The sequence below is a fragment of the Salvia miltiorrhiza genome, chromosome 8, assembly GCF_028751815.1.
Source record: "Salvia miltiorrhiza cultivar Shanhuang (shh) chromosome 8, IMPLAD_Smil_shh, whole genome shotgun sequence".
In the NCBI taxonomy this organism is placed as follows: Eukaryota; Viridiplantae; Streptophyta; class Magnoliopsida; order Lamiales; family Lamiaceae; genus Salvia; species Salvia miltiorrhiza.
The window spans coordinates 11,282,342-11,332,849 of record NC_080394.1 but is presented as its reverse complement, the minus strand read 5'-3'; the positions used below and the strand labels follow the sequence as shown (position 1 = coordinate 11,332,849).

General features: G+C 36.7%; 4 protein-coding genes, 2 long non-coding RNA genes and 2 other non-coding genes across 9 annotated transcripts in view; 5 read left to right on the top strand and 3 right to left on the bottom strand.

The window, feature by feature from the left end:
- Nucleotides 1–1,487, top strand: part of LOC131000961 (chromatin remodeling protein SHL-like) — a 3,445-nt gene extending 1,958 nt beyond the window's left edge. The window contains exons 4-5 of one of the 2 annotated variants that reach the window (XM_057927113.1): nucleotides 784–919; nucleotides 1,119–1,487. In XM_057927113.1, coding sequence (XP_057783096.1) covers nucleotides 784–919; nucleotides 1,119–1,145 — 163 coding nt within the window. In that variant the 3' untranslated portion in view covers nucleotides 1,146–1,487. Of the gene's footprint in view, nucleotides 1–783; nucleotides 922–1,118 lie in introns of those variants that run through there. The other variant, XM_057927114.1, reaches the window with a different exon arrangement.
- Nucleotides 1,488–2,041: 554 nt separating this feature from the next.
- Nucleotides 2,042–2,114, bottom strand: TRNAE-CUC (transfer RNA glutamic acid (anticodon CUC)). Its single transcript has one exon. It is a non-coding gene; the product is annotated as a tRNA-Glu (tRNA).
- An 11,753-nt stretch (nucleotides 2,115–13,867) lies between these two features.
- On the top strand, nucleotides 13,868–15,202 carry LOC131000960 (E3 ubiquitin-protein ligase RSL1-like). The gene is made up of 2 exons (XM_057927112.1): nucleotides 13,868–14,631; nucleotides 14,882–15,202. Exons 1-2 carry the CDS (start codon nucleotides 13,988–13,990, stop codon nucleotides 15,060–15,062), a joined length of 825 nt encoding a protein of 274 aa, XP_057783095.1. The 5' UTR covers nucleotides 13,868–13,987; the 3' UTR covers nucleotides 15,063–15,202.
- Nucleotides 15,203–21,276: 6,074 nt separating this feature from the next.
- Nucleotides 21,277–23,761, top strand: LOC131000959 (E3 ubiquitin-protein ligase RSL1-like). Its single transcript, XM_057927111.1, has 2 exons — nucleotides 21,277–22,379; nucleotides 23,396–23,761. Exons 1-2 carry the CDS (start codon nucleotides 21,757–21,759, stop codon nucleotides 23,580–23,582), a joined length of 810 nt encoding a protein of 269 aa, XP_057783094.1. The 5' UTR covers nucleotides 21,277–21,756; the 3' UTR covers nucleotides 23,583–23,761.
- Nucleotides 23,762–23,963: 202 nt separating this feature from the next.
- On the bottom strand, nucleotides 23,964–29,420 carry LOC131000958 (DNA replication licensing factor MCM4). Its single transcript, XM_057927110.1, has 18 exons — nucleotides 29,262–29,420; nucleotides 28,389–29,039; nucleotides 28,163–28,291; nucleotides 28,004–28,085; nucleotides 27,699–27,831; nucleotides 27,537–27,608; nucleotides 27,313–27,438; nucleotides 27,115–27,228; nucleotides 26,816–27,028; nucleotides 26,635–26,733; nucleotides 26,158–26,318; nucleotides 25,757–25,853; nucleotides 25,512–25,673; nucleotides 24,913–24,993; nucleotides 24,752–24,830; nucleotides 24,407–24,543; nucleotides 24,281–24,337; nucleotides 23,964–24,208 (listed from the first exon to the last, which is right to left on the bottom strand). Exons 1-18 carry the CDS (start codon nucleotides 29,296–29,298, stop codon nucleotides 24,134–24,136), a joined length of 2,505 nt encoding a protein of 834 aa, XP_057783093.1. The 5' UTR covers nucleotides 29,299–29,420; the 3' UTR covers nucleotides 23,964–24,133.
- Nucleotides 29,421–32,924: 3,504 nt separating this feature from the next.
- Nucleotides 32,925–33,537, bottom strand: LOC131000957 (uncharacterized). Its single transcript, XR_009093826.1, has 2 exons — nucleotides 33,298–33,537; nucleotides 32,925–33,143 (listed from the first exon to the last, which is right to left on the bottom strand). It is a non-coding gene; the product is annotated as an uncharacterized LOC131000957 (long non-coding RNA).
- A 2,840-nt stretch (nucleotides 33,538–36,377) lies between these two features.
- Nucleotides 36,378–38,014, top strand: LOC131000956 (uncharacterized). Its single transcript, XR_009093825.1, has 3 exons — nucleotides 36,378–36,453; nucleotides 37,375–37,438; nucleotides 37,799–38,014. It is a non-coding gene; the product is annotated as an uncharacterized LOC131000956 (long non-coding RNA).
- A 10,007-nt stretch (nucleotides 38,015–48,021) lies between these two features.
- On the top strand, nucleotides 48,022–48,128 carry LOC131002125 (small nucleolar RNA R71). The gene has a single exon (XR_009094200.1). It is a non-coding gene; the product is annotated as a small nucleolar RNA R71 (small nucleolar RNA).
- The last annotated feature ends 2,380 nt before the right edge of the window (nucleotides 48,129–50,508 follow it).

Genomic DNA, 50,508 nt, shown 5'->3' with positions numbered 1-50,508 from the left:
TAATGCCCCTTTGGAGCTGATTCAAACACGTTGAAGATTGAGAGTTATGGGAATAGACTGTAAGGTGTAAGGTTATTTCTCCTAGGAAATGATCCTAAGGCTTTGCTGCTTGTCCTTAATGTTGTGCATCAATCTAAGCAATGAGCATATTAAGCCTCAGTTCACTAAGGTATTAGATAGCAACACCAAAGTGATCAACTTTACAAATATGACGGTATAAATGTAGATCAAGCAAGGCCATGGGACTTGTAAACCCAATCATAGCAGGCTTTCAGTATATGGTTAGTTATGAAAATGTGTCAACAACTCATTTCTTTTTGGAACATGGACAAAAATGGGTGTGCTTTGTCACAAGGATGTCACTGACTAGAAACTCTAAATATTTTCAAATTTCTCACAAGCTACATATCCAATCCACTATATAGTTACTTTTTAAGTTAACCGTATGAAATTCTGATGTAATGTCGACAAATGCATTTGCAAAAGAAATCAGCCTGAGCTTTGGGTGTTCAAATGCATATGATGCTTCAGAATGATATACTGCATTGCAGCGAGCATGGCATTGCCTTTGATTTCTCTAGAGTTGAGATGACATGGATATGTAAGCAAAATATTGAAAAACAGATATGTCCATCATTATATCCTTGAAGATGTCGTGTATCTTGCACAGTGTAGAAAACTCATGGATATTTCCTGACCTATGCTGAGCTTGTAGTTGGTAGAGTTTTTGCAACAATACTTCAGGTGTTTAATTGAAGCACATGCTTTTGACTTTTCACTCAGGTTTCATCCAACTTGTATAGATATGACCGTGGAAGAAGCCAAAAGAATTGATCACTTCTACTGCCATAACTGTTCCTCAGAAGATCAGAAGAAATTACAAGAATCTCACGTTTCCACCAGAAGTGCTGACGTGAAGGTAATTAATGACTGCTGATTACTTTCTATCTCAGGTCTCCTCTTAAATGTTTTCCAGATTTTTTATTTTTTTTAAAATCAGCACCTGACACTTTCACTGACGTTAATGAAATTTGTTTTTGGTTTCAATGGTTCCAAGATAGATCACGGATTTTATTCCATGCAACCCATTTTCTGATATCTCTTATGCTGGCTTTCAGGTGGATACAAAACGCCGTCGGAGGTGATACATCTAGTACAGTGGAAGGTTTCTGATGCCATATCGAAGCAAGCACACTGTAGTGAGGTAGAAGTTGAAAATTGTAATCTGATGCAAGAAGGGAGTTATGTGGGAAACCTGTCGTGTCTATATTTAGTTCAAAAGACAGTTAACCTCGTTTCCTCCAGAGGTTGAGGATCTGTTTGGTTGTCTGTAATTTATATGATGTAGATTCTTGTTGCTCTCTCCCGGGGCTCCTGTTGCACAATCTCACTGATTCTCAACTTAGATAAAAATGTCACACGTGAAGAGCCCTGGGATGTATATGCTTGGCGGTTTGTTTCTGTTTATGGAATTAGTTATCGATCCATGAATAGGCGTATCTCGATAGTTCTCTGTCTTTCTTCTCTCTTCAAGTTTCAGGATACGGCGAGGCTGTTTCAGTTGGAGTAACACTGGACAGTGCAGGCCGTTTGGTTGTCGTCTATGGTGTCGAAAGAAAAAGCTTTTCCGCTGGCACAATTTCTCATATTTGGTTGCAGAAGATACCGACCTAGTTGGTTTCCCATCTAATCTTTGATGGAATAAAGTGGATTTAAATTGAATCTAGACAGGGTTTTATGCATTACTTTGTCGTTATTCTGTGTGTGCCGTGCAACATTGTTCAAGTATTTACTATGTACCCAAACCACTGCAAACATCTTAATTACCTTTGTCAATGTCATCTATCTTCTTTATCTATTAATCTTACTAATTTGAAATATAATAGTAATGTCATTCATGTGTTGCTTTACAACATTAGATACTGTGCTTCACGTTGGATATAAAAAAGATTACAATGAATAAACCTAACGTTTACCCTATAACGTATCATTAAATAAAAGAATTGAGTTGTGGAGACTGGAGAAGAGGAAGCCAAAAAAATTCCGTTGCCGGGACTTGAACCCGGGTCTCTCGGGTGAGAGCCGAGTATCCTAACCAACTAGACTACAACGGATTTTTGATATGGCTGCTTATTATTTTAGCTACCTATTTTTGTTCATTCAATTCCAAACTACTCCCCGAATTACACATACCAAATAAGTAAGGAAACTAACATTTTTAACCTTGTTAATTATCATGATAAATGCATATATACAACTATTATTCTGAAAAATTATTAAATGATAATGAAATGGGAAGAATGTCATAATTATACTCTCAAATTTTGAAATAGGACACTTGTTAGAGAACAAGAAAAATATCAAAGTTGGCACGAGGGTAAGGAGAGATTTTTTTATCATTAATTAATTGTTTTTTGTTTTTAGATTTGTTAATTAAAGCCTTTCTATTATGCAATCAAGTGAAATCAGTTTAGCTTCTTGTATTAATATACATACATGAAGAAAAAAGGTGGCATTTAATTACAAGCGACACTTGTAAATAGAAAATTAGTTGGCACGTCAAATTCAATAATAAAGCACCCATCCCTACAGATGAACTCTTTTATATACTACATTCCAACTTTGTACAAGTTCTTATAATGTAATTAGTGCTATTTATGTGGAGTTCTGATGCGAAGATGAGTTGTGTTGAAACTCCGTAAAAATGGCAGCTCATTGCATTACAAATATGTATTTTCTACTTTACGTCACAAAAAGTGTTTACAAGCACACATATTCTTGTTTGCATCAAAACCTCATAGAAATTGCACGCTAATTGCATGAATATGGAGTTGGGAAATTTTCATTTCAACTTTGCATTCTTTCTTTACCACATTTTCTCACCTAACTTCATCAATTATGTGTACCATTTCATACGTGTCCACTCTGTTCACCTACAATTATTTTTTTAACTCGATATTTAAAGTGAAGGTGTTAAGAAAAAGAAATCCAGATATTGGTTCTATTGGAGTTTGCAGCAATTGCATCGCTACTTTAATTTGAAAGCTGTCTTCAAAATTTCTAGACTAGTAAGTAGCAACATCTAAATTTGTAAACTATATTCTTGAGGTACAACTTCAGTAGAGTTTGATTTATATTTTTCTTTAGAATACGTGTTTGATATAAGAAAATGAATATTATTCTACTTAGAATAAAGAAATTAACAATTACGTCGTGAGTCTCACTGTAGTGATGATATATAATTACTATGATAGTCAGGGGCGGATCCAGGATTTGAGGTTAGGGGGGGCTGAATTTATTGATCTACGACGTATGTAGACATTTACACGGGGGTTCGGGGGCGGGAGCCCCCGGAGCAAATTTTTTTGAACATTCCGTACACTTTATTTTCATGCATTTTTTTAACAATCACTTAATATAATAGATATATGTTTGCAATTCAATTAATTCAACATCAAGTAGATTGAAAGTATACAAAACAATACTTTTATGCATTCTTTTAAAAAAATATATTTCATTTTCTAAACAAATAAACTAACTTTCATTGTTAATAATTAGTTATTTTACTTTTAACTTTAGAATGGACTCAAATTCAACATTAAAAATTAATTAAGAAAAAAAATAGGATAAAAATAACATAAATGTAACAAATCAATGTACAATTTCAAAGAATTAATATGGATAGTTGGATATACTAGAAATAATGTATTATATTTTTTCTTCTATTTCTTATTTATATACACATATACATATATATTGATATATTAAGTTAAATAAATTTCTATATTAAAAAAAAAAAAAAAAAAAAAAAAAAAAAAAAAAACTCAAAAATTGGGAGGGGGCTTCAGCCCCCCCCCCCAGCCCCCCCCTGAATCCGCCACTGATGATAGTATAGGAGTATAAATGAGTATTATCATTGTTTTTTAAGGTAGAAAATTTAAAAAAGAGAAATGGATAAGAAAATAAGAGTAAGAAGAAGACACGGCACAGGATTGTTCTGTTCCCACGAGAAGTCATTAATAATGCAGAGTGAAAATAGCTTAAAATTGCCTAAAAGGCTAAAAGCGTAGTGATTCAATAGTCAATATCAACGCGGATCTGACCGCCCACGTCATTTTCCAATAATACCCCTACAGTTTAGAGCTCCATTTTTCTCATATGCCTCAAATTTCCTTTTTCTCATCTTCACATTGCACCGAATAACAAATTAATTTTATAGAACCTCATCCATATAAGTATTAGTATATAAATAGTTATTTTTAAATAAAATAACAAAAATATTCCTTTGATAGGGACATAAAGTAATACTCTATCCATCTCATTATACATGTCCCATTATTTTTGGGCATTTAGATTAAAGAATGCATAATTAATAGATAAAATGAGTTAGTGAAGAGAAAAAAAATACATTGGAATTTGTAAAAGTTGGTATAGAGAGAGTAGGTGGTTGGCCCATTAGTTAATTCATCTCTTAATTACTCACCCCATCCCACCGAACTTGAGTCGTATTTCTTTTCGGGTTGTCCCAACGAGATTGAGTCGTTTCCTTTTTTAGAAAAGCTTAGGTAATTTAAAACACTAATTAACAAAACTAATTGCACCCCTTATTTTTCTTTAATCATCCCAAATAACCCTCATTTCTCAAAAAATCAAAACATTTTTATAGCCATACTTAAATAATTTAAATTTTATATTTAAAATAATTTAATTAATTTAAATTTTATATTTAAAATAATTAATTATATAAATAATTAGATAACCAAAAATTTACAAACATACTTAAATAATTAAACAACAACTCTTTAATTTTCGTGCCCAAAAGAAACACCTCGAGCTCCGCGGAACGAAGGGAGTATTTGCTAAAAAATGAATGAGACAATTGTAAATTGTAATAGAACATCTCATTATGTAAATTAGGATATTTGTAACAAGTTCGAGGGAGTATCAAATTAAAAGAAAAAGAAAAAAAAAATGGAGAGGAGAGAGAGAGAGAGTTTTGGATGGAGAAGAGAGACAACCTTTATATATATATATATAGGGTTAGGTTCAATGAAAAAGGCCTAAATGTAAGAAAGAAGAGAGAAGTAATCTCATCCGTTGATCTTATCTAATCTAACGGACATGATTTATTCACGCCATGTTCAATGGATTTTTTCGTTGAACATTCGTGAATATATACAATATTTTTGGGGGTTCTGGGTTTCGACCCCCCATATGTTCAACGAAAAAATCCGTTGAACATGGCGTGAATAAATCATGTCCGTTAGATTAGATAAGATCAACGGATTAGATTACTTCTCTCTTCTTTCTTACATTTAGGCCTTCTTCATTGAACTTTAGCCTATATATATATATATATAGGAAGAGGTTCTAATAAAAACCTCTTTTAACATGAGAACTAGGAACCACATCTTAGCCTTTAAAATTGAAGATCTAGTGGTTAGGATTGATTGTTTTTAAATAGCCGCCTTTTTTGATTTGGTTAGTTCCCTTTTACCGTTTTTTTATTTTTGTTTACTAGAAGGATATTTTAGTCCTTATATATTATTCTTATTTAATTAAATACTCTTAAATATTGGATTAAATTGTTAGTGCCATTTTTTTTTCTTCTTGTTTTTTAATTATACTCAATAATAGATACTAAGACTTAGTGAATATTATTTTATAATTATAGAGAGCCTTATTTTATTTGTATTGCACGTTAAGACTTAATGAATATTATTTTAAAATTTATTTGCATAATATCTATGAGTTGCATAAGTAAATTATATAATTGCATAATATATTAATTATTGTGTTGCATAATTATATGTCTACTGTTGCACGTTTAATTTTTGAGTTGCATTCCCTTTTACTTTTTTGCACAATTAATTATGCAGTTCATTCTATTTATATGTAGATTTTAGTTGCATTGTAACTAAGAACCAATAACAATCATTTATTTAAGTAAAATAGAGGACTGAGATTAAAGTACAGATGCACATTTTAATTTATAATTTAAATGTAATTGAAATTACTAAAATGGTAGAAATGTAATACAGAAATTAAATACTTTTTATGTTCTTCACTTCACTTTGTACAATTAACTATGCAATTATAATTTCATCTATGCAATTTGAAACTCTAATGTGCTATTTAATATTTGAAAACCAACTGTCAAATTTCATATATGCATTTTCAATAATCAACTATGCAATTTAATCTATGAATTGCGAATCAATAAATGACCTATGCACTCCATCTATGAACAATGCAATTACAATTTCATCTTCTGCAACACAACCCGAATAATCATCTATGCACTTCAACTTCCAACTATACAACTCAAACTACGCATCCAAAATTATAATATATGCAATACAAGCCAAAAAATGATCTATGTACTTCATCAACTAACTATGCAATTAGGATATCTTCAAGTATGATACTAAAACTTATACACCTACACAACATCGAAACCTACTACTCAATTTCAATCCCTACTATGCATCTGAATCAATCAGTTGTGCATTCAAGAAATTACTGTTCAATAATTTCGAAACAAACGACAGCTTCATCAAATTCCCAAACCTATTCAATTACACGTTTTAATCATGAAAATTAGAAAAACCAGTTATACTAAACAAATTCCATCAAGTTCTTGAGCAAATTTCAGATCGATCACATGAAGCAAAAAACTAACTTAATTGTGCAAGAAGATATATTAACTATGCATTATAATCTATGCATCTAGAATTTCAAACTATGCAACAAAATAAGAAACTAAGCAATAAGACATGAAACTGTGCAACTCAATCAAGGAACTATGCAAACTAAATTTCAAAGTGCAGATGAATGTCAAAAACTTAAAAAACCCGGATTCGGTTGCCGCCGGTACTAAATCAATCAACGGAAAGCTAAATCGCCGCGGTCAGATGTGTTAAACACCTCCGTCGCCGTCGCGACCTTAGACCAAAGATGCATAGAAATGTGTGCCTTTCTCCGCCTGCTATAGAATCGCCTTCGTCTTGCACAATTCCGAGACAATCGCCTCCACCGTCTCCTTGCACTGATCGGCGCCGGAAACCGCCTTCGACTTGCACAAATCGACGCCGGAAACAACCTTCGAATTGCACAGATCAGCGTCGGAAACCACCTTCTACTTGCACAGTACAACGCCGGAAACCACCTTCGACTTGCACCGTTTCGATCGTCGTCCACAGTTTTGATCGGTGGGTTGGAGGTGCATAGGCGGCTCCACTCACCTTGAAACCCTAGATAAAAGTCAACAATTCAAAATGAATTAGGAATAAGAAATCGTGTGACTAATTTAGAATTCCAGTATTACATTTTTACCCTTAGAATTTTAATTACATTTAAATTACTAATTAAATTGTGCATTTGTATTATTAATCTCAGCCATCTATTTTTTCTAAATCAATGGTTTAGATTAGGTTCCTAGTTCTCATCTTAAGGGGGGTTTCTACATTAACCTCACCCTATATATATATATATATATATATATATATATATATATATATATATATATATATATATATATAAATTTGATTATCAATAAAAAGGAAAAAATTTATTTAATTTTATTTTTTTAATTTTTCCATCAAATTCATTTTTTCATTTATTCTTCTAAAGTTTGGTTGGTAAATATTAATTAAAATCTGGTATATAACTCCAATTAAAATATGTACATATTTATTCATAATTTGAAAGTTTAAAATTCATATTTGAAATGACAAATTTCAAAAAAAATATATATATGGAGTGCTAGAGTTTCAGAATATTTGGAAGATCCAGTTTATTTTGATAAATGTACATAAATTAAATTAATAAACACATATTCTTGAGTATTCGAATGTAGCTCGAATCTAACTTTTTGATTGATTTGTTGCTATTAGAATATGTAAATTAATATTTGGGGCGTAATAATATTTTATGTGGACCATACATTTATATTTGTTACAGTAAGACATGAAATTCTTAGATCGAATATTCATGAATACACGGCATTGTACACAGATGATACATGACCGTTGCATTTTCATGGCACAAACATAATTTTTTGATTGTTTTGTTGTTACTAAAATGCATAATTTGATATTTTTGGTCCAAAATTATATGAAAATTCATTTATTTTTAGCTACAATAAGACACGAAATTCATAGATCGCATGTTCTTGAGTACATGACACTACACAGGAAATTATACACAATTGTTTACTCTAAGAACATCCACAATAGTAAAGCTCCTTTACAGGAGCCTTCACTCCCCACAATAAGGGGCTCTAGAATGGACTCTAATTATTTCATTTTCATTTCATTCAAATTATCTTCGATTTTTAAATCTAGCATTTCATTAATTAAAATAAAATATAATAATTTAAAAAAAAATGATTTTCGGTTGAAGAGTCATTGGTTTCAATTTTTTTCCTTTTTTAATAATGGTGCGTGCATAGCAAGCATCTAATACAATTGTCTTTAAGCCCAACGTGAAGCTTGGCGCCCAGTACGTACAAGCCTGGGGTGCGGCAACGGGAGGGCGGCTCTAGCGGGCTCGATACTACCGTTAGAGCCTCGATACGATGATCTAATTTCATGCATTGTAGAGAAAAACCATTTTTTGATCGATTGTTCATTGTTTAAATTTTGAAGTGTGTAATCATAGTAAATTATAGTCATGAAATGGAGCGGGCAGCAGGCAGGGGTCGTTGGCGCGCTATGGATATTCTTAGATAATTGTTTTTCTTTTCTTTTTTTAATTTTATTATCTTAGATAATTGTTAAACAAGTAAAAAGACAGCGACGCTGGTCTGTGGAATACGCCACTCCAGTGAGGGGTAAAACTGAAGTAGTCATCACTTACTGGCCACGTCACCGCTGCTACCAAGATTTTTTGAAAAAGACATCAAACAATATATATATGCTGCTTCTACTTTTCCAACAAGTTGTGCATCGCTTTATTAAAAGTTGGAAACCGAATGATTTATCCAAATATATATACGTGTGCTTTGGGGAATTCTATTTTCTTATATAAAATTGAAAGAATCACTACATATATATTCTTTAATCTTATCTTTTACTATCTTTGTCCCGCGAAATATGAGTAGTTGTTTTTGAACAAAATTTTTATCATATAAGAAAACGTTGCAAATTTCATTAAATGGTCTAAAAAGAAATACAACTCATGTTTTATGGAACAAAAAAGTAGTAAAAGATTTGTGTTGTTACCAAAGAATATTTATTGTCTTATTAATAACATTCAAATGATGAAATTTTATTTTCTCCATCCCGTAAAACTATCACTTTTTTAGTACGAATTTTAAGAAATTAGTATTTAGTGTATTAATTGTAGTAGGTGAAAAAATAAATAAATAAAATTATATAAAAAATGATCAAATTAAATAAAACAATACATAAAGAAATATTAATCAAGTTTCGCGGGACGAAGGGAGCATGATCTAATCCCATCTCTATTTCCCTTGCTAAAAAAACATTTGTTGCACTACAAGCAATCTAGCTACAATAAAATGCGTACAAATCAAAGTTCATAAAAAAAAAACATGGTTTCTTGTAACCTAATGTCAAAACTGTCCAATTATCATCCAACATATAATTTGGGTAAAGCACAAACGTTACTAATAAATTCAATATTTCGGCTTCCATATACTCCAACACTCATATATTAAAGCACATATCATGATTTACATTTTCTACGAAACTCAAGAAGTAAGATGTACAGCCCTCTGTATTTTAAAAAGTGTCTCGACCCAAAATTACACAACACAAAATTACACTTACCAAGAAACAATATAATTTTACATATATATCTTTAATTATATTTTTAATTTTAAGATGAAGGAGAAGAAATGAAGATAATATATTTAATTCTAAAATTAAAGACATAAGTACAATTGAAAGTTTATCTTAATTTTATTCTAAATTTTCACAATAACACTTAAATAAAAATAATAATTTTTTTTACAATATGATACTTATTTTAAGATGGAGGGAGTATATTTGGACTATACTTAGTTTTGAGAAATTTTAATCCATGGCAAGAAAAAAATTTGCAAGTTAATTTTGTAACTTTTTTTTTTTTAATTTTTTAGATTTTCTTTTTCCTTTACAAAGTAAGATTCTTTTGTAGACATACAAATATTTGACATGATATTCTTATAATAAATCACTAATTTGTAACTCATCAAATTTTGACGAGAAAACATTTACGTTGTTATTTAATTATAATTAAAAAAAAAGTTTTGGCGAAGCAAGAAAGAACACCTTCAATAAAATGATAGAAGACACAAAGATTTACGTGGTTTGATCATGAATGTGTACATCCATGGGTGGGGTTTTCAAGGTTTTTCACTATACTTTGAGAGTTTACATTTTACATTGATAAATGAATAATTAAGAGTACCCTAAGCTAATAATCAAACTCCTATTTATAAGCACCGACATAAACCTAAGGCTTTTGGGCCCATTAATTCAAATAGTTGGGCCTAAGCTTCTATTACATTAATCTTTGTCCTTAAGCTGAATTGTCAGCGCTAGAAATTAAGGCTGGATTATCCAAGTCGAAGTAGAGTCGAATTGTCGAGGTTGGGTTGCCAAGGTGAAAACATGGTTAAGCCGCTAAGACAATTCTCGATTAATAAAGTCTGCCCTGTCAAGTCAACGTTGCATCAAATATTCAAGATAACAGTAACAATAACATATAATTAAGAGAGATATTCCATCACTATGCTTATATTTTAGTCCTCATCAAGTTCGTACTTGAATAAAGTTCAGCCATACCCTAATCTAATAATCAAACTCCTATTTATAAGCACCGACATAAACCTAAGGCTTTTGGGCCCATTAATTCAAATAGTTGGGCCTAAGCTCCTATTACATTAATCTTTGTCCTTAAGCTGAATTGTCAGTGCTAGAAATTAAGGCTGGACTATCCAAGTCGAAGTAGAGTCGAATTGTCGAGGTTGGGTTGCCAAGGTGCAAACATGGTTAAGCCGCTAAGACAATTCTCGATTAATAAAGTCTGCCCTGTCAAGTCAACGTTGCATCAAATATTCAAGATAACAGTATCAATAACATATAATTAAGAGAGATATTCCATCACTATGCTTATATTTTAGTCCTCATCAAGTTCGTACTTGAATAAAGTTCAGCCATTTGAAATTATTAGTCGTGATGGATGATGACGATGAACCAAAAAGATGAGGCTCGTACAGTTTATTTTATTACTTTTTTTGGTCACAAACACTCGTATCAATAATAGTTAATTATTCGAACTTATTTAAATTTATAAATATACTCTTATCACTACAATAACAACATGAATACTAATAAGTAAATATTAATAATAATTAATACTCCCTCTATCTCCCAAATATCTTCCTAAAGAAAGATGACACGGATTTTAATAAAACTTAGTTGTGTATTTGATAAATGAAGAATAGGTCCCAAAAAAATGAAATTATAAAAGTAATAGTTAGTGAAAGTGGAGAATGAGTCCCACAAAAAGTGAAATTGAAAGAGTAATAATTAATGAAATTGTTTCCAAAAATAGGTTAAGAAGATGTTTTGGGAACGGACCAAAATAGAAAGTGAGAAAGATGTTTGAGGGACGGAGGAAGTAGAATAAATAACAAAAGATTAACAGTCAAAGAAAGGTATGTGTAGCATATCGATTAATGTTTGAACACGTTTTAAAAAATAATTTTAGTACTCATTCTCATCCCAAACTCCTATAGTAATATCCGCTAATACTCAAATTATTTAAATTATAATAACTAATTGATTAAATATAAATTGTTACAATAATTGATTATCTATCTCACTAATACTCGAACAATACAAAGTAAGCATTAATAACTAATTACTCTTTCTCATCTCAAATCCACAAAGTAATACCCGACGACTCCTCGAACTCATTTGAATTTATAAAAATAATTTTGACTATTTATCCAATAAAATCCAAACATTACAAAGTAAATATTAGGGGTTTTTGCAAATAAAATCACGAACAATTTCGAATTTGCAATTTTAACGTGACTTTTGAAGTGTGGTGAATTAAATCATAACCTTTTCAATTTTTGCAATTTTGTCCCCCCAATTTTTTCCGGCCGCCGGAGTGATGAGTTGGAACTTATGTGGATTATTTTGCCACGTAATTAATTGCTGACTAAAATTAAAACAAAATCAAAATCTAATTCTTTTATTTTACTTCTTTCCCGTCAAACTCATTTCAGTATCCACCATTTTCCTTAAATTGCCGTCAAAAACCACACACATAAACCAACATGAAATTAAATAAACCAAACACTCCATCCATTTGAGCTCTCATTTTTCCGTCAAAAACCAAACACCCCATCCAAAAACTATTTTATCATTAATATCATCTACTAATAATACCTCCACTATTTGCATAACATCATGATTGGCAGCTAAATCTTCCAAACCCAAACCCAAACCCACCACCACCTGATACATATCTAGTTTCATTTCACATAAAAACAAATAAAGAAGGTAGGTGGTAAAGGAAATTCTTAGATATAATCTTTACCTTAACTGGGTTTAGGTCCATGAATTCAAAATCATAACTCAGAAGTACGAAAAATGGAGACACAGGATTTTAAAGAGAAATTGTCATGCTAGATGCAACAGTTGTCTTTTGAATAGAGAACAGAGAACAAGTAATGTAGATGAGATGGGGTTTTCCCTTTTATTTCACCTGATTTCTTTATGTTGTTGTTAGTCAAATCTCTCTCAAGTCTTTATGGGAATTACCGAAAATCTCAGTATTAGTTCTCCTAAGGAGTAGGCCAAAGGAAGCTTAAACTCAAATACCAATAAAGGTTCATATCATACCAGAGCATGTTTGACTCGTTATTGGGATAATGAGAGATATTTGACGACAAAATAGGAGCTCAAATGGGGTGTTTGGTTTTTTTTAATTCCATGTAGGTTTATGGGTGTTTGGCTTTTGACGGCAATTTAGGGAAAATGGGAGATACTGAAATGGGTTTGACGGGAAAGAAGTAAAATAAAAGAATTAGATTTTAATTTTGTTTTAATCTTAGTCAGAAATTAATTACGTGGCAAAATAATCCACATAAGCTCCAACTCATTATTCCGGCGGCCGAAAAAAGTTAGGGGGACAAAATTGCAAAAATTGAAAAGGTTATGATTTAATTCGCCACACTTCAAAAGTCACGTTAAAATTGCAAATTTGAAATTGTTCGTGATTTTATTTGCAAAAATCCCTAAATATTAATATTAAATACTCCCTAATTAATAATATTACTATATATTCAAAAGTGTCCACTAAAAATTCAATGTGAGATTTAAATATATATATATATAGATAGATATATATATGAATTAAAAATATACAAAATGATTTTTTTAATAAATAAATATGAATAAAGCATATAAGAGATGCCACATAAGGCATCGAATTAAAAAATAGCTCGAATCATCAATATATAGTATTATATATATGATAGATGTTCAGACCCATTTAAATTTATATACTTTAAATCCTCTCAAATCCAATTAGAAAATGACTTAATTATTTGTTCGTGTCTCAAAATATACAGTTATACATGTAATTATATGCTCCATTTAGATTTTTAATTATAAATTATTACAACCATTGATTGTTTGTTTCAATAAAAATTTAAAATATAACAAAAAGAATTAATAATATAAAGAACAAAAAAATCATAGAAACATACTGATCACTATTCAGATAATTTAATACTAATATGTATACTCATTAATTTAAGTAATAATAATTTTACTACTAATTCTCGTGTAGTAAAAAAAATTCTGGAAGAATACCCAAGACGTGTTATCACCGTTGGGCTAAAATACAAAATAAAAAATTTATTGAAAGGAAAAGAAAAGGCTATAACAGCAGAGAAAGTGTGGAAACCCCAAAAGGAGCAGAGAAGAATTCATCTCATACATGGCTCCCTAAAACAACAATGGGAAACACTCTGCAAAAGCTCCCCCAATTTTCACAACACCGAGAATTACAACTCCGAGGTCAAACTAATCATCAACAATCGTCGGAGTTTGAAGACGACGGCAATCGAGAATTCACCTGCGAAATCTGCATCGAGCCGGCCTCCAAGAGGTTCAGGAACGCCGGCAGATGCTCCCACCCTTTCTGCACCGACTGCGTGGTCAAGTACATCCGCGCTAAGCTCGACGACGGCGCCGGGGACATCATGTGCCCGGGGTTGGGGTGCGGGCACTCGCTGGACCCGACGGCGTGCACGGAGGTGGTGGGGACGGACCTGTTCGTGCGGTGGTGTGACGCGCTGTGCGAGGCGGCGATTCTCGGGGCGGAGAGGTGCTACTGCCCCTACAGGAACTGCAACGTGCTGATCGTCAACGAGTGCGGCGGAATTGTGCGGAAATCCAAGTGCCCTAGCTGTAAGAGACCCTTGTGCTTCCAGTGTAAAAGGGTTTGGCACGCGGGGTTTGGGTGCGACGAGAGCGGGGAGGCCAGGGATCGCAATGACGTCGCATTTGGGAGGCTGGCCGAGCAGAACAAGTGGAAGAGGTGCCCTCGCTGTAGGCATTTTGTCGAACTGCTTGAAGGCTGCCGGATCGTCAAATGCAGGTTCTCTCCTTGTCTCCTTGTTTTCCAATTTTGGGGGGAATATCAAAATTAGGTTTGTTGTTTTTGTTTGATCACATCGATATTTGTGGGTAATTAAGTGCTGATACTGTTTTTAATATTTGATTGCATTTGCATTAGAGTGATTGTGATTGTGATTGAGAAGCAGCCAAAAGTTGAATCGAATTTGAATACTAAGATGTAGTGATGAGATTAATGAGGAAGAATGAGTTTTGGTATGGTTGTGGTGCAGATGTGGGATTAGTTTCTGCTACAAGTGTGGAAAGCAGGTTGAGCAGCACTGGTGTCGTTGTGACCGAACCTCTCTCTGTTGCGAATGGTGCTTCAGAGTTTCCATACTTGTTATCTTCCTCACCTTCGCCTTCTTTTTCTTTACTTGGGGCCAAAGCCTTAGGAATAATACTCCTACATAATCTTTTTCTTCAATCATGTAAATCTTCACTCAATTAACGAGGGCTAGCTTCGTCATTTAAATAGTTTCATCTACCACTTTCCATATATTCTTTGGATCTCTTTCCCATATTATGATATCGATCACCATATAATTGCAGTAGATATTGTTGACTAGTAAAAAGATATTGTTGACTACTAATCCTGTTCTATCAAGTTTCCAAACTTCCCTTCTGTATTTTGAGAGATCCAAACTTCCCTTCTAAATTAATGTCACTAATCTATGGAGTTTATATTAAAGAATTTGATTGCAAAAAAAATATTTAACGTGATCGATTATTTCCAAAAAAAAAGTAAAAAACAAAAAAAAGGTGAGCATGGGAATTGAGTAAACATGATAATTGAATGCGAAATGTTAACAAACGAGCTCCTCTATCCCATAATTCAAATGTGTCTCACTGCTTACCGCTCTTAGTTTGTTATAATTTTAATTGTTTTTTTTTTTAATTTTAATTTATATACTTTAATATGATACAAAGATTTTTTTTTTGAAGGAATGAAAAGATAATTAACAACGGATCCTTGTTAGTTATCTTTTTATTATATTAAATCATAATATCTTTTTAGAGTTTATAATTATTTTTTTATATTTATTTGAATTAATAATGGATTGTCTGGGTTTATTAATCAAAGTTAGGATATATAATCTTTTAAAATTTTAATTTTTAGTGACAAATATTAATTAGAATTCATAATATAATACTCCCTCCGTCCACGATAAGTGTGATTTTTTTGTCATTTTCGTCCGTCCACATTAAATGTTGTTTTTCCATTTTAGGATACATACATTTATACTTTTACCCATATTTACAAAAAGTCCATCTCACATATCATTTACTAATTAACTAACAATTCAACTTTGGTGAGATCATTTTTCTACTTTATACACATCTCTCACTATTTTTTTTAAACTCGTGCCCTCCCATTCACACCACACTTATCGTGGACGGATGAAGTAATATTTATTATTTTTATAAAAGAAATTAGTTATAGAATAAAAAAATTAAGACTGGTACACGATGAGACACACTAAATTGTGGACAGAGGATCTCTACCGAGATTTTAAGTTGATCGACTTTATAAAAAAAAATTATTTTAGACATCAAATTATTTTTGCGTTATCAATTATATTCTGAATTACTAAAATTATTTTTTTAAAACCTTGATCTATAAATTATGTGTTAATTGTATCATTCGTCCATTTTTTTGGTTCCAAAAATTTTATGTGGCTCATTGGATGTCACGATGTATTTAAATTTTTTTTAATCTATATTATATAAAGTGATGCCATTATATGCCTTATAAATTAAAAAATTTAAGAGTGAAAAAAATAGATGAAGAATACAACTAATATAAATTGATAGTTCAAGATTTAAAAAGTTATTTTCGATAATTTATGATATAACTAATAGTGTGAAAATACTTTGAAATTTAAAGTGATATTTATTTAAAAAAAGGAAAGAAAAGAAGTCACCACACTTTTTTGTTGAGTAAAATTACACGCTTTAATTTGTTTCGTGTCATCTTTGGTTGTACACCAATTGTCAATATCCTATTACTTGATATATGTGTACGTGTTGGATCATGTAAATCACACCTCTTATAAGTGTTATAATGTATATAGTGTTAATGGGTAAAAATGTCTTATATCTTATGTTGAATATGAAAAATGCCCTGCTTTATAAACTTAAGTATTTTATGCTCAAATTATGTGAAGTACCTATTTTACCTTTTGATGTTGATGGATTATTTGATTTTTTGTGAAAGTCTTACACATTTAACCGATTTGATAGCTATCAATCATAAAACTCAGCGATTTGACAGCTATCAGTCAATAGTACATATGATCCAGCCACCCACCGATCATATGTAGTCTTAACTGATAGTTGTCAAATCGTTGACTTTTATAACTGATAGCTTTCAAATCGATCAAATGTGTAAGACTTTTACAATAAACCGAACAAATCCATCAAATCAAATGGTATTAAAAAAATATGGCATAGAATGCTTATGTTTATAAAAGAGAGCATTTTTCACATAACTTAAGGAATAGAACATTTTAAATTTTCACTCGTGTATATATGTGGCACACTAAGAACGTGACATGTGGCAGAGACTTTTCAAGGCAAAATATACGCATGGGTAAAATAAGAATTATATATATATATATATATATATATTCGCACAACCACTGCCATAATTATGCATATAATTAAACACAAATTAATATATACATATATGCATAGCGTCACATATAAATATGCATAGTACTATGCGACCCGTCATAAGCATATATGTGTTTACATATATGCATAGTGTTATGCATATTTGTGTGTGACGTTATGCACATATGAATTTTGTGGTCAATTATATGCATAATTATGGCGGCGGTCGTGCGAAAAAATAAATATTCGATATATTTTTTTTTAATTTCTAAAAAAATTTATTCATATTTAATCATTGCGTGTATTTTACCTTGCAAAACCTCTGTCACGTGTTGTGTGCTTAGTGCGCTACGTAAACAAAATTTGTGGTTTAGATTTGGACCTATATACTATGTGAGGAGTGAAATATATATATATATATATATATATATATATATATATATATATATATATATATATATATATGGGAAGGCTAAAATAAGAACACTTCTTAAAATATAAATTAGGAACCATTTTCAGCCCTTAGATCATCAAGATCTACGGTTGATTCATCATCTTGTTGGATAAATTCATGGTCCTGAGTTCGAATCCCAAAGGTAGCAAAAAATTATTTTTCGCAATTCATACCTTTATACAGTTTATTCATGCGTGTTATACATAAAATTCATGCATTTTTGTTGGTTCGTAATTCTTAAAATAAGGGTGGTTTATTGAATAACCGCTCCATATATATATATATATATATATATATATATATATATATATATATATATATATATATATATATATATATATGCTGCTGAAATAGAAATTTTATTGAAAAAGAAAAGATCAAAACCCTTGAAAGCACAAACGCAGACTAAGGGCCGAGCCTCCAAAAAGAGAGCTCAAACGAAAGAAAACGACAAAGCAACGAAAAAACCAAAACAACACTAAGAGAAGAACTGATCGTCCTCGTAGAACGAGTCGTCGTCATCCAGCATATCTCCCCATCTCTTAGAAACTACAGCTGACATAGCTCGAGCTGCGTCTGAAGAAGAAGAACGAACCACAAGCGCTCCTCCAGACTGAGCATTTGGCACTTTATTCAAGAACTCCACTGGCAATGGAGTGTCAAGAACGGCGCCCTTATTCCTGAGCCGATTTTTGATACTGTCAATCGGATTCAGCGGATCTTGCGTACGCTCCATACCCTTTTTAGGTCGACCCGGTCGACGCTTAGGGTTGTCAACGAGCATTTGCATCCCCTGACTGACCTGCTCCTCTAATTTGCTAATACGACTAGCCAACTCCTCCTGAATAGAATGTGTAGGCTCAATGACCGACCGAGATGCAGAAACATCTACCATGTCCATGGATGGAACGACGGCCGACTGTATACCCTCAGACCCGGCCGTGTCCTCCCTCTGTGGTCGCTTTGCCGAGCTTGCGGCCTCGCGATCGTCAACAATGATCTCCTCATCCACGGATCTGTCAGAATCCTCCAAAACCACCGTGTCCTCCTTGCATGCTGGAGCGACAGCTTCCAAGGGCCGATTCTGAACCGATTTCCTTAAGGACTCCATATTGTCTTCATTCTCTAACTCCATACCCTCCAGCACCTCAAACCGATTTCTGTTTTCCACAGAATTCTTCCCAACAGTAACGTCACGTCTGGGTGAAGACTCCTCCTGATTATCCAGCTTAGCAGCACAAGGTGCCGCGTGCTGTCTAGAACGGCTCCTAATTTTCTTCCAGTGTCGAGGTCTATTGTTATGCTTCCTGCCCCGCAAACTATTATCCTGTACTTTCGGTTTAGTCGGAGAGGCAGGCTCAATGCCCGATTTCCTGCAGTCATCAGTGGCATGGCCAATCGCAGAACAAAGACTACAGAAGTATGGCAAATTCTCATATCCAAACTCAATTTCATAAATATCATCATCACATTTCACATCAATAAACTCAGGAATTTCCAGGGCCACATTCATCTCAACTAACACCCTAGCAAAATAACCAACTGAAGCCCGAGCAGACATGCCATCAACGAGAATAGGAGTGCCAACATGCCTAGCTATACCAGAGAGAACTTCAGGATGCCAAAACTCATGCGGGAGATTAAAGATACGGACCCAAACCTGAGCAGTAGAAGAAACAATCTTGTTCGGATTGAAGTTGGGAGTCCATGCCTGAAGAAAAAGGATCCCCACACGAAGACGCCAAGCGGATTTTGCAAAAGCCACAGCATAATCCTCGGGAGACGAGAACTTCAAAGTGAAATATCCCTTGCCAAGAGGGATAACCTGCCATGGAGACGATGTTTTCCAGAGGATAGAGAGCTCAGCAAAAAGATCAGCCGCAAATCTCGGCGTATCGCCTTTGCGAAGGAAAACCCTCCCATGAATAGCATGTTGAAAGGATTTGATTTGCCGTTGACGGAAAGCCGAGGAAATAGAAAGGCACGGCCTGTCGTCGATCATTGCAGGTTTCAGCACCGCAAAATTATGAGCCGGGACGTCTGCGGGACGTCCCGAAAATTGCCTAAGAGACTCGGCAAAAGACTTCACGGGAGGAGTACCGGACGGAACATCTCCACCCCGGCTTAACTCCAAGAGCAAACGTTGCTGCTCCGGCTGTCCCGATCGAATAACACCGGACTGCGCCGGCTGCTCCGGCTGAACAACGTCACTGCAGGAAGAGGGTTGATCCCGCAAAAAAGAGGTAATGACGGAATCCGCGAACGGCAACAGAGAACTGTTCGCTGATGAAGGAAGTATCTCCCTGCTGCTGTCAAACCGCTGGTCTGCACCAAAAATAGCCCGCGACTCCACAGCCGTTGTCGAGGCACTTGCAGCGACAGACACAGAAAGAGGATGGAGCACCGAAACCCTAGTCCCGGCCGAGGGCGCAGAAACCCTAGTTGCCGCCATGATATCGGATTCTGGAACCTCCGGGAACAGGGAGCAATCCCGGGACAAGATGGAGCCAAAAGGCAACGCACCGCCGGAAGAAGGATCCGCAGAAGACGGAAGCGGCGGCGGCTAGATGGAAACCCTAGGTAGAACTTTTACGTTGGTGTGTAAAGGTGGAAAGTCGGAGGATGTGAAGGTCATCATAACGCCGGCCGGAGAAGACCAGCCGGCCGGCCAAAAAAGCCCGCGGAAGAGCCGCCTAGGCGGCGGCCGAGAGACTTCCTCGTCTGAATTCCTTATGAACCTACGTATCAAGGATAAGAGCCACTAATAAAATAAGAACGGAGAACCATTTTAAGCCATTCGATCATCAAGATCTACGGTGGATGCATCATTTTGGTGGATGGATGTAGATGCTGGGTTCGAATCCTGAAGGGAGCAAAAAATTATTTTTTTCGGATGCATTAAATTTAATAACGGATGCATTAATTTGTATAGCAGATGCAGTAATTTTATTGGTTCTTATGTTCTCACGATAATTGTGGTTCTCACTATAACCGCACCATATATATATATATATATTTGCTCCCTAACTCGGGTAAAAAAATTCTCCTCGAAGTAAATATCAACCAATGATACATTAAATCAACGCCTATAAATTAATCTAATATTTCATCATATATGAAGGATCTCATTGGAATGCTCCCATATATGTGTGTGTGTGTGTGTGTGTATTGCATTTGCTGTAAAAATTAAGTAATACATTCATTGCTAAATTTACTGTAATCGAAAAAAATATGTAATCACTTCAAGATTCAAATCTGAATTTTACATTCATCCATCAAGAATTCAAGATGATGTATCCACAGTAGATTTTAATGATGAAAGGATTGAAAATGATTTTCTACTCTTATTTTATTTATTGATATAAAAAAATGATTCAAATAAAAATCACTAAATAAAATAAGAATAGACAACCAGTAAGAATACAATGAGCCGCCCTAAAAAAAAGAAAAAAGAATACAATTGGCCATGATCATATTCCCGGCTATACTTATAATTTTGAGTAGGTAATGTTTTATTTTAATCGTTTAACACCCAGCGCTTGGTTATGTTACTATCATATAATCGGATGCTTGCTCATATCTAACTAACAAAAGCATAAAATGAAAAGTTAAAGAACGGAATTGAAAAGGAGAAAACCACAAGTTAGCACAGTAGCAGGAAGACACGCTTAATCAGAAGAGGAAAGATATTTTTTTTGAATGAAATTCGTAACCACTATTTTCAATATATATGTAATTGAATGTCTCTTTGATAAAGTTGAATTAAAGTTAGCGCAATTATAATTTCACATAATATGTTATCCTGGCTTCAGATGTTGGCACGTACGAGATGTGTGGATCAACTTTGAAAAGTTCCATATGTTGAAGTAAAAGAAAAAAAAAACAGTAGTAACTAAATGGAGTCGTAGTTTAGAGTTTGAGTGATTCTTGGCCTAATTTGTTGAATCTTCATCACCTCACTCACTCAACTCGACTCACCACATTTATGTATTTGTACAAACTTTGATCACCAAGTTGTGGAGATTCAGTTCAACAAAAATGGGAAACGCTCTGCCCAAATCCCCCCAAATCGCACTACCCCATCACCATCATCAACAAGAAGAAGAATCCGAGCGCGAATTCACCTGCGAAATCTGCGTGGAGCCGGCGCCGACTTCGGAGAGGAAGTTCCGGAACGGCGACAAGTGCTGCCACCCGTTCTGCACCGAGTGCGTGGCGAAGTACATCCGCGTGGAGGTGGAGGACAACAACGCCGCCCGCATCAAGTGCCCCGCCGTGGGCTGCCGCCACGCGCTCGACCCGCTCGACTGCGCGGCGCTGGTGGGCCCGGCTCTGTTCGTGCGGTGGTGCGACGTGCTCTGCGAGTCGGCGATCGTGGGGATGGAGAGGTGCTACTGCCCTAATCTGAGCTGCAACGTGCTCATCGTGAACGAGTGCGGCGGAGTCGCCAGGAAATCCAAGTGCCCCAACTGTAAGGACCTCTTCTGCTTCGACTGCAAGAGGGTTTGGCACGCCGGCTTCCCCTGCGAAGAGAGCGGGGCCCCCAGGGATGCCAACGACGTCGCTTTTGGGATGCTGGTCGAGCACAACAGGTGGAGGAGATGCCCGCGCTGCAGGCATTTCGTCGACCTCATCGAGGGCTGCCCCATTGTTAGATGCAGGTTATCTTACTCTCCCTCGCCTCTATTTCAATTCCTTCCAGTAATGGGCTTCAATAAATTGGTTTTCTGATCTCACTCATATATGTGTATTTGTTTGATCACATTGGATGAGGGAATTTGATTCTTGCTCTAATTTTTTTGCTTCAGTCATGTTGGATGTTGGTGTAATAAGGTTCGAAAATTATTCGAGTAATTTGATTCAACTATAAGTGCTATAAGTAATATGATCCAAGTAAAGTTGGTAATGTCATATACTAAACTATATTCAAGTATCTGATCTAAGTTCTACTTATTTAAGAAAAATATTAGTATGTTCTTAGTGAAGATTGTGTTTTAGTGGAATGTACAACTTTATCTTGAATAATGAATTTCATGCAAAAGAAAAAAATCATGAAATTGCAAATAAGAATGCCTAAAATTGATCAAAACTTCTTTCTCATCTATGTTTTCTAATCCATGCTTGATAAAAATCAATTTTCATACTTCTCTGTTGTCTCATGTACACAGTACACTTCTAATGTTGGTTGTATTTATCTGTTTGGTTATTTTTGTCATTATGTGTTGGCTTATATGATAATCACTTTGCCATCAAGAAGCTTGTATTGTTTGTATGGTAATTAAAAACAGATAGATAGCCTACAAAAATATTGGAATATAAATTCATGTTTATGCACTTTTAGTTAAGCCTCTACTCATTTGGTACTTGTTTTAATCCATAAAAGAGGAAATGATGTATTGTACTTAATATATTGTCTCAGCCTCTAGGAAGTAGATAACCATGTGAAGACATGCATATTATGTCGAGTTGATGCTTCTTTCGACTTTTCTCTCTTTTTCTTGATATTGCTCAACTGTTGAGTGCCAATATAGGCTTCTCTTGCTGGAGTCGAAATTGAAGAGAGTCTAAAAAGACTTGAGATGAGATATTAAATGATAAACTGCAGTGAATATTGAAAGTCTCTATCTGTCCCTGCAATAAGATGAGAGTTTGAATGTTGATTATATTTTGATTACAGATGTGGGAGCAGTTTCTGCTACCGTTGTGAAGTACTGGTTGATCGGCCGTGGTGCCGTTGCATGACTAGTTCTCTACGTCAGTGCCGTGTTTGGTGCTACAGAATTTGTTTACTTATCATCTTCCTCAATCTTGCACTTTTTTTCTTGGTGTGGGGAATCAAGAAACACAAACGAATGAAGAAATAGACTTGACTTACACTTGGAAATATAGAGATGGAACATGAGACTTCTCTTTTATGTTATCTTGTCCTACTCCATCCAACATCTCATGGGAATGTTGAAATATAGCTGAATATTTACATGCTAAGTAACTTTCAACAATTTGTGTTTAATGATTCGATATTATTGTATCATTTTGGAGGTCAGTTTCCGACTTCCTTTGCGAGCTTAAGTGATTAGAGGTGCTGATGTTCTATTCAACTCTTAAGAAGAGCTCTTAAGGCGTGAATTGAACAAGAGACACGAAAAGATCCATCATTTGAGTGTCTATTAATCAGTTATTTTCCAATATGGTCTTTAATAAACTCGTCAAACATGTAAAGCAAATAAAAATAAGAAACATCATAATTTCGAAGACATTTTTTAATTTAATTGTTTAAAGACTCATATTAATAAAATAACGCTTGCTTCCAATCTACCCACTAAGAATGCGCAGAAAAGTAGAATCCAGTACATGGCAGCTCCTAATACAAATAATTACAATGAATGAATGAGGGCAGTGAAGAGCGAACAACTTTCTAAATTCTCTTAACAGAGTCACCGTGAACAACGAGGAAGCCTTCAGCTGAAAGAGTCGCCATAGCAGTTCGAAGCTGCCACACAACTTTCACATCAGCCATTAATGAATATAGAGAGATGAGATGAGACGAGGGAAAGAGACTCACATCACTAAGGTGCACCTCAGCACCACCGGGATTCTGCTTCTTCAACTCTTCAAGTAACTGCACATTGCCAATCTGCCAAATCAGCCCAACTCATCTAATCTAACTTAACTCTGAAATTTCACATACCTCCATCAAGCGAGCTGACGACCCTCCTATTGTCAACTTGTCCATAATGAGGCTGCGCGTGGCCGACACCAGATTCTCCCGCCTCATTCTTTCACTTGCGGATACCCCCGTCGTGATCAGGTCCATATCAATGGTTCCTGTTCAAATATATAGCTAATGCCTCAATTCTAGCGAACCAACCGAGATGAGCATGCCAACTACTTTTAATGAATCTTATTTAACACCCAACTACAGTGGTCTTAATTTCTTCAAATTAAGATAAGTTGGCCTTTGATAGAATAATCTCATGTGATGGGGAAGAGGGAAAACAAAATGAAGAATCAGATTTTGGAATACAAGTATTACCCGTCGAATGGTCTGTTGCAGACTGTTGCATTGCCACCTCGAGAAGCCTAAAAGCCTCGATTACATCCGACTTCTCAACCTGCAAGTTCAAGTGCATAATCTTGGTAATTCATTAAGCACTTGAAGTTCGAATCAGGATTACTAAAGACAGCTTGACCAACCAATTCTGAGAAACGAATCCGTGCCAAAGCCTCACTGAGGCGTATCAAACTTTCAATTTGCCTTGGGGTCGCAGTTATGACCTGCATTCATAAATTTGAAAACATTAAAACATGACTCAGAAATCATAATATTGAGCAACTAAGGTAAAAGAAACCAGACTATAATGAAACATGAAAAGTCATTCTTGGTTCTTTTATTGCCATTTTCATAATTGTCACCATCCTTGCCGCATAATTAGTATCTATAAAAATGTTAAGATTATACAGAACTTCTGATGAGTAACAACTTGTACTAACTAATTAGCTAAAATTGATAAGAGTATAAACTGGGCAACATTTAATATGGAAAGAAAGAAAGTTATATTCTAATAAAGTATGGACTGCAACTTAGTTAGAGATAACACAAGATGCTACTATCAGAGAACCATGATTGCCAAGTTTTAGAAAAACCAGTCCCCTCTTTCAATATAAAACTTCTCTAGGCCAAGAACTTGAATCCTTGAGCCCTGAACTAGATTCTCACTACCCCCTAACATCAGGAAACAAACTAAATATCCAAATTAGCTAGAGATGTTAAAAAAGTTAATGCAGTACATGACCTTCTTGCTGCTTCCTGGGAAATTTCCTCTTTTCCTCATCTCCACATACCCCCTTGTCAACTCCTCTGCAGCTTCATCTGATAATTGTGGGTGTATATGTTTTCGTGCGTAGTTCACATAAGCAGTCAAAGTTGGCAGGTCAATGACATCATGATGGGAGCTCTATGAATGAAAAGCAAAACTAGGACGAATAAATACGAGTCTCCAAAGAATATTCAGAAAAACAAAGAGAAAAAGGTTCAAACATTAGGATTTTCGAAGTGTAATGCCACAATGTGCTTTGCCAAGCGCCTATCTGTCTGCTCATCAGCCTTGTCAAGAATCAAATAGATCAGATCAAACCTGGAAAATAAATCCAAATCAGAGGTAGATAGTTTTATATCAATATTAAGTTATTAACTTAATTCTATGGATAAAACACTAATGAAATAGTTATAAACACAATAAGATCCTTCCACATATCCCCATATATCCCATGATTCTGAAAATGAAAGCAACGACTATAAAGAGAGGAGATTATCTTGTCTTGTATAAATGAGTCATAAACAATCAGTTGCGCAACTGAAATAGTTAACATTTGTTTCCAGGACATCATAAATAATAACCTTGAAATACTAGCTGTGGGTAACATGTATGAAGTCCTTACCTGGACAATAAAGTAGGAGGAAGGTGGATATTATCAATCACTGACAAGCGAGGGTTATAGCGTGAACCAATTGGGTTGGCACAAGCGAGCACTGAAGTTCTTGCATTTAGGGAAGCAATTATTCCTGCCTTCGCAATTGATACAGTTTGCTGCTCCATCACCTGATGAGAATAGCTTTAGTGAGTTCACAAATCCCCCTCCTACCCTACCTCAAGTAAAATTCATCTACACCTAATATACTTCACCCCCTTCTCTTAATTATATCAGTAGTTGAGGAAAGTGAACTAATTGATTTTGGTAAGAATATTAGGAGGTAAGGTCATGCAATTTATTTTGATTACATTGGAAACAGCAGTAACATGGTACGAGACTACCCAGGTGGAAACCAGATTTTTGGTCCATATTAGACTATTATTGGTGTGGAATATAACATTTTAAGAATCAACACAATAAAAAAAAAATGTACTTGATTCACACCTCATGCAACATGCTTCTTGCATTGTCAGACATTTTGTCGAATTCATCAATACAACAGATGCCTCTGTCACTCAAAACCAAGGCTCCACTCTCCAGGACCTACAAAATCATTTTTCGGGTGAAGCTCAATTCTCTAGAGTTAATGAATATTGTTGGATAATAGTTCTTGAAATTTACTCACTGTTTCACCAGTCTCAGGATCCTTGGCCACATAAGCAGTTAGCCCCACAGCAGAGCTTCCTCTCCCACTAGTGTATATACCACGAGGAGAGAGCTTATGAATGTACTGGAGAAGCTGCGATTTGCTGGTTCCAGGATCCCCAACAAGGAGAATATTTATATCACCTCTGAAGCTAGCACCAGATGGCAACTTCAATGCATTCCCTCCAAAAAGCTGAGGAACCCCAGTCATAATGAGAATTAAAAATACTGATAAACAACAGATTAATCACAGAACTATATGCTGTTGTAATAAGGCACCTGGCAAAGAAGGCCTCTCTTTACGTCATCCAACTCCCATATGTTTGGCGCCAAAGATCTAGTCAACTTCTCATATATATCAGGCTGTCTGGATAGTTCTTTTAATTGTTCCACCTGCAATATTCCAGAAGTATATATTATCCTAAAGAGAAGGAAAATATTAACTCTTCATTGCAAGTAAGACACTATTTAAAGTACATTGATTTCATATTTCTGAGTTGAATCATCATCCCCCTGGCTTGCTCCATTTTCAGTTTCCATTGGATCCTGTACATCCATTCTTGACTTATCCGTTGTCTTTAGATGAAGACAATCAATGTAAGTCTGAAACAAAAGTACTCATTAATCACCTCAAACACTGTATACACAAAAGCGACAATGTTAGAAACAATGGCGTACATGAGAGAAATAAAAGTGCATACCTTGAAAATTGACTTCACTGTCCTCTGCGTCTGACCAACTCTGACACTCATAGCCCTGTAAATTCCCGTAACCTAACAGCAACCGTAGCACATCATACCAGGATATAATACAATGCAATACTATAATATCAACATTGAGAACATAATTACATGTGACCTCACCTCTACCCTGTCGCCGGGCTTGCCAGCATCAACCAACTTGTCGTGCATTAACAATGTCACAGTGTGTGGTGTTCCTCCATCCGGGATGTCATCTGGCGTCTCTTGGACTCTCACAACTTGCTTATCAGCAAATCTTTGTTTGATACATACAATCAAAAATGAGGTCAGTAAGGTAGCAAAGATAAATTACAAACAACCAAGTAAGAAAATGTTGAGCTTCAACCATTTTAACCTGCTAATGATTTCATGAATATTTAGTCATGCAAAAACTAACCATTTAGTAACAAATAAGTTTTAAGACACACCTGCACCTATTGTGAACAAGGGTCATGGAGTTTTTGGAGAGACATTCTTGCTTCGCACAAACTGTTGGCTCGTTGATTCTTCCTGGTAGATCCAAATGTTAAAAAGTGAAAATCCAATAACTAAACACAATCAGAAATTACATGCATCCTAGCAATTACCTCTTTCAACAACAATTGGGTCAGAGTAATAACCACAGACCAGGCATCTAAATACGGCTTCTCTGATCTCAGGTATAATGGAGCTACAACGAATAATCATCCCTTTCAAAGAAACCATCTTTTCAACATCTGACAAGAAGAGAAAATAAAAACTCAACGCTGATCACATCTAATGAAGCAAAACAATAAAGTAGCTCTAAGAGAAGATACAGATGCCAACACTAACCAGAGGGGTTAAGATTTCTCATTGAAGTTGAACTCCTAAGATTAAATATCCTGGCTTGTATGTGCTTCTCGAATAAAGGATTGATTCTCCCCACCATGTCCATCAATACCATATCAAATATAGCTAGCACCTCAAGAGGATACCTAACCATTTTAGTATACAGGTCACTATCGTAATCATACACATCTTGTGCATCAACATCAAGCGAATCACCCTCCATTTCAATTACATGATTAATCATTCTCATATATTTCCCCTCAATTTGCTGAGGATCTTCCCTGAAATGCCTCAAGAACCTCAAAATTGCCGCATTAACATCTTGCACGCTAATATTCGTGCCCCAAACGTACACTACCGGAGGCTCATCCTCATTCCCTTCACCAGCATCTGAAGACGGCGGGACATCATCATTCGAGGTCGGCGTGGCACCAGCAGTAGGGGTGGTCGACTGCCTCCTACCTCGGCCACGACGTCGAGCGTTACTAGAGGGCGTTGGAGTTGCCTCGGGTGTTCTGACACGCGAACCTGACGGCATCGGTGACGGCGTAGCGTAGCTGGAATGACGGCCACGTTTCCGGCGCGAGCGCTCTCCAGGAGATGATACTGTGTTGCTGACTGGGCTCGTCGGCCACGCATCCGGAGACGACGGACCTGTAATTAAACAAATTATCACCCAATTTTAGGAAATGACTACTCCAGTAGACAAAGCGTAATTGATACAGGGGCGAATCCTAATTCCACCATTGGCAAAATTAAGCTGAATAACTCGTGAATCAAAGAAAAACAAATATCTAAAAGAGATTTACCACCTCAGATTTTCAACAAATTGCAGCAAGAATATGGCAAGTTATACATTCGCGATTGAAAGCATACCGTCGTGCGTGTTGACAGGAGAAGAATCGGAAGCCATGATCTTCAGCGTGCGAACGAGTGTCTGGAATGGTGATACTGGGTGAGAGAGAGAGCAGAGCGGTTAGGGCGAAAGGGGAAGCGAGGGAAAGTGCCTAATTGTCTGCAGCAAATTGGCGGGAAAACGGCAGTGGGTAACTAGTCATTTGGCGCCAACTGAGAGGGGCACGTTTGTGCTCTTTGTTGGGCTTCAATTTCTGTTACTCCTTGATTGGGCCTCTTCTTTAATATGGGCCGGGCCTAGTTTTTGTGGATCCACGAGGATCACGACTGTATTTATATATTTCAGATCATTGGTTGTATTTATATTAGGATGCGTTTTTTTTCCCCTTACAAATTTAACATAAAAAAATGAGTTAATTAACTAATTATAGATGGATGAAATAATTATATGTGCGCCATAATAACATGTAATGTAAATAATAAGTTACTATTAAGATTTTTACTATAAAACGTCCAAATAAAGCAAAGTAATCTATGGAAATTAGAAAAATGGAGTAATATTTAGGGAACACCCAACAAAAATTAGACAAATGGAGTAATTATTAGGGAACACCCGACCAAAAGTTGCTACTCTTAAATAGAGTGCCCATTGTAGGACTTATTTAATTCATCATGTACGCGTAGTGGAAAACTTACTCTCCGAGTAAACCTCGTAAATGATAGCATTGATAACTAAAAAGTATCATAGACACTGTATCAATGGTAAATACATAGGTTAACTGCGTATCAATGGTAAATACATAGTTGATTAATTTTAATAAAGATTTTAAAGTTTATATGCAAAATGAGAATTTATTGAAAGTTCAATAATTTATATGCAATTAACTCAAATACATATATCTTAGGGGAAGTATTGATGATAGATCTTTAATAAACGTTAACATAGATGACATGTTTTGGGATAGGAATATTCATAAATAGTATTCCCCTCTTCACAAAAAATGAGGTATATTTTTTTAGAGTAAATATTAATAATATAATTGATGATTTTTATGTGATGAAGAAATGATCCCATTATTTGTATGAAATAAGTATAGGAGACCCGATCGAATCAAATCTCATATTTAGATTTCTTACTTGTGTACACCATCCTATGACCCCATGAGGGATAGAGCCAATTGTCTTGATTTCGAGACCCGATATTGCGCGGACACCTCCTACTGATTTGGGGACGACCCCTTTCATAACAACCAAACAAAACATTTGACATGCATTCGCAAATAAAATATATTTTGCTTTAATTTAAGAGAGTGGGCTTACTCACCCAAACTTACTTCGCAAATATAAATTACATGATTCTTTGGTGTGTGAGAGAGAGGAAATCTCAAGTGGTGGCACCGTCCTGTGGATTAATTCCTAGAAGAAGAATCTTAACACTTAGCTTATGCTATAGAGCTCCAATGAAAGCTCCAAAGGATATTGTGGAAACTAGACCTTGCAAGGATCATTTTCCATTTTAAATTAAGTAAATATGAGCTAAAATGAGCAAGATATATATGACCGCACAAAAAAAGTATTTATTTATAAAAATCTGGAAATACCATATTTTGCATAATAGAACTTGGTTAGTGGATTACTCTAAAAAATTCATATCTCTCTGGAAACCCCAAATGTCAATCCAGAAACGAAAGAGAGTGTAGAACACTTCTCCATTGGACTCAACCTCCAAAGTTACGGTATCAATGCTTGAAAATCAGTGCTCAATTAGGGTTTCAGTTCGGCATAATTAGAACATAATTTGGAAAAATAGACTTACTTAACCAAAAATGCTGAAATTTAATATAGATATTCTCAACATACCAAATAACAGTCTCTAGAAAAATGGGCTCAAAACTCAAAGGCTTGGGTCGGTCCTTGCTTTCCCAAAGTAATAGGTTTACAGAACCTACTGGTATGGGTGAACAAAATAATGGAAACAGAATAACTGAACTGATCCAACCGAAATACTGAAATATGGTTCGTTTTTTTTTTTTTTTTTCTATTTGGTTCATTTTTTTTTTGTCTTTCGGTTTGGTTCAGTTTGATTTTTCAAAAGAATTAGATTTTTTTAATTCGGTTGGATTTTGTAGAAACCAAACAAAAATGAAAACTGAATTATATTTATTTAAGGGATAATAATGTTTTATGTCTCAAACTTCTAGCGTTTTCCACAAAATGTCCCGAACTTTCATTTTTCCCCTTAAAAATCCCAAACTTTCAGTTTTTTCTATTAATTCCGCTATACAAAATTCGGTGACGGAAATATGATTTATCTCGCCGAATGAAACATTTTGAGAACCGTCATATTAAGAATCATTATTGTTGAAAAACGCTGAAAGTTCGGAATTTTTTGTCATCTTTTCGTTATCGAATTTTGTATAGCGGGACATTTTATGGAGAAATTTAAAAGTTCGGGATTTTTTAGGAGAAAATGAAAGTTTAGGACATTTTACGGAAAATGCTGAAAGTTTGGGACATAAAACATTATTAATCATTTATTTAATAATATATTAATATATATATATATATATATATATATATATATATATATATATATATATAGGCAAAGGTTCAATGAGGAAGACCTAAATATAAGAGAGAAGAAGGAAGAAATCCTAGCCTTTTATTAGTTGCCATCTGACGGCCCCCAAAACTCTGATTTCATGCGGTTTTTATTGATAAAAAGGATATAATTGTAAAATGCTTAGAAAACATAACCGCAATTCTCTATAATTAAGCTAAACCAGATCTATCTATATTTGGTAGATTATGACTTCATGCTTTTTTATGTAAAGAATATTATTTCCAAACAATATTTTTATTATGTTTCATTCACGTAATGATTATTCTCTCTTTTTATTCTTATGTACTATACACAAAACTAATGTATTCTTATTCTGCATAACTTTTTTTTTATTTAACATAAGTAATTAATTTTTTGTACGTGTTTTATTTTATACTTTCACCATAAAATTTTAAATACTATTTTAAAAACAAACAATTACAAACTTTTTAAGTTTTTTTGAATCACATTTCAGTAACTTTATTTCTTTCTAGGATTAAATATAATGTGCAATTATAACAATATTTCATAAACAAATAATTAATGACGTTTATATAATTCTCTTAAAATTTTGGTTACATCTTCTACATAATCAATGTGTATCTATTTTTTTTTATTAACCTTAAGCATGTAATGCAGTTAGTTTTGAAATTCAATTTTGATGAACTTTATAATATGAACTTATGAACATACATTTGTATTGATTGAACTTATATTGAATCGGTTTTGAAAAAAATCATCGAACATACAGTTGTCGGTTCGTCGAAAAAAATAATTGAACTTATTATATATTTCTAATGAACTTATTGAAACTTACCAATCTCCATAAAATTTTCATGCATTGGAATTTCACAATTTGGATGAACTTATTATATATTTCTTATGAACTTATTGAACTTAACAATCTCCATAACACTTTCGTGCATTGGAATTTCACAATTTGAATGAACTTATTAGTTATTTCTAATGAACTTATTGAACTTATCAATCTCCATAACATTTTCGTGCATTGGAATTTCACAATTTGAATGAACTTATTAGTTAGTTCTAATGAACTTAGAACCAAATGGAGATTTATACTGTTAGTTTTCAAGTTGCCATTTATAAAAAACAACAAAAATGGAGAGTACAATTTATTAGAATATCTGGAGTCAAAAAACTCGTATAAAAAATCCAATCAGAATACACAGACAATTCCACAATTCTCTGAACATAATCGAGCTTCGGCACCTTCTCGGAAGGCTCGGCTGGAAAATCTTTTGCCGCCACTACTCCGATCAGGTTCCTCAGCCATGTCGCAGCTTCGTATTTTTTATAAACATAAGAAAAAAAATACAAGTCATAAAAACTCACATCAAATAATAACAAAAATAAACCTACAATTATTTTCGAACATAGTCAATAAAGCTAAGAACAGAACCACTAATCTACAGAATATATAACAAAATATCTTACACAATGTTCAATATGGATGATTCCCTGATTTGTTACTTTTTGTTGATGGATTAGACGGCGAGCCTTCTTCTATACATTAGTATATCTATTAAGAAAAGCATGATTAATTTAAAATACTAAAATGACAAAAATATATGTGTAGTTTCCTTCTTCTTTTTGCATTCCACGGACAAAGTCTTCGATGAACATAAAACCCAGGATGGTGAACAAAACTCAATTTCTAATAAACAATACATAAGTCTTCGATGAACATAAACCAAAATGAAAAATATCCTAAATCTAATTCAACATTACACACAAAAGTAGACTTGTGGAGCCTGGGGCCTGGATCAGCGAGATGGGCGGTTGGTGGTACAATGTGGTTTAATGTGTTTTTTAGTAGTTCTTTTGTTCGACAATTGTTCCACTTTTACATTGGACATCCACTTTTTTGTTTTTGCGAAGATAAAGTACTTTCGTTAAAAGTACTTTCGACAATATATATAAGTATTGTATATATTTAAGTAGACATTTTATATAAGTTATTGAGGTGGTCTCCTATACATCCGGATGTACCGTACACTCGAATGTAAATGACACTAACACTAACATTAACACTATTTTATTTTACAAATTAATGACACTATCATGTTATATAAATAACATTATCTCGAAGTGACACTAACACTATATTGAAATGACACTAACACTAAATGATACTATCATGTTATCGAAATGACACTAATACTCTGGGTGTACCGTACACCCGGGTGTACAGGAGATTTTGTGTAAGTTATTTTAATACGATGCGTATATATTATATCATCTTTAATTTTATCATATATTTTTTTAATTTGAACGAAATTAAAATTCAGGGCAAATTTTGAAATTAGCTAAAATTTATGTATTTATATTACAACTTTATATAGTTGAAAAAAAATACCGAAATTCACAATAGATTGTGAATTTACAGTCAATTAACGCCTAAAAAAAATACTTGTTAAATGCAAATTAATAAAAAGTAAATAAAAGTTCCAAAAACTCTTTCAAAACTAATAGAAAATTTGCAAGAAAAATATCTAGATATTTTGGTGAAAATTTTAAATACATAATAATAATCATTAGATAAAAAGTTTTTATCAAAATCCTCGTCGTTTATTTGATTAGCCTCCAACTATAAGATGGTTTCATCTTCATTTAATGTTATTATCGTTATTAAAGCTATTTTATAAAATAATATAAGTAATTTGTAGAATTTTATAATCTAAACATAATATTTTAAAAAATATTTTTTTACTATTTTAATTAAGTAGGTATCACCGTGCATCGCACGAGAGTAATACTAGTTATTTTCTAAAAAGATGTGTATTAGTATAATTTGTAAAAGTGGTCGAATCGAATCGTGATAGCTAAACGAAAATAGTCCTGGGGTTGTATCCAGAGTAGGCGTCGCGCCGTGTTTGTCCCACTCGTGCTTCCAAAAACTCTCGTTGTTCCGAGAGCGAGTCGCAATGTTCTGAAAGCCGATCACATTCGGCCAAAAGCGTCCATATCTAGACGTAGTTGGCCAGTGATTTGTGTCTAATAAATTAAATAAAACTCATTAGAAAAATTTAATTATAATTTATATCATAAAATTAAAAGTTAGAATTATTACCACATCATATCTAGGCAGTCCTTGTCGCCGCATCTGCCGTTGGACCGCATCCGGAATCTACGGCCATAATCCGTGTATGGTATAACGATGTGTGACGGAGGTCCACTGCGAAACACAATACCATCCTCTAGCCATGCACTGAATCAAAACCTAGTTGAGGTGGTCCGTCCTGCACCGAAGGTGGTCCCACGAGAGGGTGCTGGAACTGATGTGGATGAGATTGAAAAGCTCCAACTGGTAGAAACGGGCATTGTGGGTGGGCCTGGGGCTGAGCTCGTCCCACTAGAGGAAGTGGAAACGGAGGTGGAGGCTGAGCTCGTCCCAATAGAGAAAGTGGGAACGGACCAGTAAGTCAGTAACTTACTCCAGACAATTTAACAAAAAATAAGATCTTTTAAAGGAGTCTCTACAGAAATCAAATATTTTATTATATTTATGCAAAAAAAAATTGACCATTAAATACAGATATAATAGTACTAAATTTTAAAGATATAGGCAAAATCAAATTGGTAGCCGAGTGAAAAAAGCGCATGTAATATTGTTGAGTGACGCTGGTTCAAAACCCATCAAAGGTGTATTTTTTCAGGTGGAAAAATATTTTATTTAATCTTACGAAAAATCTTATTTTATTTGTTATTAATAACTAACTAGTATATCACCTGTGATCATCATTGTACTCCGCAAAATATATATTAATTAAATTTAATAATGTTAGGGTTTAAATTTTAATATTTTAAAATTATTCAACTTTCTTTTCAACTTGAAACATAATAATAATAATAATAATATTATTATTATTATTATTATTATTATTATTATTATTATTATTGTTATTGTTACATATATAGACTATTCACATATATATTTTTTAAAATACATGTTTTGTAATAGCCCGAAACCATAATATTATTTGAAATTATATAATTATTTCAGTTATTATAAAGCATCTAAAATTTTAAATTATAGAGTCATTGAAATATTTTATGTTGAATTATATAGTCGCGCCCCTAGTTAGATAAATAAATTTAAATTACAGATTATAATTTTAAATGTAAAAGTTTTGGGCTCAAAAGATTGGGCTATGAACAAGTACATACTTGAACTCTTTGTTATTGGGCTTTATTTTTATATAGATTAAATTCTCTTGGGCCATAAATGAATATTTCTATAATTTCTCAATATTGGGCCTTACTTATAATATTTTTATAGGCTTGTAGATTTGGGCCTTATTTATATTAATGGGCTGAAAGTTTAGAAAGCCCATAACATTTTATGATATGATCGAAAAATTACTCTTAATTTTGTAGAATCTCAGCATCATTTTCAGCCACAAATTTTGAGTCTTTCTGTTTAAGCTTCTTCATGAGCCATTCAATTTTTCTCAATTTTGTGAAATACGAAATTCTTTCTATTAATTTTAGACTTCACCGCCTCATTTTAGCTTATAAAGCTATTTCACTTTCTGAAAACAAATTGAAAACCCTAGCTATCGACCTTGCTGTCTGTTCTTTCCACTCGTGGTAAATTTTAAGTTTTGTGCAGAGGTTATGTAATCATATTTCATACATCAATTATTTCTTCCAATTCATGCCAAAATCAGATTTTTTTTTACGAGAAATCTCATTCTTCAAATCCAAAACATGCATATACATCATCAAATCTATTATCTATTTTTCATAAGAAATCAAATAGAATAAATCTTATAATTTACATGGGAAAAAGAAAATAGAAATAGAAGAAGGGAGGGGAATTGTTGGTGAGCGGATGCTGGACAGCCGGTGAAGCGAGAGAGGCGCGACATCGACGTCCCCTTTGTCGATGGCCGCCGGACTGAGGGCGCGAGGGAGGAGACAGGGGCGGCGGCGCTATGGTCTCGAGTCGCCGGAGAAGGCGCGGCCGCGGTTGCGGCTGGTGCGGCGAGGACAGGAGCAGGGGAGGAGGAAGAGAGAAGTGAGGGAGAGTGAGAGGGAGACAAGAGCTGAGGGAAGACAGAGAGAGGTCGAAGGGAAGGAGAGAGGAGGCGGAGCCGCTGGCCTCAGTCGGCGGCGTGCCGTCTGGTGGCGGGGGCAGGAGGCCGAGAGGGAGAGGGCCGAGGGAGAAAGGGGGAAGGGGAGTGAACGACTGAGAGAGAGGGAGTGAGGAGGGTGCGTGAGATGATATGTGTGTGGTGGGAGTGATTAAATTAGGGTGAAGGGAAAGAATGGGCTTGGGTTTAGGTTAGTTTAATTTTAAATGGGCTCAGGTTTATTAAATGAATTGGGCTTCTAATTTAGTTAATTCTTTTAAGCATAATTTATTTTAAACCCATAGTTACTCTTTTAATTATTATTCCCATTTCAGATTTTTTTAAAAACTTATATAAATAATTTTCTCAAGTTTAATTATATTTAAACTATTTTAATTAGGCCCTTATGTATTATTATTTGAATTTATCTGACTAGGTGCGGCGCGACTAGAACGTGGATTTTAAATTATCGCAGTTACGTTTCAAAGTTCAAGTTTCAGGTGTGGGATTTATTTAAATACATGTTGTGGTTTATTGTTGTCCATTTTAATATTATGTGTTTACCATATGTGAGTTAAATTAAATATCGCTAGGGGCCAGCATAATTGGTCCAGGATGGTAAAGATCCTTGGTATGCCACAATGCGATATACATGTTAAACTTATGATTGAAATCATAGTCGCCAGGGGCCAGCATAATTGGCCCAGGATGGTAAAGATCCTTGGTATGCCACAGTGCGACTTTCAATTATGAATGTTACATTGGATCATATGTGTTACCATTTTATTAACGTGGACAATGATTTCATGTTCCCACACTGAGTGTATTTTATATGCTCATTCCATATTTAACATTTTCAGGTAATTAAAGTTGGAGACGCGTAGAGGATCGAATGAGCGCGTCAAGTAAACTTTTTGAAAAGGGTGTTATGTAGTAGTTGCACTTAATATATTATCTAATGTTTTGCTTGTATAGCTTCTGAGTCTCAAACTACTTTTGAGATTGCTTAACTTATCAAGTTTAATATTGTTATATTTTTCTCGTGACTTGTCGTATTTTAAATTCAAGTTTTATATCAAATAGTTTATTCGAGTATTCACTTCTTTTATGTTTGATAGAAATGATTTTCAAATAAATTAAAATCTTTGTTTTATGGTATTTCCGCTGTCAAAAGTTATTTAAATTCGTATTTAACATTTTATTTAGATTAGGGTGTTACAGCATGGTATCAGAGCAGGTCTACTTTCCTGTAGACTGTTCGCTATTATTTTCACCACGCCGCAAGTATACGGGTAGTTGTAATATATGGAAGCAAGGTCGTATCCCACAAGGATTAGTAGTTCAATCTAGTGATTATCCTAATTCATTTTACTCGACTATTTAGACTAAACGATTGAGTGATTGGTTTGATTATCTAACTAAATACTTAACAAGTGCAAAGACAAATAAAAATCAAATAAGCAAAGTGGATAAATAAGATGATTAAGGCGATTTAGGGACTAGGCATCGATGATTAAGAAAAAGACTTCAATTATAACTCAATACTAATCTTGACGAACCTAATTATCTAGAGTGATCTCCCAACTGGTTTTAGCCCCCTCCCGGACGACTAAAACGGTAGATTACGGGTCATAGTTGCCGTCCCCGGTCAACTTCTAACCTATAACTCCCAAAAGCACACAAAGATCGACATACTCTCACCCAACTCTCAACCTCCCGGTTATCGAATTGATATGTTTCAAACACCTTATCTATTGCAATTATCCTCTCCCGATTCAAAGTGCAAATTAGAAATGCATAGAATGTGGCCAACAATCTATACAAGAAATAAATCAAGGGTTTGAAAAGATAATGTGCAAATGAACAAACAAGATTTATATTGAGCATAAATAATCAATCCATTACAATAATCATCTAGCCTAATCCCCAAATCAAAGAGAAATTTAGCCTAACATGTTCAAACACAATAAATCAAAGTTAAAGGTGTACATAATGAAAGAGAGAGTAAGAAATGACAAATCCTATTTATGAGCTTCTTCTTCCTTCTCTTCTCTTCAATGGTCTTCAATGGTAGATGGGTGTGTTAAAGGAGGCTAGGGTTTTTGTGTGTGGAGTGTTGGGGAAGATGAGTGATGGAGAGGAAGAATAATGAGAGAAAAAGGGGGAAAATGGGGTTTAAGGGCTGAAAAACGCGACTCCGCTCTTTTCCCGCGGTCATGGCCCGCGCCCGTGGTGCTCAAACGTGGGCAAAACTCAGGGGACCCGCGGTCCCACCCCGCGGCCGCGGGTGGTGACCGTGGGGGGGACCCGCGGTCCCAGCCCGCGGCCGCGGGTGGTGACCGCGGTACATCCCTGGACTTGAGCACTTAGCCCGCGGTCCCACCCCGCGGCCGCGGGTGGTGACCGCGGGCGATACCCTCCCCACGACGTGTGACCGCGGCCGCGGTCTCTGTGCGCGGCTGACTTTGTCGGCCCCGTTCTCCCTCGTCCGAGCTCCGATTCGGGCGCCGTTCACGCTCATGGATTCCTCTCGAGACGTACTTCAATCCTATGCTCTCACAATTCTCCAATCAACTCTTGATTTGCCCTGAAAATACTCAAAAACTATACCAAGCAATCAAAACTTCATAAATACTCAAAATTGGGATACAAACACATATATGCAATCAATTCATGGGGAAAAATGACAACAATTCGTGTGATATTGAGGTATGAAATCCATGTTTGTCAACCCTCCAAACTTAAAGCGTTGTTTGTCCCCAAACGACAAAAAGAAAGAAATAAAAGTAAACAAACATGTAAGCATGAATTGATGTCATTTCAAGGGCTTCAATTTTTTCAAAATATTTCACTAGTGTATCACAAGTAGATATGCATTTCAAGAAGTCACAAGTGATAGTAAGTTCAACATTATAACCTCCAAGCTTGAATCCTCACAAGGTGGATGTTTCAATGGTGCACTCAACTCTCAAGTGTTTAGAATGGACGTGTTTGCACTCAACTTGAAACAATGCATGCAATCTACCATAAGCTTGCCATTTATCCTAACTCTTTATACTTCAATGTGTTATAAATAAAGATCAAAAAGGGCTTTCCTTGGGTTGTAATGAGGGTTCTTTGGTAAGGTGAGTAGTTTTTAGGCAAAGTGACTCATCCCACGATCAAATAATCATAATGAACAAATCGACTTCACTATTTCTCTTATCAAACATAAACCACAATCCCTGCATTTCATCCTTAGAGATATCTATCATGGCCATGATTCAAAAGGCAAATCACTCCCCTTTATGCTCTTTTATTCACATTCATTTTCATTTCTTTTTCATTTTGAGCTCATAGGGGACTAGTGATTTTCACTTAATCAAAGCTTGATAAGCACTTTCAATCATTTCCCAAACTTTTCTTCATCAAAGCAACCACCAACACTCTAGGTTCTACCCCTTTATTATTGGTTATTCAAAGAAAGGCTACAAGGCACAAAAGGGGTAAACTAGGATCATATGAGAATTTGGACACAATTTGAGTTAAGTGGCTAACAAAGATGGCCTTAAATCACTTCAATATTAACAACACATCTACTTTTATTTTCAAGAGAGGACTCATGGCAAGTTCTAGAGATCAACACACATGCTCAAATGATTTACACTCAAGAACAAAATGAGATTGTAAATGTATGACAATCAAAGGCTCAATTCTCACAAGCTCCTTTCTTTTTCAAGTTCTTGGAGGTGCAACATTTAGCTCATCATCACAAGTTCAAACTCTTCATGCAAAATCAACAAGTGATACATAACAATTTCTTTTCAAAAACACAATCATATCATAAGCCCAATAACAAACAAATCATCCTCACAAAATTTGTTACAATTATCCCAACAAAAATCAAAACATCAAAAAGTCTTTCAATTATTCAAAACATAACAAAAACACAACATGCAAAAACACAAGATAAACGAGACAACTAATCCATCTTCCCCCTCCCCCCAAACTTATTTCACACAAAGTGGAAATAAGGATGGAGGAAAAGAGAAGGATAAGTTGGCTCGGACTCACAATGGTACGGGCACGACTACGGTGGCGGGAAGGGGCCATGGAAGGCATGGAAGTGGCGCATGTGCTCTTCATAGCGGCGCCGCTCATCCTCTTGGTATTGCATAAAGGCTTCATATTGCCTTCTTTGCTCTTCTTGGATTGCATCAAAGCGGGCCATGTTTGCGGCTTGGAAGGAGTCAAAGCGGCCCATCATCCTATCCTCAAATCCGACACCCCCTCCTGGATACGCCGGGGGTGGTTGAGGTATCTCACCACCTGGTTCATATGCTTGCTCTTCCTCCTCGCCCTCGGGGGCGTGTTGTTGTGCATGTGCGTCTTGGAGGTGAGCAATGGTGGCGGCAAAGTGGGCGGGCTGACGCATGCCTAGGTTAGCGGCCTCCCCGGGGCCCATGATGGTGGTAAGGGCCGGATTGGGCAATGGGAAGTACACATTGCCGTTGTCGCCCTTGAGGATCCACAAAAGCCGTCTCCCGGAGGCGAGAAAGTGTTGTTGCACTAGGCAACGTTGGTCGAGGAGGATGTCACGGGAGATGGGGTCTTCTTGAATAGCCACCCCAAGATGTGTCGCTATAGGGGTGATCATGCCTCCAATGCATATTTTGCCCCCTCTTGTGTGAGCTTGAGATTCGAATTGGTCGACCAAAAGACACCCAAGAGATAAGGAGATGTTGGTGAGGGCGCCTTGAATGAGTAAGAGCTCATTCGACCGACAAAAGCCCACATTCTCCCGACCAAGGAAAGTGAACCCGAAGGCCCGTTGGGTAAGGCGGATAACCGGGTTGCGCAATGACGCCGCCTTTGATCGCCGGGAGTCATAGCCTGCAATCTCCTCCACGCCTCGAAAGTGACATCGTTCCCACATACGGGTGGGATTGAACTCTAACCCACCGGCGTATGCTCCTCCTTGGGGGCAACCCAAAATCTCGTCCAACTCATCAATAGTTAGCTCTCGGGGCTCATTCCCGAGTTGGAAAGAGATTCTTGATGGAGCTCCGTTGGACTTGATGAGCTGGAATGTGGAGAGGAACTCAAGAGTGAGCCCTCGGTATGCTAACCATCCCCCAGTGATTACTCGCCGCCATCCGCCTCTATCCGCCAGAGACCAAATGTCTTCGGCTATTCCCATGGCCTCGATAGTTTCCGAGCAAATATACCGGCATTGCCGGTGAGGAATGGCACAAAGTTGCTCCCAACGTTCGCGGGAGTCCGGAGTAGGAAGTCGAATCCCATAGAATTGAGGAGTGTGCCGAGTGATAGTCACTTCATCGGCACGGGAGATACTGGCCTTCCCCTTTCCTTTGCCCTTTGTTACACGTGGTGCCATAGCAAAATGTGCCTACACAACAAACGACAACAACAAGATACTAGAAAACAACTTAACTAAGCAAATTAGCCCGGGAAACGGGCGAATTCTTATTCTAAAAGCACATAAATTAATCACACTATCACAATGCATCTCACAACAACACATAGCATCAATATTAAGCCCACAATCACCAAAATCTCCCCCCCCAAACTTAGACATTTATCTACACCCAACACAAGCAAATTCTTAAGCAATAATGTCAATTAAGCATAAATTCACCGATTAAATTGCAATTAAATGAAAGACCCATCATCCTAGACATGTATAGAAGCAATTAAATGCATCAATTCAACAATGTAGCACAATGTAGGAAAAATCCTAATTTTGAGCCCTAATTGCATATAAACATGTAGAATGCAAAATATCACAAAATAATCGGTAAAAATCTTCTAAATCATGCTTAGAATGTAAAAATGAAGGAATGAAAGCAAGTAAAACATACCTTGTAGTTGGATTTGGAGGTGAAAGTAGAGAGGAAGAGTGTGTAATTTCGTGGGTGGTGTGAAATGAGAGTGAAAAGTGAGGAAAAATGGTGAAAAAGGGTTAAAAAACCCGAGTCAAAGCAGGTCAACGCGGGGCCAGGAGGCCCGCGGTCCCGCCCGCGGCCGCGGGTGGTGACCGCGGGACATCCCTGGATCAGCGCGTTTCGCCCGCGGTCCCACCCCGCGGCCGCGGGTGGTGACCGCGGGCTCCCTGGGAGTCCTCACCTCTGAAAAATTCAATTTTTATGCGTTTTTTTTTTTTTTTTTTTTTTTTTTTAAGATAAAGGGAATTAAACTCACAAACAAAAGAAATCACACACATATAAAAATATATACATAGATGAATATATAATACCTATGTATATGTGTGTTTATTGAACTTGCAAAAATTAAAGATACCTTGTTGGGGTGCCTCCCAACTAGCGCTTAGTTTAACGTCGTGAGCTCGACGTCTTCATGATGGTGTCATGTCTTTGGTTCGGCGAGAATGATGACGGACACTTTCTCTCGTGGCTCGGCTCGAAAGTATGCCTTAATGCGTTGGCCATTCACCACAAAAGTGTGTCCATCGTTGCCCTTCAATTCAATAGCTCCATTGGGGGAGACCTTGTTGATGAGGAATGGGCCCGACCATTTGGACTTGAGCTTTCCCGGAAAGAGTGAAAGGCGGGAATTGAAGAGAAGGACCTCATCCCCGGGTGCAAATTCCCGTTTGTGGATCATCCTATCATGAAACCTCTTGGTCCTCTCTTTGTAGAGACTTGAGCTTGCAAATGCCTCACTTCGAAATTCATCCAACTCATTGAGTTGAAAGACTCTAGCTTGGCCGGCCTTCTTGAAATCAAAATTGAGCTTCTTGACCGCCCAATATGCCCTGTGCTCTAACTCTACGGGGAGATGACATGACTTCCCGTATACAAGTTGGTATGGTGACATGCCAAGCGGTGTCTTGTACGCCGTTCGATATGCCTAAAGTGCGTCATCAAGCAAGAGAGACCAATCCTTCCGGCTCCCATTCACCGTCTTCTCTAGCACTTGTTTAATCTCCCGGTTTGCCAACTCGGTTTGACCATTGGCTTGGGGATGATAAGCCGTTGTCACTCTATGCTTCACCCCGTACTTTTTGAGAAGTCCTTCCATCCACTTGTTGCAAAAGTGGGATCCTCCATCGCTTATCAAGGCCCTTGGAATTCCATGCCTTGTCAAAATATTCTTTTGAAGGAATTTGATCACCACTTTGGAGTCATTGGTTTGAGTAGGAATTGCTTCCACCCATCTTGAAACATACTCCACGGCCAACAAAATGTATTGGAAGCCGAAAGACATTGGGAATGGGCCCATAAAGTCTATGCCCCATACGTCAAAGAGCTCAACTTCAATCACATTGTTAAGGGGCATCTCGTGCTTCTTTGATATTCCTCCCATTCTTTGGCATTGATCACAACTCAAAATAAATGAGTGGCAATCCTTGAAAATAGTTGGCCAATAGAAGCCACTTTGAAGCACCTTAAAAGCGGTTCGGTTGGTGCCAAAGTGCCCTCCACTAGGGGAAGAATGACACTCCCTCATAATAGCTCCCCATTCCTCTTCGGGTACACACCGCCGGATGATGGTGTCGGCACATCGTCGATACAAGAACGGCTCATCCCATAAGAAGAATTTCACATCATGAAAGAATTTTTTTCTTTGGTAACGATTCAACTCGGGTGGTGGATGAATGCCAGATGCAAGATAGTTGACGTAGTCTGCATACCATGGGGTGTGGGTCTTGACTTGCAAGATTTGCTCATCGGGAAAATTCTCATTGATGGGCACATCGGCATTTTCCCCTTCCACGGGATTCTCAAGTCTTGAAAGGTGATCCGCCACAACATTTTCACATCCTCTCCTATCTCGGATTTCAATATTAAACTCTTGAAGGAGGAGGATCCACCTTATCAACCTCGGCTTGGCATCTTTCTTCTCAAATAAATATCGGATGGCCGCATGGTCGGTGTGAACAATAGATTTTGTGCCAATGAGGTAGGAGCGGAATTTGTCGAAGGCATACACAACCGCCAAAAGTTCCTTTTCAGTGACGGTGTAGTTTGATTGAGCCTTATCTAGAGTCCTACTAGCGTAGTAGATGACTCTAAATAGCTTGTCTTTCTTTTGCCCCAACACGGCCCCGACGGCGATGTCGCTTGCGTCACACATGAGCTCAAACGGTTGTGACCAATCCGGTGTGATTAAGATGGGAGCACTCACTAAAGCCTTTTTGAGTTTCTCAAAGGCCACCAAACAATCTTCATCAAAGTTGAACTTTGCATCTTTTTCAAGAAGGTGACATAAGGGTTTGGTGATCTTTGAGAAATCTTGGATGAATCTTCGATAAAACCCGGCATGTCCAAGGAAGCTTCTCACGGCTTTCTCATTGGATGGTGGTGGAAGCTTCTCAATGGCCACTATCTTTGCTCGATCCACCTCCAATCCGGCTTTGGAGACCTTGTGTCCAAGCACAATTCCATCCCTAACCATAAAATGACATTTTTCCCAATTCAATACAAGGTTAGTTTCCTCACACCTTTGCAACACAATAGATAGATTATGGAGACAATGATCAAAAGAATTGCCAAAGATAGAAAAGTCATCCATAAAAACTTCCATTACATTTTCAATTAAATCATGGAAAATGGCCATCATGCATCGTTGAAAAGTAGCGGGGGCATTGCAAAGACCAAATGGAATGCGTCTATAAGCAAAAATGCCATAAGGACAAGTGAAAGCGGTCTTTTCTTGGTCCTCCGGGGCAATCATGATTTGATTATACCCGGAGTACCCATCAAGAAAACAATAAAATTCATACCCCGCCAACCTATCAAGCATTTGGTCAATAAAAGGAAGAGGAAAGTGATCTTTTCGAGTAGCTGTGCTCAACATCCTATAGTCAATACACATCCTCCATCCATTTACTAACCTAGTTGCAATTAGCTCATTATGCTCATCTTTTATGACGGTTATTCCCCCCTTTTTAGCAACAACTTGAGTGGGACTAACCCACTCACTATCCGAAATAGCAAAAATAATTCCCGCATCTAGCAATTTGAGAACTTCTTTTCTTACTACTTCTTGCATAATAGGGTTTAACCGTCTTTGACCTTGCCTCCTAGGTTTAAAATCATCTTCCATCAAAATCCTATGCATGCAAATGGATGGGCTAATCCCTTTTAAATCGGAAATTGACCATCCTATAGCGGACCTATACTTCCTCAAAACATTTAGCAATTGATCAAGCTCATGAGGAGAAAGGTAGGATGATACAATTACCGGATACGCCTCATCCTCACCAAGGAAGGCGTATTTCAAGTGTTCGGGGAGAGGTTTTAACTCCAAGCTGGGAGTCTTCTTCTCCACTCCTTCATCTTTCGGCTCTCCATTTCTCAAGTCCAAGAAACATGCCTCTCCTTGTGAAATTTTCTGCACAAAGTTCATTTCATTAGCCTCAATAAATAAGTTAGAAGCATTAAACTCATCATTATCAACAAAAGAGAATAGAGGGTTTAGGAGGCAAGTGTCCATTGGATTGTTGTAGATGTGGTACTCCTCCATGTTGATGCAAGACTCTATCACTTGCATCATCTTGCATTCATCAACCCTCTTTTCTTCTTCCTCCTTGTACTTGAGAGCCTTGTGGATTGAAAATGTGAAACTCTCATCATTCACTCTAAGGGTGAGTTCGCCCTTAGCAACATCAATGAGGGCTCTCCCCGTTGCCAAGAAGGGGCGCCCAAGAATTAAAGGTACATCTTTGTCTTCCACCATGTCCAAAACAACAAAGTCCACCGGGAATATGAAATTGTTGACTTTCACGAGGACATCTTCTACTATCCCCTTTGGATAAGAAACGGAACGATCCGCCATTTGAAGGGCAATTGTTGTTGGCTTGATGGTGCCAATCTCTAGCTTATTGAAGATTGAGAGCGGCATCAAATTTATACTTGCTCCCAAATCACACAAAGCTTTCCCAAAGCGATCATTCCCAATATCACAAGGGATTGTGAAGCTCCCGGGGTCCTTGATCTTGGTGGGGATTTTTCTTTGGAGAACGGCACTACATTCTTCGGTTAGATTGACCGTCTCATTCTCTCCCATCTTCCTCTTGTTTGATATGACCTCCTTTAGGAACTTTGCATAGGAGGGCATTTGTTTCAAAGCTTCAACAAGTGGAATGTTGATGTGCACCTTTCGAAAAATCTCAAGAAACTTGGAGAATTCATTCTCCACATTCTTCTTTTGATGTCTTTGAGGAAAAGGGATTGGTGGGCAATAAGGTGGTGGAGCCACGTACACCTCCTTCTTCTTTCCTCTATCTCCTTGTTCCTTTGAAGGGTTGCCATCTCCAACTTCAACCACAACACCACTTCTATCTTCTTCGTCGGGCATCTTGGGCTCTTCATATGTTGTCCCACTCCTTAGAGCAATGGCCTTGCAATGCTCCTTGGGATTCACGATTGTGTTGCTTGGGAATTGCCCTTGTTGGTGTTGATTGTTTATAGACTCGGCAATTTGTCCCACTTGTATCTCAAGCATTTTCAATTGCTTGGCTTGAGCCTCTAACTTCTCATCCGTTCTTGTCATGTGAGCTTGAGTCGTGGTCATGAACTTCATCAATATTTCTTCAAGGTTGAGCTTCTTCTCTTCCTTGATCATGCCATGGCTCACCGCAAATCCGGGCGGTGGTTGCAAGAAATTGTTTGGATTGCTATAGGAGAGGTTAGGGTGGCGGTTAGGTTGGAATCCTTGAGTGTATTGCCCTTGCCCTTGGTAGCCACCTTGTTGTTGGGGCCGGAAGTTCGCATAGCCTCGGTTGTTGTTGTTGATGTAGTTCACATCCTCGAAGCTAGTTTGTTCTTCAACCACGGGCTCTACCCTTGACATTGATATAGCATCAATCTTGCTATTCATGGCGGTCAATTGAGCCGTCAAAAGAGCTATCGGATCCGAGCTTGTTGTAGCCGCCACCTTCTTCAAGATGATCCTCTCCGTTGGGAATTGATGGCAATTGGTGGCCAAGTTCTCTATGATGTGAGCAGCCTCCGCGTGGCTTTTCTCCAACAATGCTCCATTGGCCGATGCATTCATGTCTCTTTGCATCTCACCACTACACCCGGTGTAGAATACACAAATGATTGTGTTTTGATCTAAACCATGGTTAGGGCACTTCCTTAGCATCTCTTTGAATCTCTCCCAAGCTTCGTAGAAGGATTCTCCATCAAATTGGTGAAATTGGACTATGTCCTTCTTCATCTTCATGGTTCTACCCGGAGGGTAGAACTTGTTGAGAAACTTTTGAGCCATGTTCTCCCATGTAGTGATAGAACCACCCTCTAAAGATTGGTACCATGTCTTGGCCATGCCCCTTAGCGAAAAGGGGAAGAGTCGAAGTCGAATGGCATCCTCCGGGACTCCATTCATCTTGATGGTGCCGCATATCTCCAAGAAGTTTCCAAGATGTCCATTCGGGTCATCTTGGGAAAGACCGGCAAATTGGTTTTGTTGTACCATATTTATGAGGGCCGGCTTGAGCTCAAAATTTGTGGCGTTGATTCTCGGGGCATTCACTCCTCCTTGTTGGACAATGGGTTGGAACATATTGCTAATAGGTGGTGGTGGAGGTGTATTTCTTAGAGCTTCTTGCTCATTGATTTTCCCTTGCATGGCTTCTAATTGCATTTGAAGTTGACGGATTAAGTCGTGATTTTCCGCCATAGCTTCCTCCAACTCTCTATCTCTTCTTGTTCTTGCTTTGTTGTGTCGACAAAAAGCTTCAACCTCAAGGTTTATAGGTATAAGAGGTGCACCCTTAGATCTTGTGTTCATACACTACCTATCAACCAACAAGAACAAGAAGTCAAAACACAATCTTAAAATAGAAAACAAAAATTAAAGCAAGTAAAATGTCTAAAGTAGTTAAGCACAATGAACCAAAATATCACAAGCAAAGAAACTAAACTAATCCCCGGCAGCGGCGCCAAAAACTTGTTCGCTATTATTTTCACCACGCCGCAAGTATACGGGTAGTTGTAATATATGGAAGCAAGGTCGTATCCCACAAGGATTAGTAGTTCAATCTAGTGATTATCCTAATTCATTTTACTCGACTATTTAGACTAAACGATTGAGTGATTGGTTTGATTATCTAACTAAATACTTAACAAGTGCAAAGACAAATAAAAATCAAATAAGCAAAGTGGATAAATAAGATGATTAAGGCGATTTAGGGACTAGGCATCGATGATTAAGAAAAAGACTTCAATTATAACTCAATACTAATCTTGACGAACCTAATTATCTAGAGTGATCTCCCAACTGGTTTTAGCCCCCTCCCGGACGACTAAAACGGTAGATTACGGGTCATAGTTGCCGTCCCCGGTCAACTTCTAACCTATAACTCCCAAAAGCACACAAAGATCGACATACTCTCACCCAACTCTCAACCTCCCGGTTATCGAATTGATATGTTTCAAACACCTTATCTATTGCAATTATCCTCTCCCGATTCAAAGTGCAAATTAGAAATGCATAGAATGTGGCCAACAATCTATACAAGAAATAAATCAAGGGTTTGAAAAGATAATGTGCAAATGAACAAACAAGATTTATATTGAGCATAAATAATCAATCCATTACAATAATCATCTAGCCTAATCCCCAAATCAAAGAGAAATTTAGCCTAACATGTTCAAACACAATAAATCAAAGTTAAAGGTGTACATAATGAAAGAGAGAGTAAGAAATGACAAATCCTATTTATGAGCTTCTTCTTCCTTCTCTTCTCTTCAATGGTCTTCAATGGTAGATGGGTGTGTTAAAGGAGGCTAGGGTTTTTGTGTGTGGAGTGTTGGGGAAGATGAGTGATGGAGAGGAAGAATAATGAGAGAAAAAGGGGGAAAATGGGGTTTAAGGGCTGAAAAACGCGACTCCGCTCTTTTCCCGCGGTCATGGCCCGCGCCCGTGGTGCTCAAACGTGGGCAAAACTCAGGGGACCCGCGGTCCCACCCCGCGGCCGCGGGTGGTGACCGTGGGGGGGACCCGCGGTCCCAGCCCGCGGCCGCGGGTGGTGACCGCGGTACATCCCTGGACTTGAGCACTTAGCCCGCGGTCCCACCCCGCGGCCGCGGGTGGTGACCGCGGGCGATACCCTCCCCACGACGTGTGACCGCGGCCGCGGTCTCTGTGCGCGGCTGACTTTGTCGGCCCCGTTCTCCCTCGTCCGAGCTCCGATTCGGGCGCCGTTCACGCTCATGGATTCCTCTCGAGACGTACTTCAATCCTATGCTCTCACAATTCTCCAATCAACTCTTGATTTGCCCTGAAAATACTCAAAAAATATACCAAGCAATCAAAACTTCATAAATACTCAAAATTGGGATACAAACACATATATGCAATCAATTCATGGGGAAAAATGACAACAATTCGTGTGATATTGAGGTATGAAATCCATGTTTGTCATAGACTCTGCAAAATAAATTTTTCTTAAAAGATTTTAAAAGTCAAGTGTGACGAAGCCATTCGACCACTACACGCTCTGACATCAAGGTAAAAGTATTTTGAAATTTTTCAAGGGGGTGAGCATAAACTGTTTATATTCCGAAATTATGTTGAATTTTGCTGCAATAGTTGAAGT

Bases quoted from the DNA above. Each gene is read 5' to 3' on its own strand.
- LOC131000958 (XM_057927110.1), bottom strand. From the start codon at position 29,298: ATGGCTTCCGATTCTTCTCCTGTCAACACGCACGACG. The intron at 25,854-26,157 runs GTAAGGACTTCA...TTTATTTTCCAG, and splicing joins CCTCCTACTTTATTGTCCAG to GTTTGATCTGATCTATTTGA. The intron at 24,338-24,406 runs GTATGTGAAATT...GGCAATGTGCAG, and splicing joins CGTCAGCTCGCTTGATGGAG to TTACTTGAAGAGTTGAAGAA.
- LOC131000959 (XM_057927111.1), top strand. From the start codon at position 21,757: ATGGGAAACGCTCTGCCCAAATCCCCCCAAATCGCACTACCCCATCAC. The intron at 22,380-23,395 runs GTTATCTTACTC...TTTTGATTACAG, and splicing joins TGCCCCATTGTTAGATGCAG to ATGTGGGAGCAGTTTCTGCT.
- LOC131000960 (XM_057927112.1), top strand. From the start codon at position 13,988: ATGGGAAACACTCTGCAAAAGCTCCCCCAATTTTCACAACACCGAGAA. The intron at 14,632-14,881 runs GTTCTCTCCTTG...GTTGTGGTGCAG, and splicing joins TGCCGGATCGTCAAATGCAG to ATGTGGGATTAGTTTCTGCT.